This window comes from Schistocerca americana, chromosome 4, assembly GCF_021461395.2.
Source record: "Schistocerca americana isolate TAMUIC-IGC-003095 chromosome 4, iqSchAmer2.1, whole genome shotgun sequence".
In the NCBI taxonomy this organism is placed as follows: Eukaryota; Metazoa; Arthropoda; class Insecta; order Orthoptera; family Acrididae; genus Schistocerca; species Schistocerca americana.
Genome location: NC_060122.1, coordinates 46,371,564 through 46,443,652, shown reverse-complemented (window position 1 = coordinate 46,443,652; position 72,089 = coordinate 46,371,564).

The window sequence follows — 72,089 nt, the reverse complement described above, 5'->3', positions numbered from 1 at the left end:
CATTCACCTAGGTTAGAAAATAAAGGAGAGATATACTACTGTTTAGAAATAATATCTGCAGATAGTGAATGTTGGTAAGGAGTCTTCCTGCAACCTCTTCCTGTCCTCCTTCACCTAGGTTAGAGAATGAAGGAGATATATACAGGTGTGCAGAATTTACATCAGCAGATAGTGAATGTTTGTAAGGAGGTCTTCTGCAGGCCCTTCCTGTCCTCCGTCACATAGGTTACAAAAGAAAGGACATATGAGCAGCTGTGGAAAACCTATCCCTGCAGATAGTGAATGTTGGTAAGGAAGCTTTCTGCTGGCCCTTCATGTCCTCCTTCACCTAGGTTAGAATGTAAAGGAGATATACACAGCTGTGCAGAAATTACAAATGCAGATAGTGAATGTTAGTAAGGAGTCTTTCTGCAGGCCCTTCCAGTCCTCCTTCACCTAGGTTAGAAAATAAAGGAGATATATACAGGTGTGCAGGAATTACACCTGCAGAAAGTGAATGTTGGTAGGGAGGCTTTCTGCAGGCCATTCCTGTCCTCCTTCACCTAGATTAAAAATTAAGGAGATATATACCGCTGTGCCGAAATTTTATCTGCCAATAGAGAATGTTGGTAAGGAGGCTTTCTGCAGGCCCATCCTGTCCTCCGTCACCTAGGTTAGAAAATGAAGTAGGTATATACAGCTGTACAGAAATTACATCTGCAGATAGTGAATGCTGCTAAGGAGGCCTTCTGCTGGCCCTTCCAGGCCTCCTTTACCTACAAAAAAAATAAAGGAGATACATACAGTTGTGCAGAAATTACATCTGCAGAAGGTGAATGAGGGTAAGGAGTCTTTCTGCAGGCCCTTCCAGTCCTCCTTCACCTAGGCAACAAAATAATAGAGATGTATACAGGTGTGCAGGAATTACATCTGCAGAAAGTGAATGTTGGTAAGGAGGCATTATGCAGGCCCTTCCTGTCCTCCTTCACCTAGGTTGGAAAATATAGGAGATATACACAGCTGTGCAGAATTTACATCTGCAGATAGTGAATGTTGGTAAGGAGGCTTTCTGCAGGCCCTTCCTGTCTTTCATCTAGCTTAGAAAGTAAAGTAGATAGATGCAGCTGTGCAGAAATTACATCTGCAGATAGTGAATGTTGGTATGTAGGCTTTCTGTGGCCCTTCCCAGTCCTCCTTCACCTAGGCTAGAAAATGAAGGAGATAAATACAGCTGGGCATAAATTACATCTGCAGATAGTGATTGTTGCTAAGGAGGCTTTATGCAGCCTCTTCCAGTCCTCCTTCAGCTAGGTTTGAAAATAAAGGAGATATATACTGCTGTGCAGAAATTACATCTGCAGATAGTGAGTGTTGGTAAGGAAGCTTTCTGCAGCCCCTTCCAGTCCTCCTTCACCTAGGTTAGAAAATGGAGATAATGCAGCTGGGCATAAATTACATCTGCAGGTAGTGAATGTTGGTAAGGAGGCTTTTGTGCAGGCCCTTTCTGTCCTCCTTCACCTAGGTTGGTAAATAAAGGAGATATTTACAGCTGTGCACATATTGCATCTGTAGATAGTGATTGTTGGTAAGGAGGCTTTCTGCAGCCTCTTCCAGTCCTCCTTCACCTAGGTTTGAAAATAAAGGAGATTCATAGAGCTGTGCAGAAATTAATAACTGCAGATATTGAATGTTGGTGAGGAGGATTTCTATAGGCCCTTCCTCTCCTACAACTAAGTTAGAAAGTAAAGTAAATAGATACAGCTGTGCAGGAACCACATCTGCAGGTAATGAATGTCGGTAAGGAGGCTTTCTGAAGCCCCTTCCAGTCCTCCTTCTCCTAGGTTAGAAATTGAATGAGATACATACGGCTGTACAGAAATTACATCTCCAGATAGTGAATTATGGTAAGGAGGCTTTCTGCAGCACCGTCCAGTCTTTCTTCAGCTAGGTTAGAAAATAAAGGAGATATTTACAGCTGTGCAGAAATTACATTTGCTGGTATTGAATGTTCGTAAGGAGGCTTTCTGCATGCCCTTCCAGTCCTCCTTCACGTGGGTTAGTAAATAAAAGAGATACATACAGCTGTGCAGAAATTACATGTGCAGGTAGTGAATGCAGGCCCTTCCAGTGCTCCTTCACCTAGGTTAGAACATAAAGGAGATACATACGGCTGTGCAGAAATTACATCTGCAAATATTGAATGTCGGTAAGGTGGCTTTCTGTAGGCCCTTTTTGTCCTCCTTCACCTAGGTTAAAAAATAAAGTAGGTATATACAGCTGTGCAGAAATTACATCTGCAGATAGTGGATGTTGGTAAGGAGGCTTACTGCACCCTGTTCCATTCCACCTTCACCTAGGTTAGAAGATAAAGGAGATATATACAGCTGTGCAAAAAATTACATCTGCAGATAGTGAATTACAGTAAGGAGGCTTTCTAAATGCTCTTCCTGTCCTCCTTCACCAAGGTTAGAAAATAAATGACATATATACAGCTGTGCAGAAATTACATCTGCAGATAGTGAATGTTGGTAAGGAGGCTTTCTGCAGCCCCATCCAGTCCTCCGTCACCTAGGTTAGAAAAAAAGGAGAAATATACAGCCGTGCAGAAATTACATCTACATATGTTGAATGTTCGTAAGGAGGCTTTCAGCAGGCCCTTCCTGTCCTTCTTCACCTAGGTTAGAAAATAAAGGGGAGATATATACAGCTGAGGAGAACTTACATATACAGATAGGGAATGTTGGTAAAGAGGTTTTCTGTTGGCCTTCCTGTCCTCTTTACATGGGTTAGCAAGTAGAGGTGGTAGATACAGCTGTGCGGGAATTACTTCTGCAGATAGAGATTGTTGGTAAGGAGGCTTTCTGCAGCCCCTTCCAGTCCTACTTCACCTAGATTGCAAAATAGAGGAGATACACACAGCTGTGCAGAAATATTTCTACATACGGTGAATGCTGGTAAGGAGGCTTTCTGCAGGCCATTCCTGTCCTCCTTCTTCTAGGTTAGAAAATAAAGGAGATATAAACAGCTGTGCAGAAATTACATCCGCAGATAGTGAATGTTGGTAAGGAGGCTTTCTGCAGGCCCTTCCTGTCCTCCTTTACCAAGGTTAGAATATAAAGGAGATATATAGAGCTGTGCAGAAATGACATCTGCAGATGGTAAATATTGGTAAGGTGGCTTTCTGCAGGCCCTTGTAGTCCTCCTTCACCTAGGTTAGTATATAATGGAGATATATACAGCTGTGCAGTAATTACATCCGCAAATAGTGAATGTTGGTGAGGAGGCTTTCTGCAGGCCCTTCCTGTCCTCCTTCACCTAGGCTAAAAAAGAACAGGAGATATATACACCTGTGCAGAAACTACATCTAGAGACGGTGAATGCTGGTAAGGAGGCTTTCTGCAGCCCCTTACAGTCCTCCTTCACCTAGGTTAGAAAATAAAGGAGATATATACAGCTGTGCAGAAATTACATCTGCAGGTAGTGAATGTTGGTAAGGAAGCTTTCAGCAGGCCCTTCTAGTCCTCATTCACCTAGGTTAGAAAGTAAAGGAAAAATATTCAGCTGTGCAGAAATTACTTCTGCAGATATTGAAAGTTGGCAAGGAGGCTCTCTACAGGACCTTCCTGTCCTCCTTCACCTAGGTTAGAGAATAAAGGTGACATATACAGCTATGCAGAATTTAAACCTGCAGATAGTAAATGTTGGTATGGAGGTTTTCTGGAGGCCCTTCCTGTCCTCCTTCACCTAGGTTAGAAAATAGAGGATATATACACAGCTGTGCAGAAATTAGATCTACATATGGTGATTGAATGCTGGTAAGAAGGCTTTCTGCACACCCTTCCAGTACTCCTACACCTAGGATAGAATATAAAGGAGATATATACAGCTGTGCAGAAATTACATCTGCAGATAGTGAATAATGGTAAGGAGGCTTACTGCAGGCCCTTCCTGTCCTCCTTCAGCTAGGTTAGAAAAAAAAGGAGATATATCCAGCTGTGCATAAATTACATCTGCAGATAGCGACTGTTGGTAAGGAGGCTTTCTGCAGCCCCTGTCAGCCCTCCTTCACCTAGGTTAGAAAATAAAGAAGAAATATACAGCTGTGCAGAAATTACATCCGCAGATAGTGAATGTTGGTAAGGAGGCTTTCTGCATGCCCTTCCGGGCTTCCTTCACCTAGGTTAGAGAATGAAAAAGATATATTTAGCTGTGCAGAATTTACATCTGAAGATAGTGAATGTCGATAAAGAGGCTTTCAGCAGGCCTTTCTTTACCTATTTCACGTAGTTAGAAAATAAAGGAGATATGTTCAGCTGTGCAGAATTTACATCTGAAGATAGTGAACGTTGGTAAGGAGGCTTTCTGCAGGCTCTTCCTGTCCTCCTTCACCTAGGTTACAATTTAAAGGAGATATATTCAGCCGTGCAGAATTTACATCTGAAGATAGTGATTGTTGGTAAGGAGGCTTTCTGCAGCCCCTTCCTGTCCTCCTTCACCTAGGGTAGAAAAGAAAAAGTGATATATACAGCTTTGCAGAGATTACATCTGCAGATAGATATATATAGTTGTGCAGAAATTACATCTACGTATGGTGAATGTTGGTATGGAGGCTTTCTGCAGGCCCTTCCACTCCTCGTTCACCTAGGTTAGAAAATAAGGGAGATATACACAGCTGTGCAGAAATTACATCTACGTATGGTGAATGTTGGTAAGGAGGCTTTCTGCTGCCCCTTCCAATCCTCCTTCACCTAGGTTAGAAAATAAGGGAGATATATGCAGCCGTGCTGAAATTAGATCTACGTATGTTGAATGTTGGTAAGGAGGGTTTCTGCAGCCCCTACCAGTACTCCTTCTCCTAGTTTAGAAATTAAGGGGGATACACACAGCTGTGCAGAAATTACATCTACGTATGGTGAATGTAGCTAAGGAGGCTTCGTGGAGCCCCTTCCAGTCCGCCATCAACTAGGTTAGAAAATCAAGTAGATATATACAGCTTTGCAGATATTACATCTACGTATGGGGAATCTTCGTAAGGAGGCTTTCTGCAGCCCCTTCCAGTCCTCCTTCACCTAGGTTAGAAAATAAGGGAGATATATACAGCTGTGCAGAAATTACATCTACGTATGGTGAACGTTGCTAAGGAGGCTTTTTGGAGTCCCTTCCAGTCCTCCTTCACCTAGGTTACAAAATATGGGAGATATATAGCTGTGCAGAAATTACATCTCCGTATGATGAATGTTGGTAAGGTGGCTTTCCGCAGCCCCTACCATTCCTCCTTCACCTAGGTTAGAAAATAACGGAGATATATACAGCTGTGCAGAAATTACTACTACGTATGGTGAATGTTGCTAACGAGGCTTCGTGCAGCCCCTTCCAGTCCGCCTTCAACTAGGTTAGAATTTGAGGGAGATATACACAGTTGTGCAGAAATTACATCTACGTATGATGAATGTTGGTAAGGAGGCTTTCTGCAGCCCCTTCTAGTCCTCCTTCACCTAGGTTAGAAAATAAGGGAGATATATACAGCTCTGCAGAAATTAAATCTACGTATGGTGAATGTTGGTAAGGAGGCTTTCTGCAGCCCCTTCCAGTCATCCTTCACCTAGGTTAGAAAATAAGGGACTTATATACAGCTGTGCAGAAATTACATATACGTATGGCGAAAGGTCCTAAGGAGGGTTTGTGGAGCCCCTTCCAGTCTTCCTTCACCTAGGTTAGAAAATAAGGGAGATACATACAGCTGTGCAGAAATTACATCAACATATGGTGAATGTTGCTAAGGAGGCTTCGTGGAGCCCCTCCTAGTCCGCCTTCAACTAGGTTAGAACATCATGTAGATATATACAGCTGTGCAGAAATTACATCTACGAATGGGGAATGTTGGTAAGGATGCTTTCTGCAGCCCCTTCCCGTCCTCCTTCACCTAGGTTAGAAAATAAGGGGGATATATACAGCTGTGCAGAAGTTACATCTACGTATGGTGAATAATGGTAAGGAGGTTTTCTGCAGCCCCTTCCAGTCCTCCTCCTCCTAGGTTAGAAAATGTAGTACATATATATACAGCTGTGCAGAAACTACATCTATGTATGGTGAATGTTGGTAAGAAGGCTTTCTGCAGCTCTTCCAGTCCTCCTTCCCCAAGGTAGATAATAATTGATATACATACAGCTGTGCAGATATTACATCTACATATGGTGAATGTTGCTAAGGCGGCTTTGTGGAGCCCCTTCCAGTCCTCCTTCACCTGTGTTAGAAAGTATAGTAGATATATACAGCTGTGCAGAAACTAAATCTACGTTTTATGAATGTTGGTAGGCAGGCTTTCTGCAGCCGCATCCAGTCCTCCTTCACCTGTGTTAGAAAATAAAGTATATATATATACTGCTGTGCAGAAACTACATCTACATATGATGAATGTTGCTAAGGAGGCTTTCTGCAGCCCCATCTAGTCCTCCTTCACCTAGGTTAGAAATTAAAGTAATATATACAGCTGTGCAGAAATTAAATCTGCTTATGGTGAATGTTGGTAAGGAGGCTTTCTGCTGCCCCTTCCAGTCGTCCTTCACCTAGGTTAGAAAATAAGGGAGATATATACAGCTGTGCAGAAATTACATATATGTATGGGGAAAGGTCCTAATAAGGCTTTGTGGAGCCCCATCCAGTCCTCCTTCACCTTGGTTAGAAAATAAGGGAGATACATACAGCTGTGCAGAAATTACATCTACATATGGTGAATGTTGCTAAGGCGGCTTATGGGGCCCCTTCCAGTCCGCCTTCAACTAGGTTAAAAATAAAGTAGCTATTTACAGCTGTGCAGATATTACATCTACGAATGGGGAATGATGGTAAGGAGGCTTTCTGCAGCCCCTTCCAGTCCTACTTCACCTAGGTTAGAAAATAAGGGAGATATATACAGTTGTGCAGAAATTACATATACGTATGGGGAAAGCTCCTAAGGAGGCTCTGTGGAGCCCCATCCAGTCCTCCTTCACCTAGGTTAGAAAATAAGGGAGATATATACGGCTGTGCAGAAATTACATCTACGTATGGTGAATGTTGGTAAGGAGGCTTTCAGCAGCCCCTTCCAGTCCTCCTTCACCTAGGTTAGAAAATAATGTAGATATATACAGCTGTGCAGATATTACATCTACGTATGGTGAATGTTGGTAAGGAGGCTTTGTGCAGCCCCTTCCAGTCCTCCTTCACCTAGGTTAGAAAATAAAGTAGATATATACATCTGTGCAGAAATTACATCAATGTATGGTGAATGTTGGTAAAGAGGCTTTCTGCAGCCCCTTCCAGTCCTCTTTCACGTAGGTTAGAAAATAAGTGTGATTCACACAGCTGTGCAGAAATTACATCTATGTATGGTGAATATTGGCAAGGAGGCTTTCTGCATCCCCTTTCCGTCCTCCTTCACCTATGTTAGAAAATAAGCGAGATAAATGCAGCTGTGCAGAAATTACATCTACGTATGGTGAATGTTGGTAAAGAGGATTTCTGCAGCCCCTTCCAATCCTCCTTCAACTAGGTTAGAAAAATGGGAGATATACACAGCTGTGCAGAAATTACATCTACGTGTGGTGAATGTTAGTACGGAGGCTTTCTGCTGCATCTTCCAATCCTCCTTCACCTAGGTTAGAAAATAAAGTAGATATATGCAGCTGTGCAGAAACTAAATCTACGTGTTATGAATGTTGGTTAGGAGGCTGTCTGCAGCCGCATCCAGTCCTCCTTCACCTAGGTTAGAATATAAGGGAGATACATGCAGCTGTGCAGCAATTACATCTACGTATGGTGAATGTTGGTAAAGAGGCTTTCTGCAGCCCCTTCCAGTCCTTTTTCACGTAGGTTAGAAAATAAGTGTGATATACACAGCTGTGCAGATATTACATCTATGTATGGTGAATATTGGTAAGGAGGCTTTCTGCATCCCCTTTCCGTCCTCCTTCACCTATGTTAGAAAATAAGCGAGATAAATGCAGCTGTGCAGAAATTACATCTACGTATGGTGAATGTTGGTAAAGAGGATTTCTGCAGCCCCTTCCAATCCTCCTTCAACTAGGTTAGAAAAATGGGAGATATACACAGCTGTGCAGAAATTACATCTACGTATGGTGAATGTTAGTAAGGAGGCTTTCTGTTGCCCCTTCCGATCATCCTTCAGCTAGGTTAGAATATAGTGTAGATCTATACAGCTGTGCAGAAATTACCTCTACGTATGGTGAACGTTGCTAAGGAGGCTTTTTGGAGTCCCTTACAGTCCTCCTTCACCTAGTTTTGAAAATAAGGGAGATATATACAGCTGTGCAGAAATTACATCTACGTATGGTGAATGTTGGTAAGGAGGCTTTCTGCAGACCCTTCCAGTCCTCCTTCACCTAGGTTAGAAAATAAGGGAGATATATACGGCTGTGCAGAAATTACATCTACGTATTGTGAATGTTGGTAAAGAGGCTTTCTCCAGCCCCTTCCAGTCCTCTTTCACGTAGGTTAGAAAATAAGGGAGGTATACACAGCTGTGCAGAAATTAAATCTACGTATAGCGAATGTTGGTAAGGAGGCTTTGTGCAGCCCCTTCCAGTCATCCTTCACCTAGGTTAGAAAATAAGTGAGATATATACAGCTGTGAAGAAATTACATCTACGTATGGTGAACGTTGCTAAGGAGGCTTTCGGCAGCCCCGTCCAGTCCTCATTCACCTAGGTTAGAAAATAAAGTAAATATATACAGCTGTGCAGAATTTACGTCTACGTACGGTGAATGTTGGTAAGGAGGCTTTCTGCCGCTCCTTCCAGTCCTCCTTCAGCTAGGTTAGAAAATAAAGTAGATGTATATAGTTGTGCAGAAATTACATCTACGTATGGTGAATTTTGGTAAGCAGGCTTTCTGCAGCCCCTTCCAGTCCTCCTTCACCTAAGATATAAAATAAGGGAGATATATACAGCTGTGCAGAAATTACATCTACGTATGGTGAATGTCGGTAAGGAGGCTTTCTGCAGCCCCTTCCAGTCCTCCTTCACCTAGGTTAGAAAATGAGGGAGATATGTACAGCTGTGCAAAATTTACATCTACCTATGGTGACTGTTGGTAAGGAGGCTTTCTGCAGCCCCTTCCAGTCCTCCTCCACCTAGGTTAGTAAGTAAAGTAGATATATACAGCTGTGCAGAAATTACATCTACGTATGGTAAATGTTGGTAAGGAGGCTTTCTGCTGCCCCTTCCAATCCTCCTTCACCTAGGTTAGAAAATAAGGGAGATACATGCAGCCATGCAGAAATTACTTCTACGTATGGTGAATGTTGGTAAGGAGGCTTTCTGCAGCCCCTTCCAATCCTCCTTCACCTAGGTTAGAAAATAAGGAAGATATATGCAGCCGTGCAGAAATTACATCTACGTATGTTGAATGTTGGTAAGGAGGCTTTCTGCAGCCCCTTCCAGTCCTCTTTCACGTAGGTTAGAAAATAAGCGGGGTATACACAGCTGTGCAGAAATTACATCTATGTATGGTGAATATTGGTAAGGAGGCTTTCTGCAGCCCCTTCCAGGCCTCCTTCACCTAGGTTAGAAAATAAGGAAGATACACACAGCTGTGCAGAAATAACATCTATGTATGGTGAATGTTGGTCAGGAGGCTTTCTTGTAGGCCTTCCCAGTTCTCCTTCACCTAGGTTAGAAAGTCAGGGAAATATACACAGTTGTGCAGAAATTACATCTACGTATGGTGAATGTTGGTAAGGAGGCTTTCTTGCAGCCCTTTCCAGTTCTCCTTCACCTAGGTTAGAAAATAAGGGAGATATTCACAGCTGTGAGAAATTACACCTACGTATGGTGAATGTTGGTAAGGAGGCTTTCTGCAGCCCCTTCTAGTCCTCCTTCACATAGGTTAGAAAATAAGTGGGGTATACACAGCTGTGCAGAAATTACATCTATGTATGGTGAATATTGGTAAGGAGGCTTTCTGCAGCCCCTTCCAGGCCTCCTTCACCTAGGTTAGAAAATAAGGAAGGTATATACAGCTATGCAGAAATTACATCTACGTATGGTGCATGTTGGTAAGGAGGCATTCTGCAGCCCCTTCCAGTCCTCCTTCACCTAGGTTAGAAATATAGTAGATACATACAGCTGTGCAGAAATTGTATATACGTATGGGGAAAGGTCCTAAGGAGGCTTTGTGGAGCCCCATACAGTCCTCCTTCACCTAGGTTAGAAAATAAGGGAGATACATACAGCTGTGCAGAAATTACTTCTACATATGGTGAATGTTGCTAAGGAGGCTTCGTGGAGCCCCTTCCAGTCCGCCATCAACTAGGTTAAAAAAAAGTACATATATACAGCTGTGCAGATATTACATCTACGAATAAGGAATGATGGTAAGGAGGCTTTCTGCAGCCCCTTCCAGTCCTCGTCCACCTAGGTTACAAAGTAAAGTAGATATATTCAGCTGTGCAGAAATTACATCTACGTATGGTGAATGTTGGTAAAGAGGCTTTCTGCAGCCTCTTCCAGTCCTCTTTCACGTAGGTTAGAAAATAAGTGTGATATACACAGCTGTGCAGATATTACATCTATGTATGGTGAATATTGGTAAGGAGGCTTTCTGCAGAACCTTTCAGTCCTCCTTCACCTATGTTAGAAAATAAGCGAGATAAATGCAGCTGTGCAGAAATTACATCTACGTATGGTGAATGTTGGTAAAGAGGATTTCTGCAGCCCCTTCCAATCCTCCTTCAACTAGGTTAGAAAAATGGGAGATATACACAGCTGTGCAGAAATTACATCTACGTATGGTGAATGTTCTGCTGCCCCTCCAATCGTCCTTCAGCTAGGTTAGAATATAGAGTAGATCTATACAGCTGTGCAGAAATTACCTCTACGTATGGTGAACGTTGCTAAGGAGGCTTTTTGGATTCCCTTACAGTCCTCCTTCACCTAGGTTTGAAAATAAGGGAGATTTATACAGCTGTGCAGAAATTACATCTACGTATGGTGAATGTTGGTAAGGAGGCTTTCTGTAGACCCTTCCAATCCTCCTTCACCTAGATTAGAAAATAAGGGAGATATATACGGCTGTGCAGAAATTACATCTACGTATTGTGAATGTTGGTAAAGAGGCGTTCTCCAGCCCCTTCCCGTCATCTTTCACGTAGGTTAGAAAATAAGGGACGTATACACAGCTGTGCAGGTCCTAAGGAGGCTTTGTGGAGCCCCTTCCAGTCCTCCTTCACCTAGGTTAGAAAATTAGGGAGATATATACAGCTGTGCAGATATTACATCTACGTATGATTAATGTTGGTAAGGAGGCTTTCTGCAGCCCCTTCCAGTCCTCCTTTACCTAGGTTAGAAAATGAGGTAGATATATACAGCTGTGCAAAATTTACATCTACCTATGGTGACTGTTGGTAAGGAGGCTTTCTGCAGCCCCTTCCAGTCCCCTCCACCTAGGTTAGTAAGTAAAGTAGATATATACAGCTGTGCAGAAATTACATCTACGTATGGTTAATGTTGGTACGGAGGCTTTCTGCTGCCCCTTCCAATCCTCCTTCACCTAGGTTAGAAAATAAGGGAGATACATGCAGCCATGCAGAAATTACTTCTTCGTATGGTGAATGTAGGTAAGGAGGCTTTCTGCAACCCCTTCCAATCCTCCTTCACGTAGGTTAGAAAATAAGGAAGATATATGCGGCCGTGCAGAAATTACATCTACGTATGTTGAATGTTGGTAAGGAGGGTTTCTGCAGCCCCGACCAGTACTCGTTCTCCTAGTTTAGAAGTTAAGGGAGATACACACAGCTGTGCAGAAATTACATCTACATATGATAAATGTTGGTAAGGAGGCTTTCTGCAGCAACTTCCAGTCCTCCTTCACCTAGGTTAGAAAATGAGGGAGATATATACAGCTGTGCAAAATTTACATCTACCTATGGTGACTGTTGGTAAGGAGGCTTTCTGCAGCCCTTTCCAGTCCTCCTTCACCTAGGTTTGAAAGTAAGGGAGATATACACAGCTGTGCAGAAATTACATCTACGTTTAGTGAATGTTGGTAAGGAGGTTTTCTGCAGCCCTTTCCAGTTCCCTTTCACCTAGGTTAGAAAATAAGGGAGATATACACAGCTGTGAGAAATTACATCTACGTATGGTGAATGTTGGTAAGGAGGCTTTCTGCAGCCCTTTCTAGTCCTCCTTCACCTAGGTTAGAAAATAAGGGAGATATATACAGCTGTGCAGAAATTACATCTACGTAAGGTGAATGTTGGTAAGGAGGCTTTCTGCAGCCCCTTCCAGTCCTCTTTCACGTAGGTTAGAAAATAAGGGGGGTATACACAGCAGTGAAGAAATTACATCTATGTATTTTGAATATTGGTAAGGAGGCTTTCTGCAGCCCCTTCCAGGCCTCCTTCACCTAGGTTAGAAAATAAGGGAGATATATACAGCTGTGCAGAAATTACATCTACGTATGGTGAATGTTGGTAAGGAGGCTTTCTGCAACGCCTTCCAGTCCTCCACCTAGGTTAGAAAATAAGGGAGATTTACATGGCTTTCCAGAAATTATGTCTACGTGTTATGAATGTTGGTAAGGATGCATTATGCAGCCCCTTCCAGTCCTCCTTCACCTAGGTTAGAAAATAAGGGAGATATATACAGCTATGCAGAAATTACGCATACGTATGGGGAAAGGTCCTCAGGAGGCTTTGGGGAGCCCCATCCAGTCCTCCTTCACCTTGGTTAGAAAATAAGGGAGAGACATACAGCTGTGCAGAAATTACATCTACATATGGTGAATGTTGCTAAGGAGGCTTCGTGGAGCCCCTTCCAGTCCGCCTTCATCTAGGTTAAAAATAAAGTAGCTATATACAGCTGTGCAGACACTACATCTACGAATGGGGAATGATGGTAAGGAGGCTTCCTGCAGCCCCGTCCAGTCCTCATTCACCTATGTTAGAAAATAAAGTAGATATATAGAGCTGTGCAGAAATTACATCTACGTATGGTGAATGTTGGTAAGGAGGCTTCCTGCAGCCCCTTCCAGTCCTCCTTCAGCTAGGTTAGAAAATAAAGTAGATATATACAGCTGTGCAGAAATTACATCTACGTATGGTGAACGTTGCTGAGGAGGCTTTTTGGAGTCCCTTCCTGTCCTCCTTCACCTGGGTTAGAAAATTAGGGAGATATATACTGCTGTGCAGAAATTACATCTACGTATGGTGAATGTTTCTTAGGAGGCTTTCTGCAGCCTCTTCCAGTCTTCCTTCACCTAGGTTAGAAAATGAGGGAGATATATGCAGCTGTGCAGAAATTACTTCTACGTATGGTGAATGTTGGTAAGGAGGCTTTCAGCAGCCCCTTCCAGTCCTCCTTCACCTAGGTTAGAAAATAATGTAGATATATACAGCTGTGCAGAAATTACATCTACGTATGGTGAATTTTGGTAAGAAGGCTTTCTGCAGCCCCTTCCAGTCCTCCTTCCCCAAGGTAGAAAATGAGAGAGATACTTACAGCTGTGCAGAAATTACATCTACATATGGTGAATGTTGCTAAGCAGGCTTTGTGGAGCCCCTTCCAGTCCTCCTTCACCTGTGTTAGAAAGTAAAGTAGATATATACAGCTGTGCAGAAATTACAACAATGTATGGTGAATGTTGGTAAAGAGGCTTTCTGCAGCCCCTTCCAGTCCTCCTTCACCTATGTTAGAAAATAAGCGAGATACATGCAGCTGTGCAGAAATTACATCTACGTATGGTGAATGTTGGTAAAGAGTCTTTCTGCAGCCCCTTCCAGTCCTCCTTCAGCTAGGTTAGAAAAATGGGAGATATACACAGCTGTGCAGAAATTACATCTACGTATGGTGAATGTTAGTAAGGAGGCTTTCTGCAGCCCATTCCAGTACTCCATCACCTAGGTTAGAAAATAAGGGAGATCTACACAGCTGTGCAGAAATTACATCTACGTATGGTGAATGTTGGTAAGGATGCTTTCTGCAGCCCCTTCCAGTCCTCCTTCACCTACGTTAGAAAATAAGGTAGATATATACAGCTGTGCAGAAATTACATCTACGTTTAGTGAATGTTGGTACGGAGGCTTTCTGCAGCCCCTTCCAGTCCTCGTCCACCTAGGTTACAAAGTAAAGTAGATATATTCAGCTGTGCAGAAATTACATCTATGTACGGTGAATGTTGGTTAGGAGGCTTTCTGCAGGCTCTTACAGTCCTCCTTCAGCTTGGTTAGAAAATAAAGTAGATATATGCAGGTGTGCAGAAATTAAATCTACGTATGGTGAATGTTGGTAAGGAGGCTTTCTGCAACCTCTTCCAGTCCTTCTTCACCTAGGTTAGAAAATAAGGGAGATCTACACAGCTGTGCAGAAATTACATCTACATATGGTGAATGTTGCTAAGGAGGCTTCGTGGAGCCCCTTCCAGTCCGCCTTTAACTAGGTTAAAAATAAAGTAGATATATACAGCTGTGCAGATATTACATCTACGAATGGGGAATGATGGTAAGGAGGCTTTCTGCAGCCCCTTCGAGTCCTCCTTCACCTAGGTTAGAAAATAAGGGAGATATATACAGTTGTGCAGAAATTACATCTACGTATGGTGAATGTTGGTAAGGACGCTTTCTGCAGCCCCGTCCAGTCCTCATTCACCTAGGTTAGCAAATAAAGTAGATATATACAGCTGTGCAGATATTACATCTACGTATGGTGAATGTTGGTAAGGAGGCTTTGTGCGCCCCTACCAGTACTCCTTCACCTAGGTTAGAAATTAAGGGAGATATACACAGCTGTGCAGAAATTACATCTACGTATGATGAATGTTGGTAAAGAGGCTTTCTGCCGCCCCTTCCAGTCCTCTTTCACGTAGGTTAGAAAATAAGTGTGATATACACAGCTGCGCAGAAAAGACATCTATGTATGGTGATTATTGGTAAGGAGTCTTTCTGCAGACCCTTCCAGTCCTCCTTCACCTATGTTAGAAAATGAGGGAGATACATGCAGCTGTGCAGAAATTACATCTACGTATGGTGAATGTTGGTAAGAAGGCTTTCTGCAGCCCCTTCCAGTCCTCCTTCCCCAAGGTAGAAAATAAGAGAGATACTTACAGCTGTGCAGAAATTACATCTACGTATGGTGAATGTTGGTAAAGAGTCTTTCTGCAGCCCCTTCCAGTCCTTCCTCACCTAGGTTAGGAAAATGAGAGATATACACAGCTGTGCAGAAATTACATCTACGTATGGTGAATGTTAGTAAGGAGGCTTTCTGCAGCCCATTCCAGTACTCCATCACCTAGGTTAGAAAATAAGGGAGATCTACACAGCTGTGCAGAAATTACATCTACGTATGGTGAATGGTGGTAAGGATGCTTTCTGCAGCCCCTACCAGTCCTCCTTCACCTAGGTATGAAAATGAGGGAGAAATATACGGCTGTGCAAAAATTACATCTACCTATGGTGAATGTTAGTAAGGAGGCTTTCTGCAGCCCCTTCCAGTCCTTCTTCACCTAGGTTAGAAAATAAGGTAGATATATACGGCTGTGCAGAAATTACATCTACGTTTAGTTAATGTTGGTAAGGAGGCTTTCTGCAGCCCCTTCCAGTCCTCGTCCACCTAGGTTACAAAGTAAAGTAGATATATTCAGCTGTGCAGAAATTACATCTACGTATGGTGAATGTTGGTAAGGAGGCTTTGTGCGCCCCTACCAGTACTCTTTCACGTAGGTTAGAAAATAAGTGTGATATACACAGCTGTGCAGAAATTACATCTATGTATGGTGAATATTGGTAAGGAGGCTTTCTGCAGCCCCTTCCAGTCCTCCTTCACCTATGTTAGAAAATAAGCGAGATACATGCAGCTGTGCAGAGATTACATCTACGTATGGTGAATGTTGGTAATGAGTCTTTCTGCAGCCCCTTCCAGTCCTCCTTCACCTAGTTTAGAAAAATGGGAGATATACACAGCTGTGCAGAAATTACATGTACGTATGGTGAATGTTAGTAAGGATGCTTTCTGCTGCCCCTTCCAATCCTCCTTCACCAAGGTTAGAAAATAAGGGAGATATATGCAGCCATGCAGAAATTAAACCTACGTATGGTGAATGTTGGTAAGGAGGCTTTCTGCAGCCGCTTCCAGTCCTCCTTCACGTAGGTTAGAAAATAAAATAGATATATACAGCTGTGCAGAAATTACATCTACGTATGGTGAATGTTGGTAAGGAGGCTTTCTGCAGCCCATTCCAGTACTCCATCACCTAGGTTAGAAAATAAGGGAGATCTACACAGCTGTGCAGAAATTATATCTACGTATGGTGAATGTTGGTAAGGATGCTTTCTGCAGCCCCTTCCAGTCCTCCTTCACTGAGGTTTGAAAATGAGGGAGATATATACGGCTGTGCAAAAATTACATCTATTATGGTGAATGTTGGTAAGGAGGTTTTCTGCAGCCCCTTCCAGTTATCCTTCACCTAGGTTAGAAAATAAGGGAGATATATACAGCTGTGCAGAAATTACATCTACGTTTAGTGAATGTTGGTAAGGAGGCTTTCTGCAGCCCCTTCCAGTCCTCGTCCACCTAGGTTACAAAGTAAAGTAGATATATACAGCTGTGCAAAATTACATCTACGTATGGTGAATGTTGGTAAGGAGGCTTTCTGCAGGCACTTCCAGTCCTCCTTCAGCTTGGTTAGAAAATAAAGTAGATACATACAGCTGTGCAGAAATTACATAGACGTATGGTGAACGTTGGTAAGGAGGCTTTTTGGAGTCCCTTCCAGTCCTCCTTCACCTAGGTTAGAAATTAAGGGCGATCTACACAGCTGTGCAGAAATTAAAACTACGTGTTATGAATGTTGGTATGGAGGCATTATGCAGCCCCTTCCAGTCCTCCTTGACCTAGGTTAGAAAATAAAGTAGATATATGCAGGTGTGCAGAAATTAAACCTACGTATGGTGAATGTTGGTAAGGAGGCTTTCTGCAGCCCCTTCCAGTCCTTCTTCACCTAGGTTAGAAAATAAAGTAGATATATGCAGGTGTGCAGAAATCAATTCTACGTATGGTGAATGTTGGTAAGGAGGCTTTCTGCAGCCTCTTCCAGTCCTCCTTCACCCGGGTTAGAAAATAAGGGACATATACACAGCTGTGCAGAAATTACATTTACGTATAATGAATGTTGGTAAGGAGGCTTTCTGCAGCCCCTTACAGTCCTGCTTCACCTAGGTTAGAAAATAAAGTAGATATATACAGCTGTGCAGAAATTAAATCTACGTATGGTGAATGTTGGTACTGTGGCTTTCTGCAGCCCCTTCCAGTCCTCCTTCACCTAGGTTAGAAAATAAGGGAGATAAATACAGCTGTGCAGGAATTACATCTACATATTGTGAATGTTTGTAAGGAGGCTTTGTGGAGCCCCTTCCAGTCCTCCTTCGCCTGTGTTAGATAATAAAGTAGATATATACAGCTGTGCAGAAACTACATCTACGTATGGTGAATGTTGGTAGGGAGGCTTCGTGGAGCCCCTTCCAGTCCGCCTTCAACTAGGTTAAAAATAAAGTAGATATATACAGCTGTGCAGATATTACATCTACGAATGGGGAATGATGGTAAGGAGGCTTTCTGCAGCCCCTTCCAGTCCTCCTTCACCCAGGTTAGAAAATAAGGGAGATATACACAGCTGTGCAGAAATTGCATCTACGTATGGTGAATGTTGGTAAGGAGGCTTTCTGCAGCCCCTTCCAGTCCACCTCCACCTAGGTTAGAAAATAATGGAGGTATACACAGCTGTGCAGAAATTAGGTCAACTTATGGTGAATGTTGGTAAGGAGGCTTTCTGTAGCCCCTTCCAGCCCTCCTTTAACTAGGTTAGAAAATAAGGGAGATACATACAGCTGTGCAGAAACTACACCTATGTATGGTGAATGTTAGAATGGAGGCTTTCTTCAGCCCCTTCCAGTCATCCTTTACCTAGGTTAGAAAATAATGTAGATATATACAGCTGTGCAGAAATTACATCTACGAATGGTGAATGTTGGTAATGAGGCTTTCTGCAGCCCCTTCCAGTCATCCTTTACGTAGGTTAGAAAATAATGTAGATATATACAGCTGTGCAGAAATTACATCTACGTATGGTGAATGTTGGTAAGGAGGCTTTCTGCAGCCCCTTCCAATCCTCCTTCACCTAGGTTACAAAATAAAGTAGATATATACAGCTGTGCAGTAATTACATCTACGTCAGAGGGCTTTCAGCAGTCCCTTCCAGTACTCCTTCACCTAGGTTAGAAAATAAAGTAGATATATACAGCTGCGCAGAAATTAAAGCTATGTATGGTCAATGTTGGTTAGCAGGCTTTCTGGAACCCCTTCCAGTCCTCCTTTACCTAGGTTAGAAAATAATGTAGATATATACAGCTGCGCAGAAATTAAAGCTATGTATGGTGAATATTGCTAAGGAGGCTTTGCGAGCCCCGTCCAGTCCTCCTTCACCTAGGTTAGAAAATAAATTAGATATATACAGCTGTGTAGAAACTACATCTACGTATGGTGAATGATGATAAGGAGGCTTTCTGCAGCCCCTTCCAGTCCTCCTTCACCTAGGTTAGAAAATAAGGGTGATATATACAGCTGTGCAGAGATTACATCTACGTATGGTGAATTTTGCTAAGGAGGCTTTATGGAGACCCTTCCAGTCCTCCTTCACCTAGGTTAGAAAATAAGGGAGATATATACAGCTGTGCAGATATTACCTCTATGTATGGTGTATGTTGCTATGGTGGCTTTGTGGAGTCCCTTCCATTCCTCCTTCACCTAGGTTTGAAAACCAGTGAGATATATACAGCTGTGCAGAAATTACATCTACGTATGGTGATGTTGGTAAGGAGGCTTTCTGCAGCCCCTTACAGTCCTCCTTCACCTAGGTTAGAAAATAAGGGAGATATATACAGCTGTGCAGAAATTACATCTATGTATGGTGAATGTTGGTAAGGAGGCTTTCTGCAGCCCCTTCCAGTCCTCCTTCACCTAGGCTACAAAATGAGGGAGATATATAAAACTGTGCAGAAATTACATCTACATATGGTGAATGTTAGTAAAAAGGCTTTCTGCAGCCCCTTCCAGTCCGCCTTCACCTAGGTTAGAAATGATGGGATATATATACAGCTGTGCAGAAATTACATCTACGTATGGTGAATGTTGGTAAGGAGGCTTTCTGCAGCCCCTTCCTGTCCTCCTTTACCTAGGTTAGAAAATAAAGTAGATGTATACAGCTGTGCAGAAATTAAAGCTATGTATGGTGAATGTTGGTAAGGAGGCTTTCTGCAGCCCCTGCCCATTCTCCTTCACATAGGTTAGAGAATAAAGTAGATATATACAGCTGTGCAGTAATTACATCTACGTAAGAGGGCTTTCTGCTGTCCCTTCCAGTCCTCCTTTACCTAGGTTAGGAAATAAAGTAGATATGTACAGCTGCGCAGAAATTAAAGCTATGTATGGTGAATGTTGGTAAGGAGGCTTTCTGCAGCCCCTGCCCATTCTCCTTCACCTACGTTAGAGAATAAAGTAGATATATACAGCTGTGCAGTAATTACATCGACGTATGGTGAATGTTGGTAATGAGGCTTTCTGCAGCCCCTTACAGTCCTCCTTCACCTAGGTTAGAAAATGAAATAGATATATACAGCTGTGCAGAAATTACATCTACGTATGGTGAATGTGCGTAAGGAGGCTTCCTGCAGCCCCTTCTAGTCCTCCTAAACTTAGGTTAGAAAATAAGGGACATATATTCAGCTGTGCAGAAATTATAGCTAGGTATGGTGAATATTGCTAAGGAGGCTTTGCCCCCCCAGGGGGTCCACAACTCTTTCGTGGATACGTGCGTGGCGAGCACGGGGCCCCGAGCCATTGCAGCCTTCTTTCTCTCCCGGGCTGCATTTCCTTTCCCTTCCCCTCCTTTCCCCTCCATACCCCTTTCCCCTCACCCTCTCCTCTCCCTCTATTGGTGTCCTTGCTTATGTTGGCCCCCGCTATCCTCCTGGTTCTGTTGGTTTTACACTCTGGCTTTGTTGCGTAATCATCTCCTCCTTTTGGCATTCCTTGGTCCCCCTCTGGGGTTTGACCTCCATTCCAAAATTTCTCTTCCGTAGTGTGAGCCATTTGGGGAAGAGCACCTTACCTAGTGTCTCCGACATGTGCCCTCCTAGTATATTCCACCTTTTCTTCTACGTCGTTGTCTGATGCTAGGGTGCATAGCCAGCACGGTAGCCAGCCCGTGTGGTGGGGTCGCTATGTACCCTTTTGGTTGAGCCCCCTGAACACACAGGGATCACACTTCTGATACCTGAGCTGTGACCTCCTCATGCATGCCTTGGAGTGGTTGCTCGTCATCCTGGAGCATCGGAACTCCTGGCAATGGCCGCCGTGCCAGACGGCCCTTGCTGTGGCTGGGTGGCGCCCGTGAGGAGAGCCCCTGATCGGAGTGGGTGGTATCAGGGCGGACGCTATGCAGATGAAACGCATAAGGGTCCAAACCTCTGGCCGCTCTTCTGCGGCCATCTCTCTGCGTGGTACTGATTCCTCAAGTGCTGCTTCTCTTGCCCCTTTGGCCTTCCCTTCCGTGGCTACCCCCTGGGAGGAGGGTCAGGCCCGTCGTCTAGGGGCAAAACCTTTCCCCCGTTATCTAGTTTGCACCAGGACTGATGGAGATACTTTCACCAGTGTCAAACCTTTATTCTTTGTGGAACACATTGAAGACAAGTTCGGCGAAGTGGACTCCCTGAGCAAGATGCGGTCGGGTTCATTACTGATAAAAACTGCTTCGGCTGCCCAATCTGCGGCCCTTCGTGCCTGTACCCATCTTGGCACAATTCCCGTGTCCATTACCCCTCACCAGTCTCTAAATATGGTACAAGGTGTGATTTTTCACAGAGACCTCATCCTTCAAACTGATGAGGAACTTCGGGACAATCTCGGACGGCGGGGTGTTCACTTTGTTCGGCGTGTTCAGAAGGGTCCTAAAGATAATCGTATTGATACTGGTGCCTTTATCCTGGCCTTTGAAGGGGATACCCTTCCTGAGAAAGTTAAGATTATGGTCTATCGCTGTGATGTGAAGCCGTACATCCCACCTCCTATGCGGTGTTTTAAGTGCTTGCATTTTGGCCACATGTCTTCTCGCTGTACCCAGGACCCTCTCTGTGGTGACTGTGGACGTCCACTCCATGAGGGGAGTCCCTGTGTTCCCCCTCCTGTATGTGTAAATTGTCATGGTAGTCATTCTCCACGTTCAGCAGATTGCCCAGTCTATAAGAAAGAAAAAAAGATACAGGAGTATAAGTCTCTTGATCGTTTAAGCTACACAGAGGCCCGTAAGAAATATGCACGATTGCACCCTGTGTCCATGACATCTAGTTACGCCTTGGTTACATCTTCATCCCTTCCTCCCCCTTCCTTACCCCCGTCCCGGACCCCTCTCCTTCCCCCCTCCCCTGCGGCTCCCACACCTTCTCCTCTGGGCGCCGCTCCCCCTCCCCAGCCGGAGAAGTGTCCCACTCCTTCGGCGTCTGCCGGTCAAGGGCGCCTCTCCCGGGATGCCCCTTCCCGGCACCTTCCAGGTCAAAGGTCTGCTGCAGCGCGGCGACCGCGAGAGCCGCGGTCTATCGGCCCCCAGGTCGCCCGGTCTCTTTCTGTTCCTGATCTTGCTGCAGCTGGCTCCATTATGCCACACAGCCCTCCTCGATCTCAGCCTGAAAAGAAGAAGAAACATAAGTCCCGGGACAAAGAGCCTCTGGTGTCACCGGAGGTCCCTTCCCCGGCTTCACAACCGGATTCTGACCTGTCGTTTATGGATGTCGCCCCCTCCTTGTCGGTGACGGGTGGGGACCCGGCGGTATGACTGGATTTAGCGTGTTCAGCCCTCATTTACACCATCGTTCTGTGGTTCTCCAATGGAATTGTAATGGCTACTATCGTCACCTTCCGGAATTGAAATCCCTTCTTTCGTCCTACTCAGCAGCTTGTGTGGTTCTCCAGGAATCTCATTTTACTGATGCTCACTCACCGACCCTCCGTGGGTTCCGTGTTTTCTGTCGAAATCGGGTCGGACCCTTGCGGGCTTCTGGTGGCGTTTGTACGTTGGTCCGTACAGACATTGCTAGCACGTGGATTCCTCTCCAAACTACATTGGAAGCAGTTGCTGTTAGGGTCCACTTAGACTCTGCAGTCACAGTATGCAATCTTTATCTCCCTCCTGACAGGACTCTTACACCTGCTGCCTTAACCACCCTTCTTCAGCAACTTCCTCCTCCCTTCCTCCTCCTTGGGGATTTTAATGCTCATCATCATTTGTGGGGCAGTGCCTTTCCATCTAGACGAGGTCTTCTTATCGACCAATTTATTGCAGACCACGACCTGTGCCTTCTTAATGATGGCTCCCCTACTCATTTCAGTGCTGGTCATGGTACTTTTTCTGCCATTGATCTTTCTCTTTCTTCTCCCTCTCTCCTCCCTTCATTACACTGGTCGCCACACGACGACCTTTGTGATAGTGACCATTTCCCGTTGATTATCACGCTCCCTTCCCGCTCCCCGATGGAGAGGTTACCTCGTTGGTCTTTCCACCGCGCCGATTGGCCTCTATATACTGCACAGGTCGAGTTTTCTCCCTCTTTGTCGGGTTGTATTGATGACGTCCTACGTGACGTGTCTGACGTGATTGTTCGCGCTGCTAACCTTGCTGTCCCGCGCTCATCTGGACAATTTCGTCGTCGGCAAGTCCCGTGGTGGAGTGCGGCCATTGCCATTGCCATCCGTGATCGCCGTCGAGCTTTGCAACAGTTTAAGAGGCACCCATCTGTAGCCAGCCTTTCTACCTTTAAGCGCCTTCGCGCTAAAGCCCGTTATTTAATCAAACAGAGCAAGCGGATATGTTGGGAACGATTCGTTTCTTCCCTTGGTTCCACTGTCCCTCTGTCACGGGTATAGGCTACACTTCGCTCTCTCCAAGGTTGCCATCGGCAGTCCACCCTCCCAGGCCTTCACCTCCCAGATGGCATTTGTACGGACCCATTAGTTCTCGCAGAACATCTTGCGACCCATTTTGCAGTGGCATCAGCGTCGGCCTCCTATCCAGCTGCTTTCCTTCATCAAAAACAGCAGGCTGAAGCTGTCACCTTATGTTTCACCACTTGTGAGTCAGAATCTTACAACGAACCTTTCACTGAATGGGAATTTCTTTCTGCTCTATCTGCTTCTCATGATACAGCTCCTGGCCCAGATTCCATTCATAACTAGCTGCTTCAACATCTCAGTGCTCCACAACGGCACCATCTTCTTCGGTTGTTTAACCGTATCTGGCTCCAGGGTGACTTCCCTTCTCAGTGGAGGGATAGCATTGTGGTTCCTGTCCTTAAGCCTTGTCAGAACCCCCTATCTGTTGACAGCTATCGGCCAATTAGTTTGACCAATGTTGGTTGTAAGTTACTTGAACGGCTGGTAGCCCGTCGGCTCACTTGGGTCCTCGAATCTCGGGATCTATTGTCCCCTTACCAGTGTGGCTTTCGAGAGGGACGATCTCCAATCGATCATTTGCTTCGCTTGGAATCCGCAGTTCGGCAGGCTTTTTCCCAGCGCTGCCATTTGGTTGCAGTGTTTTTTGACCTTCGCAAGGCCTATGACACGGCCTGGCGCCATCACATCTTACTAACCCTTCATCAGTGGGGTCTTCGGGGCCCACTCCCGATTTTTATCCGCCAGTTCCTGATCCATCGGTCATTCAGAGTTCGAGTTGGTACTGCTTTTAGTTCTCCACGGACCCAGGAGACGGGCATCCCACAGGGTTCTGTCTTGAGTGTCCTTCTTTTCCTCATTGCTATCGATGGACTTGTGGCCTCTGTCGGTCCCTTGGTCGCCCCTGCCCTGTATGTGGATGATTTCTGCATTTGGGTTAGTTCCTCCTCGATGCCATCTGCAGAACGGCAGCTCCAGGTGGCTATACGGCGTGCCTCTGCATGGACCCTCTCCCACGGGTTTCAATTCTCTCCTTTAAAATCGCGGGTGGTCCACTTCTGTCGCCGTACTACGGCCCACCCTGATCCAGAGCTCTATCTCGCTGCACAGCGATTGCCTGTAGTTCCACAGTTTCGTTTCCTAGGTCTTCTTTTCGACAACAAGCTCACTTGGCTGCCCCATATCAGACTCCTGAAGGTAGGATGTTTCCGTAAACTCAATGTCCTTCGCTTCCTTGCCCACTCCTCCTGGGGTGCGGACCGTTCCCTCCTCCTCCGTCTTTATCGTGCTCTAGTTCTGTCACGTTTGGACTATGGTTGTCAAGTTTATGGTTCAGCTGCTCCTTCCACGCTGCACGTGCTGGATCCAGTCCACCATCGTGGTATCCGTTTGGCCACCGGTGCCTTCCCTACTAGCCCTGATGATAGTCTCCTGGTTGAAGCTGGGATGCCCCCCCCTTTCTGTTCGGCGGTCCCAGCTTCTGGTGTCTTATGCCCTTACTATCCGTTCTTCTCCCGCTCATCCTTCCTATTCTATCCTATTCCCAGACCATGGACGTCGCCCGCCTGACTCCCGCCCTCGGGCGGGTTTACCGGTTGGGCTGCGCCTTGCGTCTCTTACCCGTGATTTTCGGCTTCCTTCTTTGTCCTGTCTTCCTCGCTCCCTCCCCTCCACCCCTCCTTGGTTAGTTCCCCGGCCTCGAATTCGGATGGATCTCCGCCGCGGTCCAAAAGATTCCATCCCCCCGGTGGTGTTCCGTTCCTTTTTCCGCCAAATTTTATGGGAGTTTCGGGATGCTGTTGTTTTTTACACTGATGGCTCTAAATCTGCTGATCATGTTGGGTATGCCTTCACGTCCTTTGTTGGAACGGAAAATCATCTACTGCCACCCTCATGTGGGGTGTTTACTGCGGAATTGATGGCAATTTCCCGGGCCCTTACCTTTATTAAACAATCCCAACACAACCGCGTTTTGTTATGTACGGACTCGATGAGTGGCCTTCTTGCTATTGACCGGTGTTTTTCGCGCCATCCCTAGGTCTCTGCCATCCATGACCATCTCGCTGATATTCACCTTGCTGCTTGTTCCATTGACTTCCTATGGGTCCCGGGCCATGTGGGTATCCCGGGTAATGAGCTCGCTGATCGTTTGGCTGGGGGAGCAGTTACTTACCCCCCGTTTTCTGTAACCCCTCCTGCAGCGGATTTACGGCTTCACATCAAATCCCACTTTGCACAGTCATGGGCCAATTTTTGGGAGGCTACTCCACTGTCTAATAAACTTCGTGCCATTAAGGTGAATACAGGCCCATGGCGTTCTTCCTTTAGCCTCTCTCGCAAGGACTCGACCACACTGTGTCGTCTCCGCATTGGCCATACCAGGCTGACCCATGGTTTCCTTTTGCGTGATGAGCCACCCCCGCTATGTGGTTGTGGAGCCTTCCAGTCAGTGGCCCACATTTTGGTTGAATGCCCCCTTCTTTTGGCTCTGCGTGCTAAGTACAGACTCCCCCACACTTTACCTTTGATGTTGGCTGACGATTCCCGGATGGTCTCTCTGGTTCTAGGTTTCCTCCGGGAGAGTGGTTTTTATTCTCAGTTTTAAAGTTTTTAATCTCCCTCTGGTGTTGGGGCAGGGCGGTGAGTGTTTGGGTGTCTCCCACTGTAGGCAGTGTTCAGAGATTCACGATTCACCTCCCTGACCGGAATCCTCTTTTCTTTCCCTTTTAATCTGTTTTTACCCCTTCTTTTTAAGGCTTGGTTAGTTTTTCTATTCCCATACGTACTTTCTGCATTATAGCAGTTGTACCTTTTAAGTCACAGGTGGTCTTGCCTATGCTGTTTCAGCATAGTGTTGGGTTCGTTCTCTTGCCAACTTCCCTCATTTGTTTTTACTAATGACAACGTGACTGCCCTTTTACGTTTCCCCTTTATCCGTTTTATTTTTCTGACTATACTGAGATGTCCCGTTAAAAGAATGGAGTCTATTTGAAACAAGGGACTGATGACCTTGCTGTTTGGTCCCTTTAACCTCAAACAACCAACCAACCAACCAAGGAGGCTTTGCGGAGCCCCTTGCAATCCTCATTCACCTAGGTTAGAAAATAAGGGAGATATATACAGCTGTTCAGAAATTACATATACGTATGGGGAATGTTGCTAAGGAGGCTTTCTGCTGCCCCTTCCAGTCCTCCTTCACCTACGTTAGAAAATATGGGAGATATATACAGCTGCGCAGAAATTACATCTATGTATGGTGAATGTTGGTAAGGAGGCTTTCTGCAGCCCCTGCCCATTCTCCTTCACCTAGGTTAGAAAATAAAGAAGATACATACAGCTGTGCAGAAATTACATCTACATATGGTGAATGTTGGTAAGGAGGCTTTCTGCAGCCCCTTCCAGTCCTGCGTCACCTAGGTTAGAAAATAAGGGAGATATATACAGCTGTGCAGAAATTACATCTACGTATGGTGAATGTTGGTAAGGAGGCTTCCTGCAGTCCCTTCCAGTCCTCCTTCACCTAGGTTAGAAAATAAAGGAGATATACACAGCTGTGCATAAATAACAACTACGTATGGTGAATGTTGCTAAGGAGGCTTTCTGCAGCCCCTTCCAGTCCTCCTTCACCTAGGTTAGCAAATAAGGGAGACATACACAGCCGTGCAGAAATTACATCTACGTATGGTGAATGTTGCTAAGGAGGCTTTCTGCAGCCCCTTCCAGTCCTCCTTCACCTAGGTTAGAAAATAAGGGAGATACATACAGCTGTGCAGAAATTGAATCCACATATGGTGAATGTTGGTAGGGAGGCTTTCTGCTTCCCCTTACAGTCCTCCTTCACCTAGGTTAGAAAATAAGGGAGATATACACAGCTGTGCAGAAATTACGTCTACATATGGTGAATGTTGGTAAGGAGGCTTTCTGCAGCCCCTTACAGTCCTCCTCCACGTAGGTTAGAAAATTATGGAGATATATACAGCTGTGCAGAAATTACATCTACATATGGTGAATGTTGGTAAGGATGCTTTCTGCAGCCCCTTCCAGTCCTCCTTCACCTAGGATAGAAAATAAGCGAGATATATAAAGCTGTGCAGAAAATACATATTCATATGGGGAATGTTGCTAAGGACGCGCTCTGCAGCTCCTTCCAGTCGTCCTTCACCTAGGTTGGAAAATGAAGTAGATGTATACAGCTGTGCAGAAATTACATCTACGTATGGTGAAAGTTAGTTAGAAGACTTTGTGGAGCCCCTTCCAGTCCTCCTTCTCTTAGGTTAGAAAATAAGGGAGATATACACAGCTGTGCAGAAATTACATCTACGTTTGGTGAATGTTTGTAACGAGGCTTTCTGCAGCCCCTTCCAGTCCTCCTCCACCTAGGTTAGAAAATAAGGGAGGTATACACAGCTGTGCAGAAATTACATCAACGTATGGTGAATGTTGGTAAGGAGGCTTTCTACAGCCCTTTCCAGTCCTCCTTCCCCTAGTTAGAAAATAAGGGAGATTTACACAGCTGTGCAGAAATTACATCAACGTATGGTGAAAGTTGGTAATTAGGCTTTCTGCAGCCCCTTCCCATTCTCCTTCACCTGGGTTAGAGAATAAAGTAGATATATACAGCTGTGCAGAAATTACATCTACGAATGGTGAATGTTGGTAAGGAGGCTTTCCGCAGGCCCTTCCTGTTCTCCTTCAGATAGGTTAAAAATAAAGGAGATATATACAGCTGTGCTGAAACTACACCTTCAGATAGTGAATGTTGGTAAGGAGGATTTCTGCAGTCTCTTCCTGTCCTCCTTCACATATGTTAGAAAATAAAGGAGATAAATACAGCTGTGCTAAAATTAAATGTGCTGATAGTGAAAGTTTGTAAGGAGGCATTCTGCAGCCCCTTCCAGTCCTCCTTCACCTAGGTTAGAAATTAAGGGAGATATATACAGATGTGCAGAATTTACATCTGCAGATAGTGAATGTTGGTAAGGAGGATTTCTGCAGTCTCTTCCTGTCCTCCTTCACATACGTTGGAAAATAAAGGAGATGTATACAGCTGTGCAGAAATTACATCTGCAGATAGTGAATGTTGGTAAGGAGGCTTTCTGCAGACCCTACCTGTCCTCCTTCACCTACGTTCGATAACAAAGGAGATATACAAGGGCGTGCAGAAATTACATCTGCAGATAGTGACTGTTGGTAAGGAGTCTTTCTGCAATCCCTTCCGGTCCTCCTTCACATAGGTTAGAAAGTGAAGGAGATAAATACAGCTGGGCATAAATTACATCTGCAGATAGTGAATGTTGCTAAGGAGGCTTTCTGCAGGCCCTTCCAGTCCTAATTCACCCAGGTTAGAAAATGGACATAATGCAGCTGGGCATAAATTACATCTGCAGATAGTGAATGTTGGTAAGGAGGCTTTCTGCAGGCTCTTCCTGTTCTCCTTCACGTAGGTTGGTAAATAAAGGAGATATGTGCAGCTGTGCAGATGTTGCATCTGTAGATAGTGATTGTTGGGAAGGAGGCTTTCTGCAGCCTCTTCCAGTCCACCTTCACCTAGGTTTGAAAATAAAGGAAATTCACAGAGCTGTGCAGAAATTAATAACTACAGATATTGAATGTTGGTGAAGAGGATTTCTGTAGGCCCTTCCTGTCCTTCAACTAAGTTAGAAAGTAAAGTAAATAGATACGGCTGTGCAGGAACCACATCTGCAGGTAATGAATGTCGGTAAGGAGGCTTTCTGAAGCCCCTTCCAGTCCTCCTCCTCCTAGGTTAGAAATTGAATGAGATACATACGGCTGTACAGAAATTGCATCTGCAGATAGTGAATATGGTAAGGAGGCTTTCTGCAGGCACTTCCTGTCCTCTTCCTCCTACGTTCGAAGATTAAGGAGATATATGCAGCTGTGCAGAGACTACATCTGCAGATAGTGAATGTTGGTAAAGGGGAATACTGGATACCCTTCCAGTCCTCTTTTACCTATGGTAGAATATAAAGGAGATATATACAGCTGTGCAGAAATTACATCTGCAGATAGTGAATGTAGGTAAGAGGGCTTTCTGCAGGCCCCACAGTCCTCCTTCACCTAGGTTAGAAAACAAAGGACATATATTCAGCAGTGCAGAAATTACATCTGCATAAAGTGAATGTTGGTACGGAGGCTTTCTCCAGCCCCTTCCAGTCCTCCTCCACCTAGGTTAGAAATTAAAGATGATATAAACTACTGTGCAGAATTTGCATCTACAGATAGTGAATGTTGGTAAGGAGGCTTTCTGCAGCCCCTTCCAGTCCTCCTTCACCTAAGTTAGAAGATAAAGGAGATATATACAGCTGTGCAGAAATTAATTTTGCAGGTATTGAATGTTCGTGAGGAGGCTTTCTGCATGCCCTTCCAGTCCTCCTTCACCTAGGTTAGTAAATAAAGGAGATACATACAGCTGTGCAGAAACTACATCTGCAGATAGCGAATGTTGGTAAGAAGGCTTTATGCAGGTCCTTCCTGTCCTCATTCACCTAGGTTAGGAAATAAAGTAGATATATACAGATGTGCAGAAATTACATGTGCAGATAGTGAATGTTGGTAAGGAGGCTTTCTGCAGGCCCTTCCAGTGCTCCTTCACCTAGGTTAAAACATAAAAGAGATACATACGGCTGTGCAGAAATTACATCTGCAAATATTGAATGTCGGTAAGGTGGCTTTCCGCTGGCCCTTCTTGTCCTCATTAACCTAGGTTAAAAAATAAAGTAGATATATACAGCTGTGCAGAAATTATATCTGCATATAGTGAATGTTGTTAAGGAGGCTTACTGCGCCCCCTTCCTTTCCTCGTTCACCTAGGTTAGAAAATAAAGGAGGTATATACACCTGTGCAGAAACTACATCTAGAGATTGTGAATGCTGGTGAGGAGGCTTTCTGCAGGTCTTTCCAGTGCTAATTCACCTAGGTTAGAAAATTAAAGAGATACATACAGCTGTGCAGAAATTACATCTGCAGATACTGAATATTGGTAAGGAGGCTTTCTGCTGGCCCTTCTAGTCCTTCTTCACCTAGGTTAGAAAGTAAGGAGATATATACAGCTGTGCAGAAATCACCCCTGCAGATAGTGAATTTTGGTAAGGAGGCTTTCTGCAGGCCCCACAGTCGTCTTTCACCTAGGTTAGAGAATACAGGACATATATACAGCTGTGCAGAAATTGCATCTGCATAAAGTGAATGTTGGTACGGAGGCTTTCTCCAGCCCCTTCCAGTCCTCCTTCACCTAGGTTAGAAATTGAAGGTGATATACACTACTGTGCAGAATTTGCATCTACAGATAGTGAATGTTGGTAAGGAGGCTTTCTGCAGCCCCTTCCAGTCCTCCTTCACCTAAGTTAGAAGATCAAGAAGATATATACAGCTGTGCAGTAATTAATTTTGCGGGTATTTAATGTTCGTAAGGAGGCTTTCTGCATGCCCTTCCAGTCCTCCTTCACGTAGGTTAGTAAATAAAGGAGATACATACGGCTGTGCAGAAATTACATTTGCAAATATTGAATGTCGGTAAGGTGGCTTTCTGCAGGCTCTTCTTGTCCTCCTTCACCTAGGTTTAAAAATAAAGTAGATATATACAGCTGTGCAGAGATTACATCTGCAGATAGTGAATGATTGTAAGGAGTTGTTCTTCAGCCCCTTCCTGTCCTCTTTCAACTAAGTTAGAAAAAAAAGGAGATACATACAGCCGTGCACAAATTACATCTACTTATGGTAAATGTTGGTAAGGAGGCTTTCTGAGGCCCATCCTACCGTCCTTCACCTAGGTTGGAAAATAAAGGAGATATATACAGCTGTGCAGAAGTTGCATCCGCAGATAGAGAATATCAGTAAGGAGGCTTTCTGCAGGCCCCATAGTAGTCCTTCACCTAGGTTAGAAAATAAAAGAGATATATACAGGTGTGCGGAATTAAGTCTACAAATAGTGTATGTTGGTAAAGAGGCTTTCTGCAGCCCCTTCCAGTCCACCTTCACCCAGGTTAGAAAATAAAGGAGATATACACAGCAGTGCATGAATTACATCTGCAGATAGTGAATGTTGGTGAGCAGGCTTGCTGCAGGCTCTTCCTGTCTTCCTACGCCTAAGTTAGAAAAGAAAAGGCGATATATACAGCTGTGCAGAAATTACATCTGCAGATGGAGAATGTTGCTAAGGAGGCTTTCTGCAGGCCCTTCCTGTCCTCCTGTATCTAAGTTAGAAATGGAAAAGAGATCCTTACAGCGGTGCAGAAATTACATCTGCAGATAGTGAATGTTGGTAAGGAGGCTTTCTGCAGGCCCTTGTTGTTCTCCTTCACCTAGGTTAGTAAATATAGGAGATAAATACAGCTGAGCATAAATTACATCTGCTGATAGTGAATGTTAATAAGGAGGCTTTCTCCAGCCCCTGCCAGTACTTCTTCACCTAGGTTAGAAAATAAAGGAGATACATACAGCTGTGCAGAAATTACATCTGCAGATAGTGAATGTCGATAAGAAGGCTTTCTGCAGGCCTTTCTTGTCTTCCTTCACCTAGGGTATAAAATAAAGGCGATTTACACAGCTGTGCAGAAATGACATCTGCAGATAGTGAATGTAGGTTAGGAGGCTACTTGCAGCCATTTCCAGTCCTCCTTGATCTAGGTTAGAAAGTAAGGGAGATGTATACAGCTGTGCAGAAATTACATCTGCAGATAGTGATTGTTGTTAACGAGGCTTTCTGCAGCTCTTTCCTGTCCCTCAACTGGGTTAGAAAGTAAAAGAAGATATATACAACTGTGCGGAAATTTCATCTGCAGATAGTGGATGTTGGTAAGGAGGCTTTCTGCAGCCCCTTTCACTCCTCCTTCACCTAGGTTAGAAAATAAAGGAGATATACACAGCTGTGCAGAAACTACATCTACGTATGGCGAATGTTGGTAAGGAGGCTTTCTGCAGACCTTTCCAGTCGTCCTTCACCTAGGTGAGAAAATAAGGGAGATATACAGAGCTGTGCAGAAATTACATCTACGTATGGTGAATGTTGGTAAGGAGGATATCTGCAGCCCCTTCTAGTTCTCCTTCCCCTAGGTTAGAAAATAAGGGAGATCTATACAGCTGTGCATAAATTACATCTACATATGGTGATAGTTGGTAAGGCTGCTTTCTGCTGCCACTTCCAGTCCTCCTTCACCTAGGTTAGCAACTGAAGTAGTTATATACAGCTGTGCAGAAATTACATCTACGTATGGTGAATGTTGGTAAGGATGCTCTCTGCTGCCCCTTCCAGCCCTCTTTCACCTAGGTTAGAAAATAAAGTAGATATATACAGCTGCGCAGAAATTAAAGCTATGTATGGTGAATGTTGGTAAGTAGGCTTTATGCAGCCCCTTCCAGTCCTCCTTCACCTAGGTTAGAAAGTAAAGTTTATATTTACAGCTGTGCAGAAATTACATCTACATATGGTGAATGTTGGTAAGGAGGTTTTCTGCAGCCCCTTCCAGTCCTGCTTCACCTAGGTTAGAGAATAAGAGAGATATATACAGCTGTGCAGAAATTACATCTACATATAGTGAATGTTGCTAAGGAGACTTTGTGGAGCCCCTTCCAGTCCTCCTTCACCTAGGTTTGAAAATAAAGTAGATATATACAGCTGTGCAGAAATTACATCAACGTGTGGTTGAAGTTGGTAATGAGGCTTTCTGCAACTCCCTCCAGTTCTCCTTCACCTAGGTTAGACAATAGGGGAGATATATACAGCTGTGCGGAAATTACATCTATGTATGGTGAATTTTGGTAAGTAGGCTTTCTGCAGCCCTATCCAGTCCTCCTTCACCTAGGTTAGAAAGTAAAGCATATATTTACAGCTGTGCAGAAATTACAGCTACATATGGTGAATGTTGGTTAGGAGGCTTTCTGCAGCCCCTTCCAGTCCTGCTTCACCTAGGTTAGAAAAGAGGGGTGATATATACAGCTGTGCAGAAATTACATCTACATATGGTGAATGTTGGTTTGGACGCTTTCTGCAGCCCCTTCCAGTCCTCCTCCACCTAGGTTAGAAAATAAGGGAGATATATACAGCAGCGCAGAATTTACATCTATGTATGGTGAATGGTTGTAAGGAGGCTTTCTGCAGCCCCTTCCAGTTCTCCTCCACCTAGGTTAGAAAATAATGGAGATTTATACAGCTGTGCAGAAATTACACCTATGTATGGTGAATGTTGGTAAAGAGGCTTTCTGCAGCCCCTCCTAGTCCTCATTCACCTAGGTTAGAATATACGGGAGACATATACAGCTGTGAAGAAATTACATCTACATATGGTGAATATTGGTAAGGAGGCTTTCTGCAGCCCCTTCCAGTCCTCCTTCACCTAGGTTAGAAAATAAGAGAGATATATACAGCTGTGCAGAAATTACATCTACGAATTTTGAATGTTGGTAAGGGGATTTTGTGGAGCCCCCTCCAGTCCTCCTTCACCTAGGTTAGAAAATAAGGTAGATATATATAGCTGTGTGGAAATGGCATCTACGTATTGTGAATGTTGGTAAGGAGGCTTTCTGCGGCCCCTTCCAGTCCTCCCCCTGCGGGTTCGGGGGCAAGAATAGGCCCGCGGTATTCCTGCCTGTCATAAGAGGCGACTAAAAGGAGTCTCAAATGTTTTGGCCTTAATGTGATGGTCCCCCTTGGGGTTTGACCTCCATTTTTCAAAATTCTACAGAAGTACGAGCCTTTTGGGGAAGGACACCTTACATGGTGTACCACTGGTCCTAAGTGCACTAAGACCTTGGCACTCAGCATTGCACCGGCGTTGTCACCATACCCATTATTCCTCAAATTGGGCCTAAACGCCTGATGGGTTGTCCCAAGTTACGCCCATAGTGCATCTCCATCTGCACCAGCGATCATGATGGACTTTCCATGGCACCAAAAATCCAGCACGGTAGCCACCCCGTTGTGGTGGGGTCGTCATGTACCCTCTAGGTTGTAGCCCCCTGACAACACAGGGATCGTACTGCCGATACCTGAGCTGCACCCTCCCCACGTTGGCCAAGGAGTAGATGCCCGTCTCCTTGGGGCATCAGGACTCCCGGCAATGGTCATCCTGCCAGGTGGCCCTTGCTGCGGCTGGGTGGCGCCCGTGGGGAGAGCCCCTGGTCGGAGTGGGTGGTATCGGGGCGGACGTTTCGCACATGAAACGTCAACACGTATCAGGTCGCTCTGCGGCCGAGTCTTCCAAAAGAAAAGGTACCGTTTCTAGTTCTAGTTCTGGTTCTCCTGCCCTTTCCCCCTTGGCCACTCCATGGGAGGAGGGACAGGCCCGCCGGCTTGGGGCGAAGTACTTCCCCCGCTATTTGGTCTGTTCTCGAACAGATGGGGGGACGTTCGCCACCTCCAAGCCCATGTTCTTTGTTCAGCACATTGAGGACGTCTTCGGGGAAATTGAGTCTCTCAACAAGATGCGATCAGGGTCCGTTCTTATCAAGACCACCTCTGCCACACAATCGGCGGCACTCCAGGCGTGCGACCGCCTAGGGGACATCCCAGTCTACATTGTCCCACATCTGGCACTAAATAGGACGCAGGGGGTTATTTTTCATCGTGACCTCCTGCTACAATCTGATGAGGAGCTCAGGGCCAACCTGGAGCGCCGCGGAGTGCATTTCGTCCGGCGAGTCCAGCGCGGCCCCAAAGACCGTCGCATCGACACCGGGGCCTTTATCCTCGCCTTCGAGGGGGACGTTCTCCCGGAGAAGGTAAAGGTGATGTGCTACCGGTACGACGTGCGACCTTACGTCCCGCCTCCTGTGTGCTGCTTTCGGTGTTTGCGCTTTGGGCACATGTCATCACGGTGTGAGGCTGAGCCCCTTTGTGGCGATTGCGGACGTCCTCTTTGTGAGGAACATACTTGCACCCCACCACCTCGGTGCCCTAATTGTCCTGGCGTCCACTCGCCTAGGTCCCCAGTCTGCCCCGCGTATCAGAAGGAGAAAAAGATACAAGAAATCAAAACTTTGGATCGGCTCTCTTATTCTGAGGCCAGGAAGAAGTATGACCGCCTTCATCCCGTGTCACTGGCCACTTCGTTTGCCTCAGTTGTGTCCACTCCTTCCGCTGTATCCTCACCTCTATCCTGTCCCCCCTCCGCCTCCTCTGCCCATCAGGGGGCTCTGCCTCCGCCTCCCAAATCCCTCCCTTCCAACCCCTCCTCCCCCGCGGCCCCCACCCCCCCTGCCCCAAGGGGCCACCCTTCCTCCTCCTCCTCCCCCCACGCCACCTGAGAAGCGATCCTCTTCTCAGGCGTCCATCGGGGAAACGTTCCGGACCCCAGCTTCCGAGGTCCGGCGTTCCAAAATGGACCCCGCGCGTGAGGACCTTCTTTGGGTCCAGCCCACCATCCCTGTGCCTCCTCGGCCTTCCAAGAAGGCCTCCAAGAAGAAGTCTCTATCCCCCTCTCCACCCCGGCGCGTTTCATCTGACGCTTCATCCGTGAGTCGCTGCTCCTGGCCGTCCTCAGTTTCGCCGGGACGCTCTGCTGCCAGGCGTTCCGCCGGCCTTTTGTCGGCCAATGACGCGGCCCCTCCTACACAATCAGGGACAGCGGCCGCAGCTGGCGACGAGTCGATGGAACCGGATCCGCCTGCCGTCAGTTGTAGCGTTGTTGCCTCGCAACCTGGCCCTCCGCGGCCATCGAGGTGACCAGCTCTTCCCCGTCTCGTTCCCCCAACTTTTTGACTAGCAATGGCGTTGTTTCATTGGAACATAAGAGGTATTCGATCTAATCGGGAGGAATTACAACTGCTCCTCCGCCTGCACTGTCCGCTCGTCCTTGGTCTCCAGGAAACCAAGTTGCGCCCGACTGACCATATTGCCTTTTCCCACTATACCTCGGAGCGGTATGACCTCGCCCCTGTGGATGGTATGACAGCTCATGGTGGGGTCATGTTGCTCGTTCGGGACGATGTCTATTACCATCCCATCCCATTGACCACCACACTCCAAGCAATAGCTATCCGCATTACTCTTTCTGCTTTTACTTTTTCAGTTTGTACCGTCTACACTCCACCGTCATCTGCTGTTAGTCGGGCTGACATGATGCACCTGATCGATCAGCTTCCCCCACCGTTCTTATTGTTTGGCGACTTCAATGCCCATCATCCCCTTTGGGGCTCTCCTGCATCCTTCAAAGAGGCTCACTCTTGGCGGATGTCTTCAACCATCTCAATCTTGACTGCCTCAATACCGGCACCCCGACTTTCCTCTCGGACTCTACTCATACCTACTCCCACTTGGACCTCTCGATCTGTTCTACCACTCTTGCCCGTCGGTTCGAGTGGTATGTCCTTTCTGACACCTATTCGAGCGACCACTTCCCCTGTGTCGTTCGTCTCCTGCACCTCACCCCATCCCCACGTCCTTCGCGCTGGAACATACCGAAAGCTGACTGGGGACTTTACTCCTCCCTGGCGACGTTTCCGGACCACGATTTTTCCAGTTGTGACAGTCAGGTCGATTACCTCACGGCTGTTATTATCCATGCTGCCGAACGTTCCATACCTCGTACTACTTCTTCTTCACGTCGCGTTTCCGTCCCCTGGTGGAACGAGGCTTGTAGGGACGCTATCCGTGCTCGACGACGTGCTTTACGCACCTTTCGCCGCCATCCTACGTTGGCGAATTGTATTGAATACAAACGACTCCGAGCGCAATGCCGTAGAGTCATCAAAGACAGCAAAAAAGCTTGCTGGGCCTCTTTCACGAGCTCCTTTACCAGTTTTACTCCCTCTTCCGTTGTTTTGGGTAGCCTGCGCCGGCTGTCGGGCATTAAGGCCCACTCCTCAGTACCTGGCCTGACCTCAGGTAATGAGGTCCTTGTTGATCCTGTGGCTGTCTCCAACGCCTTTAGCCGCTTTTTTGCGGAGGTTTCAAGCTCCGCCCATTACCATCCTGCCTTCCTTCCCAGGAAAGAGGCAGACGAGGCTCGGCGACCTTCCTTCCACTCGCTGAATCTGGAAACTTACAATGCCCCCTTTACTATGCGGGAACTCGAACGTGCGCTTGCACTGTCCCAGTCCTCTGCTCCGGGGCCAGATGCCATTCATGTTCAGATGCTGGCACACCTTTCTCCACACCTTTCTCCAGCGGGCAAAAGCTTCCTTCTTCGTACCTACAATCGCGTCTGGACCGAAGGTCAGGTCCCGATGCGTTGGCGTGACGCCGTTGTTGTTCCTATACCCAAACCCGGGAAGGATAGACACCTTCCTTCTAGTTACCGCCCCATTTCTCTTACAAGCTGTGTCTGTAAGGTGATGGAGCGCATGGTTAATGCTCGGTTAGTTTGGATTCTTGAATTTCGACGACTACTTACTAATGTCCAATGCGGCTTTCGTCGCCGCCGCTCCGCTGTTGACCACCTTGTGACCTTGTCGACATTCATCATGAACAACTTTTTGCGAAGGCGCCAAACGGTAGCCGTGTTCTTCGACTTGAAGAAGGCTTATGATACCTGTTGGAGAGGAGGTATCCTCCGCACTATGCACAAGTGGGGCCTACGCGGTCGTCTGCCCCTTTTTATTGATTCCTTTTTAACGGATCGAAAGTTTAGGGTACGTGTGGGTTCCGTATTGTCCGACGTCTTCCTCCAGGAGAACGGAGTGCCTCAGGGCTCCGTCTTGAGCATAGCCCTTTTTGCCATCGCGATCAATCCAATTATGGATTGCATTCCACCTAATGTCTCAGGCTCTCTCTTTGTCGATGACTTCGCGATCTACTGCAGTGCCCAGAGAACATGCCTCCTGGAGCGCTGCCTCCAGCGTTGTCTAGACAGCCTCTACTCATGGAGCGTGGCAAATGGCTTCCGGTTCTCTGAAGAGAAGACGGTTTGTATCAACTTTTGGCGATATAAAGCGTTCCTTCCGCCATCCTTACATCTCGGTCCCGTTGTTCTCCCATTCGTGGACACAACTAAGTTTCTAGGGCTCACGTTGGACCGGAAACTGTGTTGGTCTCCACATGTCTCTTATTTGGCGGCCCGTTGTACACGTTCCCTTAATGTCCTCAGAGTTCTTAGCGGTTCATCTTGGGGAGCGGATCGCACTGTCCTGCTTCGCTTGTATCGGTCCATAGTCTGATCGAAGCTGGATTATGGGAGCTTCGTCTACTCGTCCGCTCGGCCATCCCTCTTACGCCGGCTCAACTCCATCCACCATCGGGGGATACATCTTGCGACCGGAGCCTTCTACACTAGTCCTGTCGAGAGTCTTTACGCTGAAGCTGCCGCGTTACCATTGACCTACCGGCGTGACATACTGCTGTGTCGGTATGCCTGCCGGCTGTTGTCTATGCCCGAACACCCCTCTTACAAGTCCTTCTTCGCCGATTCTCTCGACCGTCAGTACGGGTTGTATTTGTCTGCCCTGCTGCCCCCCGGAGTCCGCTTCCGTCGCCTGCTTCGACAATTGGAATTTGCCCTCCCTACCACCTTCAGAGAGGGTGAGAGCCCGACACCACCTTGGCTCCAGGCTCCGGTTCGTATTTATCTCGACCTCAGCTCACTCCCGAAGGAGGGTACTCCGGCTGCAGTGTATTGCTCACGGTTTGTCGAACTTCGTGCTCGACTTGCTGGTCACACCTTTATTTACACCGATGGCTCCAAAACTGACGATGGTGTCGGCTGTGCCTTTGTCGTCGGGACCGCCACCTTTAAATACCGGCTCCTTGACCAATGTTCCAGCTTTACGGCCGAGCTTTTTGCTCTCCATCAGGCCATTCAGTATGCCCGCCGCCACCGCCATTCATCGTATGTACTCTGCACTGACTCACTCAGTGCTCTTCAGAGCCTTGGGGCTCCCTATCCGGTCCATCCCTTGATTCAACGAATACAGCAGTCCCTCCATTCTTTCACTGATAATGGCGGTTCTGTCAGCTTTCTGTGGGTCCCCGGACATGTAGGAGTGCCTGGGAATGAGGCTGTGGATGCTGCAGCCAAGGCTGCAGTCCTCCAGCCTCGGCCAGCCTCCCATTGTGTCCCGTCATCTGACGTTTGTGGGGATGTATGTAAGAGGCTTGTGTCGTTGTGGTGGGATGCTTGGTCATCCCTCCAAGGAAACAAGCTCCAGGCAGTAAAACCGCTCCCAACTGCTTGGACAACTTCCTCCCGACCATCTCGGAGTGAGGAGGTCCTTCTGACCAGGTTGCGGATTGGGCATTGCTGGTTTAGCCACCGCTACCTGCTCTCTGGTGACCCAGCCCCGCAGTGCCCTTGTGGTCAGGCATTAACGGTGCGCCATGTTTTATTGTCGTGTCCCCGTTTTAGTCAATTTCGTGTTGTACTGTCCCTGCCATCTACCTTACCGGATGTTTTAGCTGATGACGCTCGAGCAGCTGCTCGTATTCTGCGTTTTATAACCTTAACTGGCTTGACCAAAGACATTTAACCTTTTTACTAATTTCACCTGCATCTTTGTCAGGTCCTTTAGATGTCCCCCCATCCCCTTGAGTTTTAGCAGGTTCCTTGTGCTCTAACACCAGTGACTGGGCGCTAATGACCTCAGCAGTTGAGCGCCCATAAACCCTACCAAAAAAAAAAAAAAAAAACATTCCAGTCCTCCTTCACCTAGGTTAGAATATAAAGGACATATATAAAGCTGTGCAGAAATTACATCTGCAGATAGTGAATGTTTTAAAGGAGGCTTTCTGCTGCCCCTTCCAGTCCTCCTTCACCTAGGTTAGAAAATAAAGGAGATTTATACAGCTGTGCAGAAAATACATCTGCAGATAATGAATGTTGGTAAGAAGGCTTACTACAGCCCCTTCATGTCCTCCTTCACATAGGTTAGAAAATAAAGGTGATATAGAAAGCTGTGCACAACTTACATCTGCAGATAGTGAATGTTGCTAAGGAGAATTTTTGCAGGCCCCTCCTGTCCTACTTCACATAGGTTAGAAAATAAAGGTAATAGGTACAGCTGTGCAGAAATTACATCTGCAGATAGTGAATGTTGGTAAGGAGGGTTTCTGCAGCCTCTTCCAGTCCTCCTTCACCTAGGTTACAAAAGAAAGTAGATATATGCAGCTGTGCAGAAATTACATCTGCAGATAGTGAAAATTGGTAAGGTGGCTTTCTGCAGGCCCTTACAGTCCTCCTTCACCTAGGTTAGAAAATAAATTAGGTATATACAGCTGCGCAGACATTACATCTGCAGATAGTGAGTGTTGGTAAGGAGGCTATCTGCAGCACCTTTCAGTCATCCTTCACTAAGGCAGAAAATAATGGAGATATATACAGATGTGCAGAAATTACATCTGCAGATAGTGAATGTTTGTAAGGAGGCTTGCTGCAGGCCCTTCCAATCCTCCTTCACTTAGGTTAGAAAATAAATGAGATATATGCAGCTGTGCAGAAATTACATCTGCAGATAGTGAATGTTGGTAAGGGGGCTTTCTGCAGGCCCTTCCAGTCTTCTTTCACCTAGGTTAGAAAATAAAGGAGAGTTATACAGCTGTGCAGAAATTAGACCTGCAGATAGTGAATGTATGTAAGGAGTCTTTTTTTAGCCCCTTCCAGTCCTCCGTCACCTCGGGTAGAAAATGAAGGTGATACGTACAGCTGTGCAGAAATTACATCTGAATATTGTGAATGTTGGTATGGAGGCTTTTTGTAGCCCCTTCCAGTCCTTCGTCATCTAAGTTAGAAAATCATGGAGATATGTACAGCTGTGCAGAAATTACACCTGCAGATAGTGAATGTTGGTAAGGAGGCTTTCTGCAGGCCCTTCCACTCCTCCTTCACCTAGGTTAGAAAATAAAGGAGATACATACAGCTGTGCAGAAATTACACCTGCAGATAGTGAATGTTGGTAAGGAGTCTTTCTGCAGGCCCTTACTGTCCTCCTTCAATTACGTTAGAAAATAAAGGAGATACAAACAGCTGTGCAGAAGTTACATCTGCAGATTGTGAATGTTGGTAAGGAGGCTTTCTGCAGCTACTTCCAGGCCTCCTTGACCTAGGATAGAAAATAAAGGTGATACATACAGCCGTGCAGAAATCAAACCTGCAGATAGTGAATGTTGGTAAGGAGGCTTTCTGCAGGCCAGTCCTATCCTTCTTCTCCTAGATTCGAAAATAAATCAGATATGTACAGCTGTGCCGAAATTTCATCTGCCGATAGTGAATGTTGGTAAGGTATCTTTCTGCAGGCCCTTCCAGTGCTCCTTCACCTAGGTTAGAATATAGAGGACATATATAAAGCTGTGCAGAAATTACATCTGCAGATAGTGAATGTTTTGAAGGAGGGTTTCTGCTGCCCCTTCCAATGCTCCTTCACCTAGGATAGAGAATAAAAGAGATATATACAGCTGTGCAGAAATGACAGCGACATATGGTGAATGTTCGTAAGGAGGCTTTCTGCAGTCCCTTTCAGTCCTCCTTCACCTAGGTTAGAAAATAAAGGACATATATACAGCTGTGCAGAAATTACAACTACAGATGGTAATGCTGGTAAAGAGGGTTTCTGTAGGTCCTTCCAGTCCACTTTCACCTATGTTTGAAAATAATGGAGGTATATACTGCTGTGCAGAAATTACGTCTGCAGATAGTCAATGTTGGTAAGGAGGTATTCTGCAGCCCCTTAAATTCTCCATTACCTAGGATGGAAAATATAGGAGATATATACAGCAATGCAGGAATTACATCTGCAAATAGCAACTGTTGGTAAAGAAGTTTTCTGCAGACCCTTCCAGTCCTCCTTCACTAAGGTTAGAAAATAAAGGGGATATATACAGCTGTTCAGAAATTACATCTGCATATAGTGAGTGTTGGTAAGAAGGCTTTCTGCAGCCTCCTCCAGTCCTCCTTCACCTAGATTAGAAAATAAAGGAGTTATATACAGCTGTGCAGAAAATACAGTGACATATGGTGAATGTTAGTAAGGAGGCTTTCTGCAGGCCATTCCAGTCCTCCTTCACCTAGGTTAGAAAATGAAGGAGATCTACACAGCTGTGCAGAAATTAAGTCTGCAGATAGTGAAAGCTGGTAAGGTGGCTCTTAGCAGGCTCTTCCAGTCTTCCTTTACCTAAGTTAGAAAATAAAGGAAATATATACAGCTGTCCAGAAATTACATCTGCAGATAGCGAATGTTGGAAAGGAGTCTTTCTACAGTCCGTTCCAGTCCTCCTTCAACTAGGTTAGAAAACAAAAGGAGAAATTTACAGCTGTGCAGAAATTACATCTGCAGGTAGTGAGTGTTGGTAAGAAGGCTTTCTGCAGCCCCTTCCAGTCCACATTCACCTAGGTTAGGAAATAAAGCAGATATATACAGCTGTGCAGAAATTATATCTGCAGATAGTGAATGTTGGCAAATATGCTTTCTGCAGGCCCTTCCAGTCCTCCTTCACATTGGTTAGATAAAAAAAGGAGATACATATAGCTGTGCAGAAATTACGTCTACATATGGTGAATATTGGTAAGGCAGCTTTCTACTGGCCCTTCCTGTCCTCCTCCACCTAGGTTAGAATATAAATTAGATATATAAAGCTGTGCAGAAATTACATCTACGCATGATGAATGTTGGTAAGGAGGCTTTCTTCAGCCCCTTCCAATCCCCCTTCACTTTGGTTAGAAAATAAAGTAGATATATACAGCTGTGCAGAAATTACATCTACATATGGTGAATGTTGGTAAGGAGGCTTCCTGCAGCCCCTCCTAGTCCTCCTTCACCTAGGTTAAAATGTAAGGGAGATATATACTGCTGTGCAGAAATTACATCTACGTATGGTGAATGTTGGTAAGGAGGCTTTCTGCAGCCCCTTCCAGTCCGCCTTCACCTAGGTTAGAAAATAAAGTAGATATATACATCTGTGCAGAAATTACATCTACATATGGTGAATGTTGGTAAGGAGGCTATCTGCAGCCCCTTCCAGTCATCCTTCACCTAGGTTAGAATATAAAGGACACATATAAACCTGTGCAGAAATTACATCTGCAGATACTGAATGTTTTAAAGGAGGCTTTCTGCTGCCCCTACCAGTCCTCCTTCACCTAGGTTAGAAAATAAGATGATATATACAGCAGTGCCAAACTTACATCTGCAGATACTGAATGTTGGTGAGGAGGACTTCTGCAGCCCCTTCCACTCCTCCTTCACCTAGGTTAGAAAATAAAAGAGGTATATACTGCTGTGCAGAAATTACATCTTCATATGGTGAAAATTGGTAAAGAGGCTTTCTGCACCCCCTTCCAGTCCACATACACCTAGGTAAGGAAATAAGGGAGATATATACAGCTGTGCAGAAATTACATCGGCAGATAGTGAATGATGTTAAGGAGGCTTCCTGCTGGCCCTTCCTGTCCAACTTCACCTAGGTTAGAAAATAAAGGAGATATATACAGCTGTGCAGAAATTACATCTGCATACACTGAGAGTTGGTAAGGTGGCTTTTTGAACCCCCTTCCAGTCTTCCTTCACCAAGGTTAGAAATAAAGGAGATCTATACAGCTGTGCAGAAATTACATCTGCAGATCGTGAATGTTGGTAATGAGGATTTCTGCAGTCCCTTCCTGTCCTCCGTTACCTCGGGTAGAAAATGAAGGTGATACGTACAGCTGTGCAGAAATTACATCTGCATATTGTGAATGTTGGTATGGAGGCTTTTTGTAGACCCTTCCAGTCCTCCGTCACCTAAGTTAGAAAATGAAGGAGATATATACAGCTGTGCAGAAGTTACATCTGCAGATAGTGAATGTTGGTATGTAGGCTTTCTGCAGTCCTTCCACTCCCTCCTTCACCAAGGTTAGGAAATAAAAAAGATATATACAGCTGCGAAGAAATTACACTTGTAGATTGTGAATGTTGGTAAGGAGGCTTTCTGCAGCCCCTTACTGTCTTCCTTCACCTAGGGTAGAAAATAACGGAGATATATACAGCTGTGCAGAAATTACACCTGGAGATAGTGAATGTTGGTAAGCTGGCTTTCTGCAGCCCCTTCCAGTCCTCCTTCAGCTAGGTTAGAAAATAATGGAGATGTGTACAGCTGTGTAGAAATTACATCTGCAGGTAGTGAATGTTGGTAAGTAGTCTTTCTGCAGGCCCTTCCTGTCCTCCTTCAGCTAGGTTACAAAAGAAAGGACATATAAGCAGCTGTGCAAAAATTACCCCTACAGATAGTGAATGTTGGTAAGGAGGCTTTCTGCTGGCCCTTCATGTCCTCTTTCACCTAGCTTAGAATGTAAAGGAGATAGATACAGCTGTGCAGAAATTACATCTGCAGATAGTGATGGTTGGTAAGGATGCTTTCTGCAGCAACCGACAGTCCTCCTTCAGCTAGGTTAGAAAATAAAGGAGATGTATACAGCTGTGCAGAAATTATATCTACGTATGGTGAATGTTGGTAAGGGGTCTTTGTGGAGCCCTCTCCAGTACTAATTCACCTAGATTAGAAAATATAGGAGATATATACAGCTGTGCATAAAATACATCTGCAGATACTGAATGTTGGTAAGGAAGCTTTCTGCAGGCCCTTCCTGTCCTCCTTCGCCTAGGTTAGAATATAAAGGAGATAGTTATACAGCTGTGCAGATATTTCATCTGCAGGTAGTGAATGTCGGTAAGTAGTCTTTCTGTAGGCCCTTCCTGTCCTCCACCTAGGTTAGAAAATATAGGAGATATATACAGCTGTGCTGAAATTACATCTGCAGATTGTGAATGTTGGTCAAGAAGCTTTTTCCAGGCCCTTCCACTCCTCCATCACCTAGGTTAGAAAATGAAGGAGATATATACAGCTGTGCCGAAATTACATCTGCAGATAGTGAATGTTGGTAAGAAGGCCTTCTGCAGGCCCTTCCAGTCCTCTTTCACCTAGGTTACAAAATAAAGGAGATATATACAGCTGTGCAGAAATTACATCTACGTATGGTGAATGTTGTTAAGGAGGGTTTCAGTAGGCCTTACCAGTCCTCTTTGACCTAGGTTAGAAAATAGTGGAGGTATATACAGCTGTGCAGAAATAACATCTACGTGTGGTGAATGTTGTTAAGGAGGCCTTGTGGAGCCCCTTCCAGTCCTCCTTCACGTAGGTTAGAAAATAAGGGAGATATATACAGCTGTGCAGAAATTACATCTTCATATGGTGAATGTTGGTAAGGAGGCTTTCTGCTGCCCCTTCCAGTCCTCCTTCACCTAGGTTAGAAAATAAGGGAGATATATACAGCTGTGCAGAAATTACATCTACATTTGGTGAATGTTGGTCAGGAGGCTTACTGCAGCCTCCTCCAGTCCTCCTTCACCTAGGTTAGAAAATAAGGGAGACATATACAGCTGTGCAGAAATTACATCTATGTATGGTGAATGTTGGTAACGAGGCTTTCTGCTGCTCCTTCCAGTGCTCCTTCACCTAGGTTACAAATTACGGGAGATTTTCACAGCTGTGCAGAAATTACATCTACGTCTGGTGAATGTTGGTAAGGGGGCTTTCTGCAGCCCTTTCCAGTCCTCCTTCACCTAGGTTAGAAAATTAGGGAGATATATACAGCTGTGCAAAAATTACATCTACGTATGCTGAATGTTGCTAAGGAGGCTTTCTGCAGTTCCTTCCAGTCCTCCTCCACCTAGGTTAGAAAATAAGGGAGATACATACAGCTGTGCAGAAATTACTTCTACGTATGGTGAATGTTGGTAAGGTGGCTTTCTGCGGCCCCTTCCAGTCCTCCTCCCTCTAGGTTAGAAAATAATGTAGATATATACAGCTGTGCAGAAATTACATCTACGCATGATGAATGTTGGTAAGGAGGCTTTCTTCAGCCCCTTCCAATCCCCCTTCACCTTGGTTAGAAAATAAAGTAGATATATACAGCTGTGCAGAAATTACATCTACATATGGTGAATGTTGGTAAGGAGGCTCACAGCAGCCCCTTCCACTCCTCCTTCACCCAGGTTAGAAAATAAGGGAGATATATACAGCAGTTCAGAATTTACATCTACGTATGGTGAATGGTTGTATGGAGGCTTTCTGCAGCCCCTTCCAGTCCTCCTCCACCTAGGTTAGAAAATAATGGAGATTTATACAGTTGTGCAGAAATTACATCTATGTATGGTAAATGTTGGTAAGGAGGCTTCCTGCAGCCCTTCCTAGTCCTCCTTCACCTAGGTTAAAATGTAAGGGAGATATATACTGCTGTGCAGAAATTACATCTACATATGGTGAATGTTTGTAAGGAGGCTTTCTGCAGCCCCTTCCAGTCCCTCTTCACCTAGGTTGGAAAGTAAAGTAGATATATATACATCTGTGCAGAAATTACATCTACATATGGTGAATGTTGGTAAGGAGGCTATCTGCAGCCCCTTCCAGTCATCCTTCACCTAGGTTAGAATATAAAGGACACATATAAACCTGTGCAGAAATTACATCTGCAGATACTGAATGTTTTAAAGGAGGCTTTCTGCTGCCACTACCAGTCCTCCTTCACCTACGTTAGAAAATAAGATGATATAAACAGCAGTGCCAAACTTACATCTGCAGATACTGAATGTTGGTGAGGAGGACTTCTGCAGCTCCTTCCACTCCTCCTTCACCTAGGTTAGAAAATAAAAGAGGTATATACTGCTGTGCAGAGATTACATCTTCATATGGTGAAAATTGGTAAAGAGGCTTTCTGCACCCCCTTCCAGTCCACATACACCTAGGTTAGGAAATAAAGGAGATATATACAGCTGTGCAGAAATTACCTCGGCAGATAGTGAATGATGTTAAGGAGGCTTCCTGCCGGCCCTTCCTGTCCAACTTCACCTAGGTTAGAAAATAAAGGAGATATATACAGCTGTGCAGAAATTACATCTGCCGATAGTGAATGTTGCTAAGGAGAATTTTTGCAGGCCCCTCCTGTCCTCCTTCACATAGGTTAGAAAATAAAGGTGATTTATACAGCTGTTCAGAAATTACATCTGCAGATAGCGAATGTTGGTAAGGAGTCTTTCTGCAGTCCGTTCCAGTCCTCCTTCAACTAGGTTAGAAAAAAAAAGGAGAAATTTACAGCTATGCAAAAATTACATCTGCAGATAATGAATGTTGGTAAGGAGGTTTTTTGCATCCCCTACCCATCCTCCTTCGCCTAGGTTAGAAAATAAGGAGATATATACAGCAGTGCCAAAATTACATCTGCAGATACTGAATGTTGGTGAGGAGGACTTCTGCAGCCCCTTCCACTCCTCCTTCATCTAGGTTAGAAAATAAAAGAGGTATATACTGCTGTGCAGAAATTACATCTTCGAATTGTGAAAATTGGTGAAGAGGCTTTCTGCAGCCCCTTCCAGTCCCCTTTCACTTAGGTTAGAAAATAAAGGAGATATATACAGCTGTGCAGAAATTACATCTGCAGGTATGAGTGTTGGTATGGAGGCTTTCTGCACCCCCTTCCAGTCCACATACACCTAGGTTTGGAAATAAAGGAGATATATACAGCTGTGCAGAAATTACATAGGCAGATAGTGAATGATGTAAGGAGGCTTCCTGCAGGCCCTTCCTGTCCAACTTCACCTAGGTTAAAAATTAAGGAGACATATACAGCTGTGCAGAAATTACAACTGCATACACTGAGAGTTGGTAAGGTGGCTTTTTGAACCCCCTTCCAGTCTTCCTTCACCAAGGTTAGAAATAAAGGAGATCTATACAGCTGTGCAGAAATCACATCTGCAGATCGTGAATGTTGATAATGAGGCTTTCTGCAGTCCCTTCCTGTCCTCCGTCACCTCTGGTAGAAAATGAAGGTGATACGTACAGCTGTGCAGAAATTACATCTGCATATTGTGAATGTTGGTATGGAGGCTGTTTGTAGCCCCTTCCAGTCCTCCATCACCTAATTTAGACAATGAAGGAGATATATACAGCTGTGCAGAAATTACATCTGCAGATAGTGAATGTTGGTAAGAAGGCCTTCTGCAGGCCCTTCCAGTCCTCATTCACCTAGGTTAGAAAATAAAGGAGATATATACAGCTGTGCAGAAGTTACATCTGCAGATAGTGAATGTTGGTATGTAGGCTTTCTGCAGTCCTTCCACTCCCTCCTTCACCAAGGTTAGGAAATAAAAAAGATATATACAGCTGTGAAGAAATTACACTTGTAGATTGTGAATGTTGGTAAGGAGGCTTTCTGCAGTCCCTTACTGTCTTCCTTCACCTAGGGTAGAAAATAACGGAGATATATACAGCTGTGCATGAAATACATCTGCAGATAATGAATGTTGGTAAGAAGGCTTACTGCAGCCCCTTCATGTCCTCCTTCACCTAGGTTTGAAAATAAAGGAGTTACATATAGCTGTACGGAAATTACATCTACAGATAGTTAATGTTGGTAAGGGGGCTTTCTTAAGCCTCTTCCAATCGTCCTTCACCTAGGTTAGAAAATAAAGGAGCTATATACAGCTGTGCAGAAATTACAGTGACATATGGTGAATGTTAGTAAGGAGGCCTTCTGCTGGCCCTTCCAGTCCTCCTTCACCTAGGTTAGAAAATAAAGGAGATCTATACAGCTGTGCAGAAATTAAATCTGCAGATAGTGAATGCTGGTAAGGTGGCTGTTATGAGGCTCTTCCAGTCTTCCTTTACCTAAGTTAGAAAATAAAAGAAATATATACAGCTGTGCAGAAATTACATCTGCAGATGGCGAATGATGGTAAGGAGTCTTTCTGCAGTCCGTTCCAGTCCTCCTCCAACTAGGTTAGAAAACAAAAGGAGAAATTTACAGCTATGCAGAAATTACATCTGCAGATAATGAATGTTGGTAAGGAGGTTTTCTGCATCCCCTTCCCATCCTCCTTCACCTAGGTTAGAAAATAAGGGAGATATATGCAGCTGTGCTGAAATTACATCTGCAGAAAGCAAATTTTGGTGAGGAGGTTTTCTGCAGCTCCTTCCACTCTTCCTTCACCTAGGTTAGAAAATAAAGGAGATTTATACAGCAGTGCAGAAATTACATCGGCAGATAGTGAATGATGTTAAGGAGGCTTTCTGCAGGCCCTTCGAGTCCTCCTTCACTTAGGTTAGAAAATAAAGGTGATATATAAAGCTGTGCAGAATTTACATCTGCAGATAGTGAATGTTGCTAAGGAGAATTTTTGCAGGCCCCTTCTGTCCTCCTTCACATAGGTTAGAAAATAAAGGTAATATGTACAGCTGTGCAGAAATTACATCTGCAGGTAGTGAATGTTTTAAGGAGGCTTTCTGCAGTCCCTTCCTGTCCTCCGTCACCTCAGGTAGAAAATGAAGGCGATACGTACAGCCATGCAGAAATTACATCTGCAGACAGTGAATGTTGGTAAGAAGGCCTTCTTCAGGCACTTCCAGTCCTCTTTCACCTAGGTTACAAAATAAAGGAGAGATATACTACTGTTTAGAAATTATATCTGCAGATAGTGAATGTTGGTAAGGAGTCTTTCTGCAACCCCTTCCTGTCCTCCTTCACCTAGGTTAGAGAATGAAGGAGATATATACAAGTGTGCAGAATTTACATCAGCAGATAGTGAATGTTTGTAAGGAGGCCTTCTGCAGGCCCTTCCTGTCCTCCTTCACCTAGGTTTGAAAATAAAGGAGATATATACAGGTGTGCAGGAATTACATCTGCAGAAAGTGAATGTTGGTAGGGAGGCATTCTGCAGGCCATTGCTGTCCTCCTTCCCCTAGATTAAAAATTAAGGAGATATATACCGCTGTGCCGAAATTTCATCTGCCAATGGAGAATGTTGGTAAGGAGGCTTTCTGCAGGCCCATCCTGTCCTCCGTCACCTAGGTTAGCAAATAAAGGAGATATATACAGCTGTGCAGAAATAACATCTGCAGATAGTGAATGTTGGTAAGGAACCTTTCTGCAGGCCATTCCTATCCTTCTTCACCTAGATTAGAAAGTAAAGGAGATATATACAGCTGTACAGAAATTACATCTGCAGATGGTGAATACTGGTAAGGAGGCTTTCTGCAGGCCCTTCAAGTCCTCCTTCACCTAGGTTAGAAAATGAAGTAGGTATATACAGCTGTACAGAAACTACATCTGCAGATAGTGAATGCTGCTAAGGAGGCCTTCTGCAGGCCCTTCCAGTCCTCCTTCACCTAGGCAACAAAATTATGGAGATGTATACAGGTGTGCAGGAATTACATCTGCAGAAAGTGAATGTTGGTAAGGAGGCATTATGCAGGCCCTTCCTGTCCTCCTTCACCTAGTTTGGAAAATATAGGAGATATATATAGCTGTGCAGAATTTACATCTGCAGATAGTGAATGCCGGTAAGGAGGCTTTCTGCAGGCCCTTCCTGTCCTTCATCTAGCTTAGAAAGTAAAGTAGATAGATGCAGCTGTGCAGAAATTACATCTGCAGATTGTGAATGTTGGTATGGAGGCTTTCTGTGGCCCTTCCCAGTCCTCCTTCACCTAGGCTGGAAAATGAAGGAGATAAATACAGCTGGGCATAAATTACATCTGCAGATAGTGATTGTTGCTAAGGAGGCTTTCTGCAGGCCCTTCCTGTCCTAATTCACCCAGGTTAGAAAATAAAGGAGATATAAACTGCAGTGCAGAAATTAAATCTGCAGATGGTGAATGTTGGTAAGGAGGCCTCCTGCAGCCCCTTCCAGTCCTCCTGCACGTAGGGTAGATAATAATGTGGATATATATACAGCTGTGCAGAAACTACATCTGCAGATAGTGAATGTTGGAAAGGAGGCTTTCTGCAGCCCCTTCCAGTCCTCCTTCACCTAGGTTAGAAAATGGAGTTAATGCAGCTGGGCATAAATTACATCTGCAGATAGTGAATGTTGGTAAGGAGGCTTTTGTGGAGGCCCTTTCTGTCCTCCTTCACCTAGGTTGGTAAATAAAGGAGATACTTACAGCTGTGCACGTATTGCATCTGTAGATAGTGATTGTTGGTAAGGAGGGTTTCTGCAGCCTCTTCCAGTCCTCCTTCACCTAGGTTTGAAAATAAAGGAAATTCATAGAGCTGTGCAGAAATTAATAACTGCAGATATTGAATGTTGGTGAGGAGGATTTCTATAGGCCCTTCCTCTCCTTCAACTAAGTTAGAAAGTAAAGTAAATAGATACAGTTGTGCAGGAACCACATCTGCAGGTAATGAATGTTGGTAAGGAGGCTTTCTGAAGCCCCTTCCAGTCCTCCTTCTCCTAGGTTAGAAATTGAATGAGATACATACGGCTGTACAGAAATTACATCTGCAGATAGTGAATTTTGGTAAGGAGGCTTTCCGCAGGCACTTCCTGTCCTCTTACTCCTATGTTAGATAATAAAGGACATATATGCAGCTGTGCAGAAATTACATCTAAAAGTAGTGAATGTTGGTAAGCAGGCTTTCTGCAGGCCCTTCCTGTCTTGCTTCAGCTAGTTTAGAAAATAAAGGAGATATATTCAGCTTTGCATAATTTACATTTGCAGATAGTGAATGTTGGTAAGGCGGCTTTCTGCAGGCCCTTCCAGTGCTCCTTCACCTAAGTTAGAACATAAAGGAGATACATACAGCTGTGCAGATATTACATCTGCACATAGTGAATATCGGTAAGAAGGCTTTCTGCAGGCCCTTCCAGTCCTTCACCTAGGTTAGAAAATAAAGGAGATATATACAGCTGTGCAAAAAATTACATCTGCAGATAGTGAATTACAGTAAGGAGGCTTTCTAAATGATCTTCCTGTCCTCCTTCACCAAGGTTAGAAAATAAATGACATATATACAGCTGTGCAGAAATTACATCTGCAGATAGTGAATGTTGGTAAGGAGGCTTTCTGCTGCCCCATCCAGTCCTCCGTCACCTAGGTTAGAAAAAAAGAGAAATATACTGCCGTGCAGAAATTACATCTACATATGTTGAATGTTCGTAAGGAGGCTTTCAGCAGGCCCTTCCTGTCCTTCTTCACCTAGGTTAGAAAATAAAGGGGAGATATAAACAGCTGAGCAGAACTTACATCTACAGATAGGGAATGTTGGTAAAGAGGTTTTCTGTTGGCCTTCCTGTCCTCCTTCACATAGGTTAGTAAGTAGAGGTGGTAGATACAGTTGTGCGGGATTTACTTCTGCAGATAGAGATTGTTGGTAAGAAGGCTTTCTGCAGCCCCTTCCAGTCCTACTTCGTCTAGGTAAGAAAATAAAGGAGATATATATGGTTGTGAAGCAATTACATCTGCAGGTAGTGAAAGTAGGTAAGGAGGCGTTCTGCAGGCCCCGCAGTCCTCCTCCTCCTAGGTTAGATAATAAAGGACATATATACAGCTGTGCAGAAATTACATCTGCAGATAGTGAATGTTGGTAAGGAGGTTTTCTGCTGGCCTTCCTATCCTCCTTCACCTAGGTTAGTAAGTAAAGGAGGTAGATAGAGCTGTGCAGTAATTACATCTGCAGATAGTGATTGTTGGTAAGGAGGCTTTCTGCTGACCGTTTCAATCCTCCTTCACCTAGGTTAGAAAATAAAGAGGATATATACAGCTGTGCAGAAATTACATCTGCAGATAGTGAATGTTGGTAAGGAAGCTTTCAGCAGCCCCTTCTAGTCCTCCTACACCTAGGTTAGAAAGTAAAGGAAAAATATTCAGCTGTACAGAAATGACTTCTGCAGATATTGAAAGTTGGCAAGGAGGCTTTCTACAGGACCTTCCTGTCCTCCTTCACCTAGGTTAGAGAATAAAGGTGACATATACAGCTATGCAGAATTTAAATCTGCAGATACTAAATGTTGGTATGGAGGTTTTCTGGAAGCCCTTCCTTTCCTCCTTCACCTAGGTTAGAAAGTAGAGGAGATATACACAGCTGTGCAGAAATTAGATCTACATATGGTGAATGAATGCTGGTAAGGAGGCTTTCTGCACACCCTTCCAGTACTCCTACACCTAGGATAGAATATAAAGGAGATATATGCAGCTGTGCAAAAATTACATCTGCAGATAGTGAATGTTGGTAAGGAGGCTTTCTGCAGACCCTTCCAGTCCTCCTTCACCTAGGTTAGATAAAAAAGGAGATATATACAGTTCTGCAGAAATTACATCTGCAAATAGTGAATGTTGGTAAGGAGGCTTTCTGCAGGCCCTCCAGTCCTCTTTCATCTAGGTTAGAAAATGAGGTAGATATATACAGGTGAGCAGAAATTACATCTGCAGGTAGTGAAAGTTGGTAAGGAGGCTTTCTGCAGCCGCTTCCTGTCCTCCATCACCTAGGTTAGAACAGAAAAGGAGATATATACAGCTGTGCATATATTAGACCTGCAGATAGTGAAAGTTGGTAAGGAGGCTTTCTGCAGGCCCTTCAGGTCCTCCTTTGGCTAGGTTTGAAAAGTAAAGGAGATATATACAGCTGTACAGAAATTACATCTGCATATAGTGAATATTGGCAACGAGGCTTTCTGCAGGCCCTTCCTGTCCTCCTTCACCTAGGTTACAATTTAAAGGAGATATATTCAGCTGTGCAGAATTTACATCTGAAGATAGTGATTGTTGGTAAGGAGGCTTTCTGCAGCCCCTTCCAGTCCTCATTTATCTAGGTTTGAAAATAAAGGAGATATACACAGCTGTCCAGAAATTACATCTGCAGATAGTGAATGTCAATAAAGAATCTTTCTGCAGGCCTTTCCTGTTTTCTTCACTTAGGTTGGAAAATAAAGGATATATATTCAGCTGTGCAGAAATTACATCTTCAGATAGTGAATGTTGGTATGGAGGCTTGCTGCAGGCCCTTTCTGTCCTCCTTCACCTAGATTAGAAAATAAAGGTGAAATATGCAGCTGTGCAGAGATTACATCTGCAGATAGTGAATGTTGCTAACGAGGCTTTCTGCAGCTCTTTCCTGTCCCTCAACTGGGTTAGAAAGTAAAGGGGATGTATACAACTGCGCGGAAATTACATCTGCAAATTGTAGATGTTGGTAAGGAGGCTTTCTGCATCCCCTTCCAGTCCTCCTTCACCTAGGTTAGAAAATGAAGGAGATGAATACAGCTGTGCAGATATTGAATCTGCAGATAGTGAATGTTGGTAAGGAGGCTTTCTGCAGGCCCTTCCTGTCCTCCATCACGTAGGATAGAACAGAAAAGGAGATATATACAGCTGTGCATATATTAGACCTGCAGATAGTGAAAGTTGGTAAGGAGGCTTTCTGCAGGCCCTTCAGGTCCTCCTTTGGCTAGGTTTGAAAAGTAAAGGAGATATATACAGCTGCACAGAAATTACATCTGCATATAGTGAATATTGGCAACGAGGCTTTCTGCAGGCCCTTCCTGTCCTCCTTCACCTAGGGTAGAAAAGAAAAAGTGATATATACAGCTGTGCAGAGATTACATCTGCAGATAGTGAAGGAGGATAGGGAGGGCCTGCAGAAAGCCTCCTTACCAACGTTCACTATCAGCAGGTGTAATTTCTGCAAAACTGTATATATCTCCTTTTCTTTTCTAACCTAGGTTATGGAGGACTGGAAGGGGCCCTTTCTATTCTTCTCACTTAGGTTAGAAAAGTAAAGGAGATATACACAACTGTGGAGGAATTACATCTGCAGATAGTGAATGTTGGTAAGGACGCTTTCTGCAGGCCCTCCCTGTCCTCATTCACCTAGGTTAGAAAATAAGTAGATATTTACAGCTGTGCAGAAATTACATCTGTGCGGAAATTACATCTGCAGATAGTGAATGTTGGTAAGGAGGCTTTCTGCAGGCCCTTGGTGTTCTCCTTCACCTAGGTTAGTGGATATAGGAGATAAATACAGCTGAGCAAAAATTACATCTGCTGATAGTGAATGTTAGTAAGGAGGTTTTCTGCAGTCCCTTCCAGTCCTCCTCCTCCTCCTCCTAGGTTAGAAAGTAAAGGAGATATATAAAGCTGTGCAGAAATTACATCTGCAGATATTGAATGATGGTAAGGAGGCTTTCTGCAGGCCCTTCCTGCCTTCCTTCACCTAAGTTAGAAAAAATAGGAGATATATACTGCTGTGCAGCAATTACATCTGCAGATAGTGAATGTTGGTAAGGAGGCTTTCTGCAGACGCTTCCTGTCCTCCTTCACCTAGGTTAGAAAATAAAGGAGATATATACAGCTGTGCAGAAATTACATCTGCAGATAGTGAATGTTGGTCACGAGGCTTCCTGAATCCCCTTTCAGTCCTCTTTCAACTAGGTTAGAAAATAAAGGAGATAAATACAGCTGTGAAGAAATTACAACTGCAAAATGTGAAGGTTGGTAGGGTGGCTTTCTGCTACCCCTTCCAGTCCTCTGTCACCTAGGTTAGAAAATAGAGGAGATATACACAGCTGTGCAGAAATTACATCTACATATGGTGAATGCTCACAAGGAGGCTTTTAGCAGGCCCTTCCGGTCCTTCTTCACCTATGATAGAAAATAAAGGATATATATACAGCTGTGCAGAAATTACATCTGCATATGGTGAATGCTGGTATGGAGGCTTTCTGCGGCCCCATTAACTCCTCCTTCACCTAGGTTATAAAATAAAGGAGATACATACAGCTGTGCAGATATTACATTTGCAGATAGTGGATGTTGGTAAGGAGTCTTTCTGCACATCATTCATGTCCTCCCGCACCTAGGTTAGAAAATAAATGAGATATTTACAGCTGTGCAGAAATTACATCCGCAGATAGCGAATGTTGGTAAGGAGGCTTTCTGCACGCCCTTCCTGTCCTCCTTCACCTGGGTTAGAAAAGAAAATGTGATATATACGGCAGTGCAGAGATTACATCTGCAGATAGTGAAGGAGGATAGGTAGGGCCTGCAGAGAGCCCACTTACCAACATTTACTATCAGCAGGTGTAATTTCTGCAAAGCTGTATATTTCTCCTTTACTTTTCTAACCTAGGTTAAAGAGGACTGGAAGGGGCTCTTTCTATTATTTTCACCTAGGTTAGAAAAGTAAAGGAGATATACACAGCTGTGCAAGAATTACATTTGCAGATAGTGAATGTTGGTTAGGACGCTTTCTGGAAGCCCTCCCTGTCCCCCTTCACCTATGTTAGAAAATAAAGGAGATATATACGGCTGTGCATGAATTACATCTGCAGATAGTGAATGTTGGTGAGCAGGCTTGCTGCAGGCCCTTCCTGTCTTCATACGCCTAAGTTGGAAAAGGAAAGGCGATATATACAGCTGTGCAGAAATTACATCTGCAGATGGCGAATGTTGCTAAGGAGGCTTTCTGCACGCCCTTCCTGTCCTCCTGTATCTAAGTTAGAAACGTAAAAGAGATCTATACAGCGGTGAAGAAATTACATCTGCAGATAGTGACTGTTGGTAAGGAGGCTTTTTTTAGGCCCTTACCTTCTTCCTTCACCTAGGTTAGAAAATAAAGGAGATATATAAAGCTGTGCAGAAATTACATCTACATATGGTGAATGCTGTTATGGAGGCTTTCTGCAGCCCCTTCCAGTCCTCCATCACCTAGGTTAGAAAATAAAGGAGATATATACAGCTGTGCAGAAAATACATCTGCAGATAGTGAATGTAGGTAAGGAGGCTTTCTGTGGGTCCTTTTTGTCCTCCTTCACCTAGATTAGAATAAAAGGAGATATATACAGCTGTGCAGAAATTACATCTGCAGATAGTGAATGATGGTAAGGAGGTATTCTGCAGCCCCTTCCAGTCCTCCATCACCTAGGTTAGAAAATAAAGTATATATATACAGCTGTGCAGAAATTATATCTACATAAGGTGAATGCTGGTATGGAGGCTTTGTGCAGGCCCTTCCAATCCTCCTTCACCTAGGTTGGAAAATAAAGTATTTATATACAGTTATGCAGAAATTACATCTGCAGGTAGTGAACGTTGGTGGGGGTGCTTTCTACAGCCCCTTCAAGTCCTCCTTCACCTAGGTTAGATAATAAAGGAGATATATACAGCTGTGCAGAAATTACCTCTGCAGATAGTGAATGTTGGGAAGGAGGGTTTCTGTTGCCCCTTCCAGTGCTCCTTCACCTAGGTTTTTAAATAAAGGAGATATATACAGCTGTGCAGAAATTACATCTACATATGGTGAATGCTGGTGAGGAGGCTTTCTGCATGCCCTTCCTGTCCTCCTTCACCTAGGTTAGAAAATAAAGAAGAAATTTACAGCTGTGCAGAAATTACATCTGCAGATAGTGAATGTTGGGAAGGAGGCTTTTGCAGCCCCTTCCAGTCCTCCTACACCTAGGTTAGAAAATAATTTAGATATATACAGCTGTGAAGAAATTACATCTAAATATGGTGAATGCTGGTAAGGGGGTTTTCTGCAGGCCCTTCCAGCCCTACATCACCTAGGTTAGAAAATAAAGGAGATATATACAGCTGTGCAGAAATTACATCTACATATGGTGAATGCTGGTATGGAGGCTTTCTGTAGGCCCTTCCAGTCCTCCTTCACCTAGGATAGAAAATTAAGGAGATATGTACGGCTGTGCAGAAATTAGATCTGCAGACAGTGAATGTTGTTAAGGAGGCTTTCTGCATGCCTTTCCAGTTCTCCTTCACCTAGGTTAGAAAATAAAGGAGATATATGTACAGCAGTGTAGAAATGAAATCTACAGAAAGGGAATGTTGGTAAGGAGGCTTTCTGCAGCCCCTTCCATTCCTGTTTAACGTTGGTTAGAAATAAATTAGATACATACATTTGTCCAGAAATTACATTTTCACATGGTGAATAATCGTAAGGAGGCTTTCAGCTGCCTCTACCAATCCTCTTTAACCTAGATCAGAATATAAAGGACATACATACATCTGTGCAGAAATTACATCTACAGATGGTGTATGTTGGTATGGAGGCTTTCTGCAGCCCTTTCCAGTCCTCCTGCACCTAGGTTAGAAAATAACTAGATATATACATCTGTGCAGAAATTACACCTAAAGATGGTGAATGTTGGTATGGAGGCTTTCTGCAGCTGCTTCCAGTCCACCTTCACCTGGGTTAAAATATAATGGAGATATATAAAGCTGTGCAGAAATTACATCTACAGATGGTGAATGTTGGTTAAGAGGCTTTCTTGCTGAGCCTTTCAGCCCTCCTTCTCCTAGGTTAGAAAATAAAGGAGATATATACAGCTGTGCAGAAATAATATCTACAGATGGTGAATGATTGTAGGGTAGCTTTATGCAGCTTCTTCCAGTACTTCTTCACCTAGGGTGAAAAATATTGTAGTTATATACAGTTGTGTAGTAAACGTATCTAAAAATTTTGTATTTTTTTTCAAGGAAGCTTTCTTCAACCTCTTCCAGTATTTCTTCACCTTGGTAGGAAAAAACATGAACCATGCATCTGTGTTGTAACCATACCTATGATGGTGAATATTGGTGAGGAAGCTTTCTGCGACACCTTGCAGTACTTCTTCTCCTATGGTAGAAAATAAAGTAAATATATACAGCTGTACAGTAACTATACCTAATGATGGTGAATCTTGGTAAGGAAGCTTCTGCGGCTCCTTCCAGTAATTTCCCCCTGTCATAAGAGGTGACTAAAAGGAGTCTCTCCCGCTCAAGGGGGTAGTTTGCCGCTGCGTCCGGAGATGGATGGTTCCGCGAATTCTATTTGTCGTCATTTTGGTTTTTCACTTATTCTGGTTCCTTCCTTCCTTTGTTTGGTTCCTATCTTTGTCCTTCTCCCTCTCACTGTCTTCCTTACTTTTCCCCTTGCCTTCTTCTCCTTGCCTTCTTCTCCTTGCCTTCTTCTCCTTGCCTTCTTCTCGTTGCCTTCTTCTCCTTGCCTTCTTCTTCTTGCCTTCTCCTTGCTTTCTTGTCACCCTTTGGTGCCCGCCTCGTCGTTTGAGACAGTCTGTCCTTTCTCTACCTTTCTCCCTTTTTTTTTTTTCCTCTTCTTCTTTCCTCCCTTTGCGTGCCTGAAGGCAGACCCACAGGTTTGCACACATAGCCAGTGATGGGGTGACGCGTTATTCCTCGCCCTGGGTAGACAAGTAAGGCACGCACGTACCCCCTGGTAATGGCCAGGCCCAGGGACGTGTGACTGCCTGAGCTGACACATTTCGACCATGCTGATTGTTCTCTCAGTCCGTTTCTCTGTGTGACCTGAGGTGTAAACATTCACCTAAGATGGGAGTACCCTCTGCGAGGGTCCGCACAAGGATGGAGCGCACAATCGGCAATGGATTTCTCTTCTTCTTCTCTTTCAACTTCTGCCGAAATATGGATCCTTGACCAGCCATCAGTGACAAAAGTACTACCGCCTGCCCCAAAGTTCCTCGTAGTTTCTCGATCTGTGGACGGAAAGGATTTTTCATCTGTCAACCCTTTCGTTATCCAAAAGGGCGTAGATGCCATAGCTGGATCTGTCAAGTCTTGTACCAGGATGCGTAACGGTACCTTGTTATTAGAAACTGAGAGTGCCTTTCAGGCACAAAAACTGCTTCGGGCCACACTCCTGTACACGTTCCGTGTCCGGGTGGTGGCTCACCGCACTTTGAATTCGTCGCGTGGTGTGGTATATACTAGATCACTCAATGGATTGACTGATGAGTAGATTCAGTCTTTACTCACTGGACAGGGCATGACGGCTTTCCATAAGGTCATGGAAAAGGTCAACAATGACCTTGTACTGACCCAGACACTTTCCCTGACCTTTGAAAGTGTTCAGCTGCCATCGCGCATCAAAGCGGTCTACGACGTTATTTCTATTTGCCCCTATGTCCCAACACCTACAGGCAGCTACCAGTGTCAGCATTTTAATCACACTCGCCAGTCTTGTTCTAATGTGGCTAAATGTGTCACTTGTGGCAGGGATGCCCATGAGGGTAACTGTCCACCACCATCTCCTCATTGTGTGATCTGTCAGGGTGACCATGCAGCATCCTCTCGTGACTGTCCCATATACAAGGATGAACGCTGTATACAGGACATTCGTGTCAAAGTGAAAGTGTCCACCTCAGCTGCTTGCAAGCTATTTGCTAGTAGGAATCCCACACTGCTCCCAGCGTGGAAATACAGTACTGTCCTCGCTTCTCCTCGGACTACCAGGGAGGTGGCGACGCAGACATGCAATCTGACATTCAGCACTACGGTCGTCCGTTCGGCCATTGCTAAGATCGCCCGGTCAATGTCTCCTCTTCCTCCCCTCACCCCTAAGACACAAGCACCTTCATCAGCTTCTGCCAAGACGAAGACCCAGAAGTCAGATGCACAGGCCTTCAAGAAAGAACCGTCCCATGCAGACCTGCTACGTACATCAAACTCCCGGCCATCGACCAGTATTTCCACTAAATGACCTTCCAAGAAGGCTCATAGGAAGCAAAGTTCTCCTTGTCCGCCATGGCGCGTTTCTTCTCCTGTGCCACGCAGCGGTTGCCGCCCCAGGCCGTCGTCCATTTTGCCTGGCCACACCGCTGGTAGCCAAACATCTGACCATTCAACGGTGGAGGAAGCTCCCCCTTTTGGCCATCTTAACAAGATGGCAGATGAACCTACTGAACCAATGGACAATGACTCTCCACCCATTGATAGCGGCGGCAGTGCTCGCTTGAAGCCAGGCCCTCAGCGGCCTTCGAGGTGACCCCTTCTTGCTTCTCATTTTTCTTTTTCTTCTCACGATGGCACTTATTCACTGGAATATTCGCAGCATTCGCTCTCACCGAGAGGACTTGAAGTTGCTGCTCCGTTTGCACAGTCCGCTCGTTGTAGCCCTCCAGGAAACGAAGCTACGCCCATGCAATCAAATTGCCTTTGCACACTACACCTCTGTGTGTTTTGACCTACCCTCTGTGACAGGTATTCCTGCTCATGGAGGGGTTATGTTGCTGGACCAGGATGAGATTTACTATGATCTCATCACATTGCACACCGGCCTGCAGGCAGTTGCTGTCTGAATTACTCTCCCCACTTTTACATTTTTCATTTGTACCGTTTACACTCCATCATTGTTTGCCGTTACCAGGGCAGACATGATGCAAATTATTGCTCAGCTACCTGCACCATTTTTGTTAACTGGAGCCTTCAGTCCCCACCATCCCCTTTGGGGCTCTCCAGCATCCTGCCCGAGGGGCTCCCTGTTAGCAGACCTTTTCAGCCAGCTCAATCTTGTCTGCCTCAATACTGGCGGCCCTACTTTTCTTTGTGTCACATCTCACGCTTGTTCCCATTTAGACCTCTCTATATGCACTACCCAACTTGCACACCGGTTTGAGAGGTATGCACTTTCTGATACATATTCGAGGGACCACTCCCCGTGTGTCATCCATCTCCTGGATCATACCCCCTCTCTGTGCTCAACATGTTGGAACATCTCCAAAGCAGACTGGGGGCTCTTCTCTTCCAGAGCGAACTTTCAGGATCAAACCTTCACAAGTTGCAATAGTCAGGTCACACACCTCGTGGAAGTTATTCTCACTGCTGCTGAATATTCTATCCCTCACACTACTTCTTCTCCACGTCACGCACCGGTCCCCTGGTGGACCGCAGCATGTAGACACTTTACGTGCTCGTCAGTGTGCTTTATGCACCTTTAAACACTACCCTATGAATGGCTAATTGTATCAATTATAAACAAGTACATGCACAGTGTCGTCGTGTTATTAAAGAAAGCAAGAAAGCCAGCTGGGCTTCTTTCACAAGCACCTTCAACAGTTTTACTCCTTCTTCTGTTGTCTGGGGTAGCCTGCACTGGCTATCTGGCACTAAGGTCCACTCACCAGTTTCTGGCTTGACGGTCGCTAATGATGTCCTTGTCGCCCCTGAGGATGTCTCCAATGCCTTCGGCTGCTTTTTCGCAAAGGTTTCAAGCTCCACTCATTACCACCCTGCCTTCCTCCCCTGAAAAGAGGCAGAGGAGGCAAGGCCACCTAACTTTCGCTCCTCGAATCGTGAAAGTTATAATGCCCCATTCACTATGCGGGAATTCAAAAACGCAGTTGCCCGGTCACGGTCCTCTGCTCCAGGCCTGATTCTATTCATATTCAGATGCTGAAGAACCTTTCTCCTGCGGGTAAAGGTTTTATTCTTAGTACTTACAATCACATCTGGGTTGAGGGTCATGTTCCCACATGCTGGAGCAAGTCTATTGTTGTGCCGAATCCTACTCTCGGGTAGGACAAGCACTTGCTCTCCAGTTATCGAAACATCTCTCTTACCAGCTGTGTCTGCAAGGTGAAGGCGTGAATGGTCAACTCTCGTTTGGTTTGGCTGCTTGAATCTCGACACCTACTTACCAATGTACTACGTGGATTCCGTAGGCGCCGCTCTGCTGTTGGCCATCTGGTTACCTTGTTGACCTTCATTATGAATAACTTCTTGCGGAAGCGCCCAACCACGGCTGTGTTCTTTGATTTGGAGAAGGTTTACAACACCTGTTCGAGAGTGGGCATTCTCCTCACCATGCATACATGGGGCCTTTGCGGTCGCCTCCCTCCTTTTATGCATGCCTTTTTAATGGATCGACAATTCAGGGTACGTGTGGGTTCTGTCCTGTCAGATGCCTTTCCCCAGGAGAATGGGGTGCTACAGGGATCAGTTTTGAGCGTCGCTCTCTTCGCCATAGCGATCAATCCAATAATGGATTGCCTCCCAGCTGATGTGTCAGGCTCCCTTTTCGTGGACGATTTTACCATCTATTGCAGTGCACAGCGTACGTGTTTCCTGGAGCACTGTCTTCGGCACTGTCTTCGGCACTGTCTTCGGCACTGTCTTCGGCGCCGTCTTCGGCGGCGCCGTCTTCGGCGGCGCCGTCTTCGGCGGCGCCGTCTTCGGCGGCGCCGTCTTCGGCGGCGCCGTCTTCGGCGGCGCCGTCTTCGGCGGCGCCGTCTTCGGCGGCGCCGTCTTCGGCGGCGCCGTCTTCGGCGGCGCCGTCTTCGGCGGCGCCGTCTTCGGCGGCGCCGTCTTCGGCGGCGCCGTCTTCGGCGGCGCCGTCTTCGGCGGCGCCGTCTTCGGCGGCGCCGTCTTCGGCGGCGCCGTCTTCGGCGGCGCCGTCTTCGGCGGCGCCGTCTTCGGCGGCGCCGTCTTCGGCGGCGCCGTCTTCGGCGGCGCCGTCTTCGGCGGCGCCGTCTTCGGCGGCGCCGTCTTCGGCGGCGCCGTCTTCGGCGGCGCCGTCTTCGGCGGCGCCGTCTTCGGCGGCGCCGTCTTCGGCGGCGCCGTCTTCGGCGGCGCCGTCTTCACTCCTGAAGTGTCGGCAATGGCTTCCGTTTTTTTGCTGCGAAGACAGTCTGTATAAACTTCTGGCGCTGCAAAGAGTTTCTCCCACCATCCTTACGACTCGGTCCCGTTGCTCTCCGATTCGTGGAGACAACAAAATTTTTAGTTCTTACATTTGACAGGGAACTTAGCTGGTCTCCACATGTGTCATATTTGGCTGCCCATTGTACCTGTTCCCTAAATGTCCTCTGTGTTCTCAGTGGTATTTCATGTGAGGCGGATCGAACCGTCCTACTTCGCCTATATTGGTCGATCATCCGCTCACAGCTGGATAATGGGAGCATCGTATACTCCTCTGCATGGCCATCCATCTTACGCTGCATCAACTCTATACAACATCAGGGTTTACGTCTTGCGATCGGAGCGTTTTATACTAGTCCTTTAGAGAGTCTTTATGATGAAGCCAGTGAATTGCCACTAACCTACCTTCGCAATATACTGCTTTGTCGGTATGCCTGTCGGCTATTGTCAATGCCCGACCACCTGTCTTATCGATCCTTTTTTAACGACTCGCGACCGTCAATACGGGTTGTATGTCTCTGCCCTGCGACCCCCTGGAGTTCGCTTTCATCGCCTCCTTCAGCACCTTGATTTTTTACTCCCTGCTACCTTTCGAGTGGGCGAGAGACAAACACCTCCTTGGCTTCAGGCTCAGGTTCGCATTCACCTTGACCTTGGCGCGCTCCCAAAGGAGGTTAGCTCCACTTCGGTATACCGCTCCCATTTTGTCGAACTTTCTTCGAAGTTCACTAATATGACCTTCATTTATACAGATGGCTCTAAGACCAATGAGGGTGTTGGGTGCTCTTTTAGTGTCGGGGCACACAGTTTCTAATACCGACTCCATGGCCATTGTTCAGTCTTCACAGCTGAGGTATTTTCCATCTACCAGGCTATTCTTTACATCTGCTGCCACTGACATTCTGCTTATGTTATCTGCTCCGATTCCCTGAGCGCCATCCAGAGCCTCAGTGATCCGTATCCGGTTCACCCTTTCGTGCACCAGATCCAACGCTCTCTTCAGTAGCTGGTGGACGACGGTTCTCCGGTTAGCTTTAGGTGGGTTCCTGGTCATGTCAGTATCCCTGGGAACGAAGCTGCGGATGCCGCGGCCAAGGGTGCGGTCCTCCAGCCTCAGACAGCTTCTTGTTGTGTCCCTTCATCAAATTGTAGCAGGGTCATTTGTCGGCGCATTTTATCGCTGTGGCATGCCGATTGGTTTGCACTTACGGACAACAAGCTACGGGCCTTGAAACCTCTTCCCACGGCTTGGACGACCTCTTCACACCCTTCTCGGCCGGAGGAGGTCGTTTTGGCCCGGTTACAAATTGGACACTGCCGGTTCAGCCATCGCCATCTGCCGACGGCTGCGCCGACGCTGTTCTGTCCATGTGGGCAATTGCTGGCAGTATGCCACATTTTAATGTCCTGTCCAAATTTTAATACACTCCCAGTAATTATTAACCTAGGGTAGAAAATAATTGAGGTATATACAGCTGTGCGGTAACTATATCAGCAGATGGAGAATCTATGTCAGGAAGCTTTCTGCAGCACCTTGATGTACATTTTCACCTGCGGTAGAAGACAAAGGAGGTACATACAGCTGTGCAGTAACTATATCTACAGATGGTGAATGTTAGTATGGAAGCTTCCTGCACCTCCTTCTAGTATTTCTTCACCTAGGGTAGAATATAAGTGTGATATATACAGCTGTGCCGGAAATGTATCTGCAGATTTTGGATGTTGGAAGGGAGCTTCCTGCAGCCTCTTCCATAACTTAGTCACCATGGTTAGAAAACCTTTGCAGTATGTACAGTTGTGCAGTAACTAAATCTGCAGATGCTGAGTGTTGGTAACGGAGCTTTCTGCACATTCTTCTATAACATCTTTGACTTGGGTAGGAAATCATGGTGATACGTGCACCTGTGTTGTAACTATATTTGCGGGTTTTGAATGTTAGTAAGGAAGCTCTCTTCAACTTCTTCCATCACTTCTTCACCTAGAGTAGAAAGTGAAGGCTATATGTACAGCAGAGTACTATCAAGTGTGTTAATGATTAGTACCACACCTTTCAATTGGAGAAGAGGAGACATTGTACCCATATTCAAAAAATACACTCCTGGAAATTGAAATAAGAACACCGTGAATTCATTGTCCCAGGAAGGGGAAACTTTATTGACACATTCCTGGAGTCAGATACATCACATGATCACACTGACAGAACCACAGGCACATAGACACAGGCAACAGAGCATGCACAATGTTGGCACTAGTACAGTGTATATCCACCTTTCGCAGCAATGCAGGCTGCTATTCTCCTATGGAGACGATCGTAGAGATGCTGGATGTAGTCCTGTGGAACGGCTTGCCATGCCATTTCCATCTGGCGCCTCAGTTGGACCAGCGTTCGTGCTGGACGTGCAGACCGCGTGAGACGACGCTTCATCCAGTCCCAAACATGCTCAATGGGGGACAGATCCGGAGACCTTGCTGGCCAGGGTAGTTGACTTACACCTTCTAGAGCACGTTGGGTGGCACGGGATACATGCGGACGTGCATTGTCCTGTTGGAACAGCAAGTTCCCTTGCCGGTCTAGGAATGGTAGAATGATGGGTTCGATGACGGTTTGGATGCACCGTGCACTATTCAGTGTCCCCTCGACGATCACCAGTGGTGTACGGCCAGTGTAGGAGATCGCTCCCCACACCATGATGCCGGGTGTTGGCCCTGTGTGCCTCGGTCGTATGCAGTCCTGATTGTGGCGCTCACCTACACGGCGCCAAACACGCATACGACCATCATTGGCACCAAGGCAGAAGCGACTCTCATCGCTGAAGACGACACGTCTCCATTCGTCCCTCCATTCACGCCTGTCGCGACACCACTGGAGGCGGGCTGCACGAAGTTGGGGCGTGAGCGGAAGACGGCCTAACGGTGTGCGGGACCGTAGCCCAGCTTCATGGAGACGGTTGCGAATGGTCCTCGCCGATACCCCAGGAGCAACAGTGTCCCTAATTTGCTGGGAAGTGGCGGTGCGGTCCCCTACGGCACTGCGTAGGATCCTACGGTCTTGGTGTGCATCCATGCGTCGCTGCGGTCCGGTCCCAGGTCAACGGGCACGTGCACCTTCCGCCGACCACTGGCGACAACATCGATGTACTGTGGAGACCTCACGCCCCACGTGTTGAGCAATTCGGCGGTACGTCCACCCGGCCTCCCGCATGCCCACTATACGCCCTCGCTCAAAGTCCGTCAACTGCACATACGGTTCACGTCCACGTTGTCGCGGCATCCTACCAGTGTTAAAGACTGCGATGGACCTCCGTATGCCACAGCAAACTGGCTGACACTGACGGCGGCGGTGCACAAATGCTGCGCAGCTAGCGCCATTCGACGGCCAAAACCGCGGTTCCTGGTGTGTCCGCTGTGCCGTGCGTGTGATCATTGCTTGTACAGCCCTCTCGCAGTGTCCGGAGCATGTATGGTGGGTCTGACACACCGGTGTCAATGTGTTCTTTTTTCCATTTCCAGGAGTGTACAATAAAAGGCTTTGGAAAAATCACAGAGGTATAACCCTTATGAGTCATACAGCCAAAATTTTTGAATTAACTTTACTAAATCGAATACGTTAAAACATATAAAACGGCTGAGTGAAGAACAGCATGGGTTTAGGAAAGGAAGAAGCACAATCAACCTAATATTTTCTGTCTATCAACTGGCAGAAGAAAGTTGGGAGTTTAAAAAAATAGTGATAATGGTTTTTATAGACAAAGGATAGGGATGTGTCCCTGTTGACAGGGAAAGACTCTGTGATGAAAGAAGAAGATACATGTAGATGACAGATGCATTAATGTAATAAACTAAATGTGCAGAGAACACAATTGTAGAACTAGAACATCATTGGGGAACTCTGTTTACTTCCAAATAAGTCAAGCCCCCCTGCAGGTCCGGGGTAAGAATGGGCCCGAGGTATTCCTGCCTTTCGTAAGAGGCGACTAAAAGGAGTTTCAACCGTTTCGGCCTTCCATGTGATGGCCCCCCTTGGGGTTTGACTTCCATTTTTCAAAATTCTACAGAAGTACGAGCCTTTTGGGGAAGGACGCCTTATGTGGTGTCTCACTGGTCCTCAGTGCACTAAGACCTTGGCACTCAGCATTGTAACGGCGTTGTAACCACACCCACTATTCCTCAAATTGGGCCTAAACGCCTGATGGGTTACGCAAGTTACGCCCATATTGCGTCCCCATCTGCACCTACGATCATGATGGACTTTCCATGGCACCCGAAATCCAGCACAGTAGCCAGCCCGTTGTGGTGGGGTTGTCATGTACCCTCTAGGTTGTAGCCCCTGACTACACATGGATCGTACTGCCGATACCTGAGCTGTACCCTCCCCACGTCGGCCAAGGAGTAGATGCCCGTCTCCTTGGGGCATCAGGACTCCCAGCAACAGTTGTCCTGCCAGGTGGCCCTTGCTGCGGCTGGGTGGCGCCCGTGGGGAGAGCCCCTGGTCAGAGTGGGTGGTATCGGGGCGGACGTTTCGCAGATAAAACGTCAACATGTATCAGGCTGCTCTGCGGCCGAGTCTTTTAAAAAGAAAGGTACTGTCTCTGGTTCTGGTTCTCCTGCCCTTTCCCCCTTGGCCACTCCCTGGGAGGAAGGACAGGACCGCCGGCTTGGGGCCAAGTACCTCCCCCGCTATTTATTCTATTCTCGGACCGATGGGGGGGACGTTTGCCACCTCCAAGCCCATGTTCTTTGTCCAGCACATCGAGTAAATCTTCTGGGAAATCGAGGCTCTCAGTAAAATTTGTTCTGGGTGCATTCTTGTAAAGACCACCTCCGCCACACAGTCGGCTTCGCTCCAGGCATGTGACCGACTCGGGGACATCACAGTGTCCACTGTCCTGCATCTGGCACTGAATAGGACGCAGGGGGTTATTTGTCATCGGGACCTCCTGCTGCAATCTAATGAGGAGCTCAGGGCCAACCTGGAGCGCCGAGGCGTGCATTTCATCTGGCGAGTCCAGCGCGGCCCCAAAGACCGTCGCGTCATCACCGGGGCCTTTATCATCGCCTTCGAGGGGGACGTTCTCCCAGAGAAGGTAAAGGTGATGTGCTACCGGTGTGACGTGCGACCTTACGTCCCGCCTCCTATGCGCTGCTTTCAGTGTTTGCACTTCGGGCACATGTCGTCACAATGTGAGGCTGAGCCCCTTTGTGGCGATTGTGGACGTCCTCTTCGTGAGGAACATACATGCACCCCACCACCTCGGTGCGTCAATTGTCCTGGCATCCACTCGCCTAGATTTTTAGACTGCCCCGCATATTAGATGGAGAAGAAGATTCAAGAATTAAAACTTTGGATCGTCTCTCTTATTCTAGGCCAGCAAGAAATATGACCGCCTCCATCCCGTGACGTTGACAACTTCATTTGCATCAGTTGTGTCCACTCCTTCCACAGTATCCTCACCCCTATCCTGTCCCCCCTCCACCTCCTCACCCCATCCGAGGTCTATGCCTCTGCCCCCCAAATCCCTCCCTTCCAAATCCACCTCCCTCACGGCCCCTGCCCCCTCTGCCCCAGGGGCCACCCTTCCTCTTCCACCCCCTCCGCTGCCTGAGAAGCGATCCTCTTCTCAGGCGTCTATCGGGGAAACGATCCGGACCCCGGCTTCTGAGGTCCGACCTTCCAAAACGGACCCCGCGTGTGAGGACCTTCTTTGGGTCCAGCCCACCATCCCTGTGCCTCATCGGACTTCCAAGAAGGCCTCCAAGAAGAAGTCTTTATTCCCCTCTCCATCCCGGCCCGTTTCGTCTGACGCTCCATCCGTGAGTCGCTGCTCCCAGCCGTCCTCAGTTTCACTTTGCTGCCAGGCGCTCAGCTGGCCTCTCGTCGGCGAATGATGCTGCCCCTCCTACGCAACCCGGGAAAGCGGCCGCAGCTGGCGATGACTCGATGGAACAGGATCCGCCTCCCGCCGGATGTAGTGTTGTTCCCTCGAACCTGGCCCTCCGCGGCCATCGAGGTGACCCGCTCTTCACCCGTTTCGTTCCCTTCTTTTCTGACTAGCGATGGCTTTGTTACATTGGAACATAAGAGGTATTCGATCCAATCGGGAGGAATTACAACTGCTCCTCCGCCTGCACTGTCTGCTCGTCCTTGGTCTGCAGGAAAACAAGTTGCGCCCAACTGATCGTATTGCTTTTACCCACTATACCTCGGAGCGGTCTGACCTCTCCCCTGCGGACGGTATTCCAGCTCATGGTGGGGTCTTGTTGCTCGTTCGGGATGATGTCTATTACCATCCCATCCCATTGACCACCACACTCCAAGCAATAGCTGTCCGTATTACTCTTTCTGCCTTTACTCTTTCTGCCTTTACTCTTTCTGCCTTTACTCTTTCTGCCTTTACTCTTTCTGCCTTTACTCTTTCTGCCTTTACTCTTTCTGCCTTTACTCTTTCTGCCTTTACTCTTTCTGCCTTTACTCTTTCTGCCTTTACTCTTTCTGCCTTTACTCTTTCTGCCTTTACTTTTTCTGTTTGTACCGTCTACACTCCATCGTCATCCGCAGTCAGTCGGTCTGACATGATGCACCTGATTGTTCAGCTTCCTCCACTGTTTTTATTGTTTGGCGACTTCAATGCCCATCATCCCCTTTGGGGCTCTCCTGCATCCTGTCAGAGAGGCTCCCTCTTGGCGGGTGTCTTCGACCATCTCAATCTCGTCTGCCTCAATACTGGCGCCCCGACTTTCCTCTCAGATTCTACTCATACCTACTCCCACTTGGACCTCTCGATCTGTTCTACCACTCTTGCCCCCTCGATTCGAGTGGTATGTCCTTTCTGACACCAATTCGAGCGACCACTTCGCCTGTGTCGTTCGTCTCCTGCACCACACCCCATCCCCACGTCCTTCGAGCTGGACCATACCGAAAGCTGACTGGGGACTTTACTCCTCCCTGGCGACCTTTCCGGACCACGATTTTCTCAGTTGTGACAGTCAGGTCGAATACCTCACGGCTGTTATCATCAATGCTGCCGAATGTTCCATTCCTCGTACTACCTCTTCTTCACGTCGCGTTTCCATCCCCTGGTGGAATGAGGCTTGTAGAGACACTATCCGTGCTCGACGACGTGCTTTACGCACCTTTCGCCGCCATCCTACGTTGGCGAATTGTACTGGATACAAACGACTCCGAGTGCAATGCTGTAGAGTCATCAAAGACAGCAAAAAAAGCTTGTTGGGCCTCTTTCACCAGCACTTTAAACAGTTTTACTCCCTCTTCTGTCGTCTGGGGTGGCCTACTCCGGCTGTCGGGCATTAAGGCCCACTTCTCGGAACCTGGCCTGACTTCAGGTAATGAGGTCCTTGTTGATCCTGTGGATGTCTCCAACGCCTTCGGCCGCTTTTTCGCGGAGGTTTCAAGCTCCGCCCATTACCACACTGCCTTCCTTCCCAGGAAAGAGGCAGAAGAGGCTCAGCGACCTTCCTTCCACTCGCTGAATCTGGAAAATTATAATGTCCCCTTTACTATGCGGGAACTCGAACGTGCACTTGCACTGTCCCGGTCCTCTGCTCCGGGGCCAGATGCCATTCACGTTCAGATGCTGGCACACCTTTCTCCGGCAGGCAAAAGCTTCCTTCTTCGTACCTACAATCGCGTCTAGACCGAAGGTCAATTCCCCATGCATTGGCGTGATGCCGTCATTGTTCCTATACCCAAACCTGGGAAGGATAGACACCTTCCTTCTAGTTACCACCCCATTTCTCTTACAAGCTGTGTCTGTAAGGTGATGGAGCGCATGGTTAATGCTTGGTTAGTTTGGATTCTTGAATCTCGACGGCTACTTACCAATGTTCAATGCGGCTTTCGTCGACGCCGCTCCGCTGTTGACCACCTTGTGACCTTGTCGACATTCATCATGAACAACTGTTTGTGAAAGCGTGAAATGGTAGCCGTGTTCTTCGATTTGGAGAAGGCTTATGATACCTGTTGGAGAGGAGCTATCCTCCGCACTATGCACAGGTGGGGTCCACGCGGTCGCCTGCCCCTTTTTATTGATTCCTTTTTAACAGATCGAAAGTTTAGGGTATGTGTGGGTTCCGTATTGTCCAACGTCTTCCTCCAGGAGAACGGAGTGCCTCAGGGCTCCATCATGAGCGTAGCCCTTTTTGCCATAGCGATCAATCCAATTATGGATTGCATTCCACCTAATGTCTCGGGCTCACTTTTTTTCGATGACTTCACGATCTACTGCAGTGCCCAGAGAACATGCCTCCTGGAGTGCTGCCTTCAGCGTTGTCTAGACAGCCTATACTCATGGAGTGTGGCAAATGGCTTCCGGTTCTCTGAAGAGAAGACGGTTTGCATCAACTTTTGGTGATATAAAGCATTCCTTCCGCCATACTTACAACTGGGTCCCGTTGTTCTCCCCTTCATGGAAACAACTAAGTTTCTAGGGCTCACACTGAACAGGAAACTTTGTTGGTCTCCGCACGTCTTTTATTTGGCTACCCGTTGTACATGTTCCCTTAATGTCCTCGGAGTTCTTAGTGGTTCATCTTGGGGAGCGGATCGCACTGTCCTGCTTCGCTTGTATCAGTCCATAGTCTGACCAAAGCTGGATTATGGGAGCTTTGTCTATTCGTCTGCTCGGCCATCCCTCTTACGCCGTCTCAACTCCATCCACCATAGGGGGTTATGACTTGCGACCGGAGCATTCTACACTAGTCCCGTCGAGAGTCTTTATGCTGAAGCTGCCGAATTACCATTGACCTACCGGCGCAATGTACTGCTTTGTCGGTATGCCTGCCGGCTGTTGTCAATGCCCGACCACCCCTCTTATCAGTCCTTCTTCGCCGATTCTCTCGACCACCAGTATGGGTTGTATATGTCTGCCCTGCTGCCGCCTGGAGTCCACTTTCATCGCCTGCTTCGACAATTGGATTTTGCCCTCCCTACCACCTTCAGAGAGGGTGAGAGCCGGACACTACCTTGGCTCCAGGCTCC